At 41.8% G+C, this 72,089-nt stretch overlaps 1 protein-coding gene across 1 annotated transcript; it reads left to right on the top strand.

Annotated features, from left to right (window-relative positions):
• Positions 1-34,906: 34,906 nt before the first annotated feature.
• CLXN (calaxin) lies at positions 34,907-46,433 on the top strand. Its single transcript, NM_001194172.3, is given in 6 exon segments — positions 34,907-35,124; positions 38,654-38,809; positions 39,526-39,630; positions 40,301-40,452; positions 41,041-41,145; positions 45,027-46,433. Coding segments are annotated over 6 exon segments (636 nt in total). The 5' UTR covers positions 34,907-35,066; the 3' UTR covers positions 45,087-46,433.
• The last annotated feature ends 25,656 nt before the right edge of the window (positions 46,434-72,089 follow it).

Raw genomic sequence — 72,089 nt, 5'->3', positions numbered from 1 at the left:
GTCTCTGAAACAGGTAATGCTTGGAATCCTGGTTGCAACAACATGGAATATTCTGCTTCATTACAAATGCCAGTGTCAGGAAATGGTTTTTTCCACTTCTCCTATTCCTACAAGTTTCCTTTTTCTCCTACAGAAAGGAGTCTTGTAGCTTGGCACACTGCTTTGAGAAATCTATGATCACACTTGTAAATAATTACCTATTTGCCCACCAAGGAACTCTTGTGTAGGAATCCACGGATGGTCATTTTGCCCATCTATAAACATTAAAGACAGGGATAACTAAAAGACAGAACTGAAAACCACACGTGGCTGGTACCCAGAAGAGAAACAGAAAGTCAGCGTGGCATATGCTCAAATGAGAAACATCAGCCAGGGCATGATGCTCACTTCAAGACACCCTCTCCGTTTGCTTCAGTTCTGCCTGAACTATCCACAAGTTCATTACCAAGGATGAGCTCAGATGTGAAAGTGGCTGAGCCAGGAGTCACACTGGCTGAAAATTTGCTTTTTGTCTAAAAATAATTAATAAGCAAACAAGTTAATACAATAAAAAAGGTATCTAGACAGTGCAAACCCACAAAATAACCACTGTCGAGAATGAGGGGTTTACTGAGAGTAAAGGTAGTTCTGTTTTCAAAGTCTCCTCCTCTCTCTGCCCGCTGGGGTGTAGTGACATGTGTGCCTCAACCACCATGAATGGCATTCCCCTCTGTGTGCTGTACCCTCCACTACTTAGTGTGTAAAGTTGTTGTGGAACCAAATGTAAGGCACCTGACACATAACTCGTGCACAGCACAGTACAGTGTGCCATGAGGCTGCCTTAGCAGAAATACTTCCCCTGCCTTCCTCACAGGACACACTGTAGCCATCCATCCATCCATCTCAGCAGAGGTCTAGTCAGGAACGGGCATGTCACCCAATTCTGGGCAATGGGAAGATGAGGCACCCTCTGCTAGGGCCAGCCTCCAGATACAGGAGAGAGACAAGGCAAGATGCATGCTCCCTCACCTGCCCAGGGAGTTGTGCCTGGAGTTGACAGCTGGGGATGAATGTTGTCACCTGAATACTAAGAATGGCAGTGCAGACAGAAGGAAAGGACCTGCATCTTGATAATGCATCTGCACTGTCTATGTGCCTTACCTCCGAGATTCTTGTTATATGAAGATTCAAGCAAGGTTTCTATTATCTTTGCAGGAAAAAGCAGTCTAAATGATTCAATAAGCACTTAAATGTGAGTGTGGGGAGGAGACGTCGAGGGGAGTGGTCACAACTGTTCTAAGAACTATAAAAACTTCATTCAACAGGATGGAATCTACTCCAAGAGCACCGGACGCACCATTCATTCAGGTATGTATAGAACTGTTCCCATTCCCTCCCAACCCCAGGCTCCACAACTGTCAAAACCAAGAGCCCCCAACTCAGACCTTTTGTTGTTAAAGATAAGGAGCACTGTTATGAGGTAACAGTCACATCAAGCAGGAGTCTCCATCCCCAGCACCAAGAGACAGCCGTCATCAGTGAAGGACCCCGCAGCACCTGGCATGTGAGTTCCAGGCATTCCCCATAAAGCAGGGCTTGAAGGATTTGCACCTGGCCAGAAAATCATTTTTTAAATTAAATGAAAATATTTATTTTGAAGTAAGTGTAAATTCAGATGCAGTTACAAGAAATAATACAGGCAAATCTCACACACATTTGTCCAGTTTCTCCAGTATTCACGTCTTGCAAAGCTATGGTACAATACCACCAGGATGTGGATGTTGATACAGTCAAGACTCTGAGCATTTCCATCACCACAACCATGCCTCCTATTGCATTTTTTAATAGAACCCATGTCCCTCCCTACTGCTCCCACCCTTCACCCTGGCAAGCACTAAGCCACTCTCCATCAATATAATTTTGTCAGTTCAATAACATTGAATAAATGGAATCACACAGTGTGTAACCTTTTGGAATCAGATTTTTCTTTATCTATTTTTCTGGATATTCATGTAAGTTGTTGCTTGCATGAATAGTTCATTCCTTTTAATTGCTGAGTACAATTCCATGGTATAGATGTACCATGGTTTGTTTAACCATTCACTTGCTGAAGAATATTTGGGCTGTTTCCAGTTTGGGGTTATTATAAATAAATCTGCCATGAACATTTGGGTACAGGTTTTTGGGTGAAATGAAAATAAATTTTCACTTCTCTGGGATAAATGCCCAGGATTGTAATTTCTTGTTGGTAGGGTAGTTGAGTGTTTAGTTTTTTAAGAAACTGCCCAACTGTTTGCAAGAATAGATGTGCCATTTTACATTCCTACCTGTCATATATGCGACCCAGTTTCTCTGCATCCTCAGCATTTGATGTTGCCAGTATTTTTTATCAAAAATAAAATGGTTAAAACCATTCTTATATATACAGAATGATCTCTCTTCTGTGGTTTTAATTTACATTCCCTCATTGGCCAATAGTGTTGAGAACAGCTTCTCATGTGCTGATTTGCCATCTACATATCCAGTGAAATTTCTATTCATGTCTTTTGCCATTTTGAATAATTTTGGGGGTTTTCATTGCTTTTGAGTTTTAAGAGTTATAACCTTGTTTTAGCTGTTATATTTAATTTTTCTATATGCATATAGAAATATGTATTAAAATAATATTGTCTATATCTACAAAAAATCTTACTGAGATTTTGATAGGAATTGTGTTAAATGTGTATATCAATTTGGGTAGAGTTGACACCTTTACTTTGTTGAGTCTTTCAATTCATAAACATGGTATGTCTCTCCATTTATTTAAATCTTTGATTTCTTGCATCAGTGTTTTATAGGTTTCTCGATATAGTGCATGTTTTGTGTGTATTTTTGTAGTTTTGTATCTTTAATTTTGTTGTCCATGTGGTAGTATAAAGAAATATTAGTATGAAGAGATACTATTAGAATAAAGAAATATAATTGATTTTTGTATGTTGATCTTTCATCCTGTGAACTTGAATTCACTTAGTTCTAAGAGTTTTTTGTAGATTCCTTGATTTTTTTTAAGGAGACAATCGTGCCATCTGTAAAGAGGAAGAATTGTGATTTTTTTTTTTCCTTTCTGATATACATGCCTTTGATTTTCCTTTCCTGCCTTATTTCAGTGACTACACCTTCCACTGCTATGCAGGATTACAGCAGTGACAGCAGACATGCCAGGCTTCTTCTCAGTCCCAAGGGAAAGTAAGCTGTCTTTCACCATTAGTGTGTCAACTATAGCATTTTTGTAGATGATCTTTATGTGCAATTTTAAAAATGTTCCTGTATGCCTATTTTTCTGTGAGTTTTTATCCTGAATGTTAAGTTTTATCAAATGCTTTTTCTGAATCTATGTACATGATCATGTGATTTTTCTTCTTAGCCTGTTAATAGGACATAAAACCTTGGTCAGTTTTCGAATGTTGAGCTAGCCTACCCTCCACACTAGGTAATAGTATATAATTCATTTTATACATTTCTGATTTCGATTTGCTGATATTTTGTTAGGATTTTTGAGTCAATATTCAAGGGGATAGTGGTCTACAGTTGTTGTTGTTTTGTTTCATCTGGTTGTGATTTCAGTATGATGAATTGGGTAGGGTCTTTTCCTCTCCTATTTTCTGGAATAGGTAGTTTAAAATTTACACTAATTCTTCTTTGAAGCTTGGGTAGCATTCTCCATGGAAACCCTCTGCCTCAAGATTTTTGGAAAGAAGTAGAGGTTTAATTACAAATTGAATTTTCTTAATATTTAAAGGGCTATTCCAATTATATATCTTATAATCAGTGAATTGTGGTGGTTTTTTTTTTCAAGAAACTGGTCCATTACATCTACATTGTAACGTGTGTGTGTGTGTGTGTGTGTAAAATTGTTCATTGTATACCTTTATCATCATTTTGATACTGCAGAGTCTATAGTAGGTGTTTTCTAACATGAACCTCAAAACTCTTATAGCTGTTTGCCCATTACTCAGTTCCAAACCACCTCCACATTTTTGGGTACTTGATAGCAGCAGCCCACTCCTTGGTACCAAGTTTTATCTTAGTCCATTGGGACTGCTGTAACAAAAAAAATATAGTGAGTGGCTTATGAACAATAGACCTTTAAGTGATCACAGTTCTGGAGACTGGGGAGTCCAAGATCAAGGCACTGGCCAACTCGGTGTCTGGTGAGGACCTGCTTCCTGGCTCAGAGATGGCACCTTCTCACCTCATCCTCACATGACGGAAGGGACTCTTGGGGGCCTCTTTCATAAGCGCACTAATCTTATTTATGAGGGCTCCAACTCTCCTGACCTAATCACCTCCCAAAGGCCCCACCTCCTAATACCATCACTTTGGGAGTTAGGTTTCAACACAAGAACTTTAGAGGGACACAGGCATTCAGATTACAACATCAGGGAACTTGCCACAGCTCCTGCAGGTCCTGAGGTCCCTAGTCCGTTGCCTTCTTCTCTCCATCTTTGAGTCTTCATTTGTTTGTTTGATGTATAATGTCCATTGCATCTAGTTGCTCTTGGTGAGAGGAATAGGGAAAGCACATCTAATTCACCTTCCAGGAAGCACAAGTGCCACTCTAATATCTCAACCTCTCTGCAGCCACATCAGGTCTGAACAAAAAAGATGGCCTCTTTCCAGACATCTCAAGCTAAAGAAAGGTTCTGAAGCCACCTGCACAGCTCACTGCTGTGGCCTCTCTCAACCCTGTCCTCAGTTCTCTAACAGTCTTCATGGGACACCATTTGTGGTTTGATTTTAGATTATTTGGTTTGTTTGGTTGTTTTTTCAGAGAGGATCATGTCATTTCTCAGAAGCAAGAATTTAATATTTCCCAAGTCTCAGGATGAATTCCCAGTTTTTTTAGTAACACAGAAGAGTTAAATAAATAAGTTAATTCAACTAAACTATCCTAAATAATTAGTAACAATTCAGTCCAGTTATGCTAAATGAATAAGTTACCTAATTCATAAATAAATGGAATGAACAATAAGTGCATAAATAAACACTCAGCTAAGCTACCCTAGATCTCAGGCCACCCATGATATTGATCAATTCATATTAGTGAGCATTAAAGTGTTAATGTGGCAGCACCAGGCTACCTCTTTTTACTTCTGTGTAAGCATTCCAGGTGCTTGTATAAAGGTATTTTAGTTTCCACTAAAATATCACCAGTGAACAGCTTATATGATTATCCCAATAGCAAAGACCTCTCAATAGCATAAAGTTCACTTCCTGAGATGCAGCGTTATCCCTGATATGCAGGTGAGAGAAATGTTCAGCATATTTCCAAGCATTTCATCAGAGAGTCAGTGGCCCTGTCCCAAAGTGTACGCGAACAAGCTTAGAAAAAGAATGCAACTTGACAAAGAGGTTTTTGATTCTCAAGGTGTTAGGCTCTACAGAAGAGAATTTTAAAAATATAACAATTGGTGCATACCTGAGGTTACCAAGATAAAGTCTCCTAGGGACTAACCATTTGCTGAGTGGATGTGAATGTGCCCAGTCCCACTGTGCTGAGGGAAATACAAGTGCATTGCAGAGAAAAGCCTTCTTGTCCATCATTGCTCCTGGGCCCCTGTCAGCAGACTGAAAGGGTCCCCTTGGAAATGTCAGCTCTGCAGCCACTCAGGGTTTTTTGTTCCATGGCACTCCCAGTCATTCACCAAAAATAGAAGGAGGTGGTTAGACACAGTGGCTCACAGCACTCACAGTGGCTCACAGTAATCCCCAGCGCTTTGGGAGGCAGAGGCAGGAGGATTACTTGAGGTCAGGAGCTTGAGAACTGCCTGGGCAACATGGTGAGACCCCATCTCTACTGAAAATATGTATTTTTTAATAGCCGGGCATGGTGGCATGTATCCATAGCATGTGCCCAGTTACTCAGGAGGCTGAGGTGGGAGGATCACTCAAGCCCAGGAGGTCGAGGCTACAGTGAGCCATGATTACTATACTCCCGCCTGGGCAACAGAGCAAGACCTTGTCTCAAAGAAAAATAGAAGGAGTCATGGGGGCTTGGGCTGGACTCAGAAGGATTCCTCTTCTGACTCATTCCTTCCCAGGCAACTACTTTTCAGAGGACATTAGAATTCACCAGAATAAATGGTTCCCAAATCTTGCTGAAGTTAGAATCACATTTGGAGCGTTTAAGAAATACGCTTTCAGAGGACACTTCCCAAACACGTTTAAGAATCACCCTCTCCTATGCCAGGATTTAGGAGTCTTTATTTCTCAAAAGTGTCCACGGCAATTCTAATGAGCCAGGGAAGGCGTGGAGGCCACAGCATCACCTGATCCCTTTATCTTTAAGATAGCTACCAGCAAAACTTACAAGCAAAAACTGGCTCCAGATTCCAGGATTGCTTTTTCCTCCTCTCACCCCGCGACTCACAAGACACAGCGACAAGGGTTCACTATCAGGGACCAGAGAGTTCTCATCAGAAGGGGGGTGGAGGGGCTCACTGATTGGCCGTGGATGGTTAAAGAAGTAAAGAATGCAGCTGTGCTCAAAGGCCAATGCTTCGTAAAGCAGCGTGTACTTTGTGACCCTAGCACACAGCTCTGGAAACAAGAAGTTTCTGGGTGAGTCGATTTAAATCTGACATGAAGCAGTCCTTGGAGACAGAGCCTTGGTCAGCTTCAGAGGGCAGAATAACTCACTGGCCACTCAGATAAGATCCTGGGGTAAGGGAAAGGAGAGAGGTGTGGGTGGGAGCAGCACCCCCAGGGCTGTGGACAAGGAGAAGGAATTATGGCTTCCACAGTTGGCTCAACCTCCAGAAAGCAGGGTCTGGCAGGTATGTGGCTTTTTATCTGCATTCTGCTGCCCAGTAGAAATGTCCAGGGGAAAGTCTGCTTTACAAAGAGCAAGTTGAATTTTCCAGCCACGGATGTGAGTGAAAACTTCTCTCTCTCTCTGTCTCTCTCTCTCTTTCTTTCTTTCTGGGTTCCATGGAAGAGTCTCCAGAGCACAGATTCTTATCCAAGCAAGAAAAAGACAGTGTGTGAGAGGCCTTCACGAGCAAGGCCTGCGGGTTTGGGCCAGGAACAGGAATTCCCCGGACAGACACTGAGTCGGCGGCCTGAGACAGGAGCGCCGGCTCCACAGAAAGCCACTCTGTTCACTGCCACCAAGGACTGCTTGCAGGGCACACACACAGAGCTGCGGAAAGAAGGGATATTTGAAAAGGGTGTTTTTTTTCCCTAGAATACACAGTGCTCTTATTTCCTTAGGGGTGCAGTAAAAACTAGCCATGAATAGATGGCCAAATGCAGCTAAGAGTCAGCAGGGATGTTTATCTCTACAGGCTGGGGCTGCTGGGATGGGTCGCTGGGACAAACTTTGAATACGTCAATAAATCATAATGAAAGATTAAAATAAGAAAGAATTTGCTAAACATGTCTGGAAGGAGGCTTTTATGCTGCTATTTTTTCCCTACCAACTGCCGCTCAGAGACTTCACTAGGCTTTTTGAATCCAACAGAAAATGTGTATGTGTTGGAGGCGGGAGGCAAAAAAAAAAAGGGGGTGGGGAGGCAGTTCATACTTGGAGCTTTGGTTTACATGGATTTTTGAGGTCAAAGAAAATCCAATTGCTAAATCTCAGTGCAGATGTGATATTAAAATTAGACAAACAAAAAAACAAGAACCTATCCTCAGAATATGTGAATTCTTAGCAAAAGGATCTACTGCAATACATCATCTGTCTTCTATTTCATTAAAATTTAAGAATCAGTTTTCTTTTAAAAAACAGAAAAAAAAACCATCAATCGTTTCAAAAATTATGAAATATCCTTATGAGTACAGGAACTGTTGGATAACCGTGGGCTCTAGGAAGCCTGCAGCTACCCCAGTGCACAGGAACACATGCCCCAGGTCTTCCGTCTTCTTTATTGTGAGAGAATAATACCCTATTTGATTCAAGCAGGAGGCTGAGCAGAACAAGAGTGAGAGGACTTCTCTCACTTAGGAGCCATCTTTTCCTGAAAGCTGGCCTAATCTCCCTTGAACACCCAGCATAACGTTTACCTCAGGTAGCCAGCCTCCATGGGCAACCTGGGCCTGGCTGACCTCTGAATCCAGGGGCAGCAGACAGGTAGGTTTGGTGTCGTGTCCTCCGTTGAAATGAGCTGTCTCAGAATCCTAAGTTATGAGCCAAACCCGAATTGTGTCCCCTAAAAACGCGCATGTTGAAGCCCTAACCCCCAGATCCTCATGCTGTGACTATATTTGAGACAGCCTTAAAAGAAATAGTTTAGGTAAAGTAAGATCATTAAGGTGGGTCCTAATTCAATATAACTGATGGGTTTTGGTTTCTGTTTTTTGTTTTTTTGAGACAGAGTCTCACCTCATTGCTCAGGCCGGAGTACAGTGGTGCGATCTTGGCTCACTGCAACCTCCACCTCCAGGGTTCAAGCGATTCTCATGCCTCAGCCTCCCGAGTAGCTGGGATTACAGGCGTGTACCACCACACCTGGCTAATTTTTTTGTATTTTTATTAGAGATAGGGTTTCACCGTGTTGGCCAGAGTGGTCTCCAACTCCTGAACTCAGATGATCCACTCGCCTTGGCCTCCCAAAGTGCCGGGATTACAGGCATGAGCCACTGCACCTGGCCAGCTGGTGTTTTTATAAGAAGATATAAGAAGATAGGTACACACAAAGGGAAGACCATGTGAGGCACAGGGATGAGACGGCCGTCTGCAAGCCACAGCGAGAGGCCTCGGGAGAAAGCAATACTGCTGACACCTTACCCTTCAACTTCTGGCCTCCAGAACTGTGAGGAAATGCATTTCTGTTGTTTGAGCCCCACAGTACGTGGCGCTTTGTTATGGCAGCCCTTGTAAACTAATATAGCTTCTTATTCTTCAATGACTCGTACATTCACGCCTTGAGAAAAAGAGGAGCTCAAAGCCTGTTTGTTGGTATATCAGTTCAATTAACCCAGGAAAAGCCAGGAAAAAGACACACCCCTCAAAAAAAAATGAAAAACCAGAAGAAACAGAAAGAAAAATAAAATAGCAAACTTAAGCTTTACCAATTCAATAATTACATTAAATTTAGTTTAAGTGGTCTAAATATATGATTTAAAAAGACAGGCAGGGCACAGCACTCACACCTATAATCCCAGCACTTTGAGAGGCTGTGGCAGAAAGATCTGAAAGTGTGTATCAAACAACAGAGATGCATGTTACACGAAGCAAAATCTGATAGAACTGAAAAAAGAAATGGCAAACCCACAATTGCAGTGGGAGATTTCAACACATACCCTGCCTCAATATTTGATAGAACAATTAGACAGAAAACCACCATGAATATGGAAGAACTCAATACCATCAACCAACAAAATCTAGTCACCACACCAAGGGAGACCATATCTTCTGTCAGAAAACAAAACACAACAAATTTAAAAGAATTGACATCATACAGCACATCACTTACAATGGAACCAAAGTAGAAATCAATAATGGAAAATTATCTCCAAACTCTTGAAACTAATGACTATACTTTTAAATAATCTGTGGGTCAAAGAGGAAATCTCAGAAAAAAGTAAAAAATACATCAAACTAAATGAAAATGAAACAACAACACATCATAGACATACAGTTTGTATCATGGGTCATTGAAGACTCAGAAGGATGGGTAGGTACAAGGGGTGACAGGTGAGAAATTACCTCCTGGGTACAGCGCACACTATTCTGGTGCTGGTTACACTAAAAGCCCGGACTTCACCACTACAAAATATATTCGTGTAACAAAACTGCACTCATACCTCTCATATTTATACAAATTTTTTAAAAGAAGAAAAAAAGAAAAAAAATTGTGAGACATAGCTAAAACAGTGCTGGGAAGGAAATTTATAGCACTAAATGCTTTTATTAGAAGAGAGGGAAAATTTCAAATCAATAAGCTCCCATCTCAAGACCCTAGAAACCTAAACATAGAGGAAGCAGAGCGAAGGAACAGAAATCAATGAAATTAAAAACAGAACAAAAAGAGAGAAAATCAATAAAACAAACAAATAAAAAACTTTTCTTTTGAAAATATCAACAAAATCTACAAACCTTTAGAAAGATGTACAGAGAAAAACGAAAGGACACAAATTATCAAGTATCAGGAATGAAATAGAGAATATAACTGTAGACCCTGCAGATATCAAAGTGATAACACAGGAGTAAAATGAACAACTCTGCACACAAAAATTTGGCAACTTATATGAAATGGACAAATTCCTTGGTACAAACTACCACAATTCAATCATATGAAATATCTAATTTGAATAGCCCTATAACTAGTAAGAAAATTCTATTTGTAACCAAAAGTATCCTAAAGAGGTAATCGTAGACACAGACAGTTTCCATGGAGAATGCTACCAAACACTTAAGAATCAACAACAGTTTCGTATAATCTCCTCTAGAAAAAAAGAAGGTACCAAGTCATTCCCAGGCAGAGAGAATCACAAAGCCTGAGCAAATGCCAGGATCCAAGAAGACGTAGGTCCCCTGAGCCTCTCAGTTTCAGAACACACCGAACTGAACCATTACTGAAAGTAATCAGTGTGTGTTCATAAAGACCAATAATAAATGTATACAACTACTATTTGTCAATTAAAAATAAAATTTTTAAAAAGAGAGATGAAGAACAAGATACAGATCATCTCCAACTCACGATGATTTGATTTGTTGACCTTACAAAAGGCTTATTGAGGTGGAGAATGCATTTTGACTTACAATATTTTCAACTAACCATGAGTTTATGAGACATAACCCCATCAAAATTAAAATAGGGCCTGGTAAGCATTTCAAAATGAGTATATGGATAAAAAATAATAAGAAAACAGAGTAGGCAGTGATAGGGTCTAAATAATAAATATATTGGATTATAATACATTTTAACCAAATTTTGTGTCGGTTCTTTCAAGTAATTGCACATCTAGTAATTTGAACTGTTAGTTCACAAGAAGCTAAGGAGTAATTAATTCTACACTGTACTTAGTTACATTGATTTGGATATAAGGCATATACAGAAGAACACAAAAATATTATCTTTAATATGTTCTATGTAAGCTTCAAACTCTGCTGGTATTATGAATTTAAAGCAAGTAATTGTTCAGGTATATTACAAGTTTAAATTGTAGCCAAGCTAAGCTATGTGATAAGATGGAGTGTAACGATGCATTGCAGCTATAAACACAAATAAAATTTTTATTCGTTTTAAAAAAGATAATTCCATGCTACCAAGAAAGGTCAAGTCTAAGCATAATACTAAATGTGATAAAGTATACAAAGGAAACAAATACGCTCATACACCAATATATGTTATTTTTCAGACACTTGGGTTCTACTGTTCACCTTTAACTTCTCTTTGCAGAAAGAAGCCTGCTTTATAATGCATACAATATAAATTAAATCTGCACCTAAGCTTTAAAAAAAAAAAAAAAAGGCAGTCTACAAACCTGACTCAGAGCAGAACCTGGTGCTCAGATCACAGCACATACACGTCTGCTAAAGACACCCTGCAGTGGGGCGTGTGGAAACAGAACATACGCTTTCCCCAAAAAGCCCTGTCCACATCCATCTTCCCAGGGAAATAGCTTTCCAAGGACTGCAGGCTGATAAGAAATGGCAAGTGATAAATGGAGCACTAGCATCAAAGGACAAATGGCCCCCTGAGGATGGGAAAGCCAGTACAATGTTGATGGAAGTTATGCAGGCAAATGCATGCCTGCCAAAAACATCTCTCTCTCACACACACACACGTGCATATATGAAAGTATACATGTGTACACACATACATGCACACATACATGACACAAAAACCATCATCAGTCCATTTGGGCAGGATACCATAGCCCCTCTGAAGTTAAAGATAGTCTCTTCTAGCTTGTAATAGTGAGCACCTTACTAATCTCTCTGAGCTTCACTTTCCTCAAATGCAGAACAGAAAAAATAATAGTACCTACTTCTTGGAGTCCTCATGAGGATTAAATGCTTTAGTACATATAAAATGCTGAGAACAGTGTCTAGCATATAGTAAGCACTTGCTAAAAGTTAGCTTGTTCTTAGAACAAAATGTTCATTGTTCCTTGCCACCTTTGTGGTGTCTACCCTTTACCTCCAACTTTTTACCTGTTAAAACAGGAATCCGTTATTACAAATGCTGCTAAATTCCAATTAGGCAAGCTCAAAGTTTGTTCTTAGGACAAATCCTTAGCCTTAGCCAACTTGTCCAGTTTTTCAGCTGTTTTCAGATGCCTGCTCCACACTAACAATTCCAACTTTAGGAAAGGAAGAGGGGAAGCCCCTCCTGCTGGTCTCCAGGTCCCCTTTTCCCCAGGCATGACAATCCCAGCCGCAGCAGGAATGAGGAAGCCGGCTCTGACAGTCCCAGAGGCCGCCCTCCTCCCGCAGCAGCCCTTGCCTGTTGGCCTGGTGCAGATGCTGACAGCGCCAAGGTTCCTCTGGGAAAAGCCCCAGCTGTTTTCGAAACAAAGTCCTTCCTGGTGGCGAAGAAAGTCCATATTAGTAGAAGCATGGGAGGGCCGCCTCTTGGCTCTTCCTTTAGAATCTCTCCTGGTTATTTTTAGGAGTTCTTCCTCCCTGTGGAGAGTATTCCCAGGGTGAGACCTCTGACTTCATGCCTTCTGGACGTTCTGGATCATGTGGGATCTCAGCGACCACAGAGGGTCTCGCGGATGGCTCAAACTCTCTGGACACATGGGTGGGGTGGAAGTCCCAGCCTTGCCACATAGGCCTTCTTGGAACGCCCCTACCCCTCCTTATCTGCAGTGCTGCCCAGAATTAAGTGCAGTAATGTTTAAAAGGTCTTTCCTGGCGCCAGCAGAGTGAGCCATACAGGTTATCTGTTTAGTGGTAGTTTTCTGCCTGCCACCAGTCAGAGTTCCTTGTTACACAGTGTTCACTCAATCTATTGCCAGTAATTTTTGGAGATTCTGTAAAATAGTTGGCCAAAACCTGAAGAAGGTATCTTGACTGGAATTCATAGAACCACATGGTTGCGTCCTGGTTCATTCTAACCTTGTCAGCCTCCTTTACTCTTGCAGTAGAAAGGCTGTCAAGAGGGCCACGGTGGTTCCCCCAACCCAGCCCCTCCAAAGTGGCCACTCCTACCAACCAGAGGTGCAACTTCTGTACTCCTTGAGTCTGAGCTGGCCTTGTGGCTTGTTTCAACAATTAGAATGTGAGGTCTTCAGAAGCATGCCTTCAAGGGGCCAGTAGAATCCACTTGGGGTCATTCTGCTGTTGCAATGCCCATGGAAAGAAGCCCGAGCTGACTTCCTGGAAGATGAGGGGGATACCTGGTGAGAGAGACCAAGGCCAACAGCACGTATCCTGATGGAGTCATCTTGAGCCATCTGGCACCTGTGCAGCCTCTGTTCACTTGAGACCAGGAGAAGGACTACCTGGCTGAGCCCAGCCCAGATTGCCAACCCACAGAATTGAGAGCTAATAACTCACTGTGGTTTTAAACCACAGTGTAGGTGATTTGTTTTGTAGAAACAGATAACCAATACAACTGCGCCTCAGGCACAAGGAGGCCTTCCCTGACCTCATCTGAAACTGCAACCCTTTTCCCTAACATTTTCATTTTCCTTCCTTAAGGCTGCTCCTTGACCCCACAGCCCTCACCACTATCTCACATTGTACAAGTTTCAACTCTGGTTGTTTGTGTCTGTCTCAGGCAGGAGAATTCCATGAGGGAAGTTTTCATTGGCTAGGTCCTGGAATACTACCCGCACTGTAAACTGTATTCGCTGGGGAGAGATCCAGCGGCAACCTAGTGGCTTAAAACAGGTAGGCAGGGCAACGGTTTGGATACTCAACCCTCCCAAATCTCCTTTTGAAATGTAACCCCATTGTGGGGCTGGCGGGAGGTGAGGCCTCATGGGAGGCGTTTGGGTCATGGTGCGGACCCCTTGTGGATAGATGAATGCCCTTCCTGAAGGTGGGGAGTGAGTGGATTCTCCCTCTGTTGGTTCGTGCCAGGGCTGGTGGTTAAAAAGAGCATCCTCTGTCGCCATGTTAAAAAGATCCTGGCGCCTCCCACTCCTGCGTCCTCCGTCACCACGCAATCTCCGCACACACCGGCTCCTTTCACCCGCCATGGGGAATGGGAGCAACCCGAGGCCCTCCCCAGATGCCCGATCTTCCAGCCAGTGGAATCATGAGCCAAATAAACGTCTTTGCTTTATAAATTGCCCTATCTCAGGTATTCCTTTGTTGCAACACTAAACAGACTAGGACAAGTGGCTATTCCTCTCAGACCCAAGGTGAGTGTCCCAGGCCGGCAGGGAGCTCTGTGCCATGAGATTCTTCAGGAACTGGAGCTCTTTCATCTAAATTCTCCACCATCCCCTGCGTGGTTGAGGCTGAGTGACATGAGACACCCTCGTCTCAGTTCGTGGGGGAGTGAATCTGCTTCAATGTTTCACATCACAGGCCCTGGGATGCACAGATCCATTTGTTCCTATAGCCATGTGTACGCACCAGACAGGCTGAGCCAGGGCCTGGCAGGGCATTTGTGTGCCCACCTATAAGCCTATGACTGGTGAAAGAAGAGACTTTGAATATCAGCAACTGACTTGGCCCCAGTTCCATCAGAAATTAATAGCTTTCCCAGGAATTGTGCTTGTGGAACTTGCACCAAAATAATTAACATTGAAATTTAAAATAAAAAGGGGAAATAGATGATATACATGCACCCCTCTTTCTAGGGCTCCTTAGGTTTAACTGAGAGACATGATGGATTAGCTGATGGAGTCTACCAAAAGTCAGTAAATAGAGGTCTAGCCAAACATCAGAAAAGAGAAAACAAGCATCCAATGTCAATTAGACAGGAAAGCAGAAAGAGAGAGAGACAGCCCCGCGCGGCTGGGGTGAGCAGCAAGGCCCTTCCCGATTAAAGCCCAACCCTGTCACTGGCTGGCTGGTTTGTGAACTAATCAATTCACCATTTTGATCAGTGGCTTATTTCCCTAGAAAAGCAGGAAGTTGCTTCAAAGGGTATTGTTGAGGATGAAATTAAGTAATGACCAGTGAAAGCAGACTGGAACCCAGAGGCGGCACAAACGTTGGAAAGGACCTGGACCCATGTGGGGAGGCACACAGCAACCAGCTAAGGGTGAATTTGGTCCTGGGGAAATACACATTTCTCTGAATTAGCAAATTTTCCTTAAGATGGCAGTCATTATTTTTACTATTTCGTGATAAGAAGAAAAATTAATGTAGGACATTTCATGACCGCTATAGAGGTAACTCTTGGACGATTTTATGGTTTATTTTCTTTTTAATGCAACTATAAATGTAAACACAGCTACTACATTTATTTGAAGCACTCACACACACAGAGGCCAGGTTTGCTTAAAGGTCTGTAAGCCCAAGAGAAAAAGAAAAGGGAATACTTCCAAACAATTATGTCCAAATATGGCCCAAGAAATCAAAGGCGGCGTGGGAAGGAGGAGTACTGACCATGCCCAATCCATTGTCTACATTGAAGAAACCCTACAGCCCTGTTTATGAAAAGGAAATGGTAACAGCCACTACAGCGCCAACTGGAGTGAAGACACTCGTCGCGGAGACACTGTGGCTTAGTTTAAGTAACAATTGTTCAACAACTGTTAGGAGAATAACCCCCAAAGTGCTGTAAAGTATATTTGTTTACACAAAACTCACAATTCTACTATTAAGGCTGGCATTATTTTGAAAGCAAAGCCTTACAGAAGATTTTACGTGAAGACCCAAGCAAGGAAGGGGAGTACGTTAACTGTGTTCTGTTGCTCCTGGCATCATAAAGTGCTTTTATAAGTCAGTTACCCTTTGTGCTGTGTTGCTCCATTATCCAGAGCTTTTCTAGTAAAAAGGAAATACCAAAATGAACCAATTTTTAATCTAAATAAGGTATGACTTGATTAACTGTTACCTGGTTATATTGATATATACACAGAGTGGTAAAATAAGTTTTAATGCTTGTATTGTAGACATCAACAATTCAAACAAAAGACTGAAACAAAGACATTTAAAAACTTGAAATCCAGAACAAGAAACACTGTAGGATTCTGTCAACATAAGAGGCTTCTACAACACTGGCTCATTTTTGTTTACATGCACAGCTCTCTGACCACTAAAAGGAGATGATATTTAAGTTCATAGATTGAATTTGAAATTACAGGATTCCCCAATTAGCTTACTGCAGCACAGCCCAATCACAGACAACCTTTTTAATGATGAGCCATTGGTTGTTTCCAAACAGACATTAAATTGCATCTCTTTATACAGAGATTCACTAGTGTCCTCTAATTTCTCAAGTCCCTGCTAGTCCCATAACGATTCCTAAACTTAACAAAACCTACACTTCCCAGCCTCAAAGCCAGCTTCTCAAATGCATCATCACTATCTACAGAAAATCAGCTGATGTCATAGTGACTATAAAACAACACTGCATAGGTAGGAATTTTGCCTTTCTCCCTGAAATCACCTATAGCAGTTGCCTTGTTAACTACGCCCTCTAAAATCAGAATTAGTCACACGTTGTTTCATAGAACCACGGGTCTAAATTGAATGGCACTGCTTCAGGGGAATTCAAAAGACACATCCATTGCGAGGTTTCACTGACACAGGGTCAGTTGATACACATTTTCCACAGGCTGGATGCTTTGGGGGAAAGAAGTAGAAACAACATCAGCCTTTGTGCCATGACCCCTTGCCTACTATGACTCTTGAACAGTCATGTGTATGCCATCAGGGTTTTAATAAGAGACTCTTAGATTTGCCAAACTAAAAACTTGACCTCAATGAGGAACTGATTTCACCAGGGATGAATGAAGAAAAAGAAAAATGTATTTAATTCCTTTTAAGCTCTCCCTAAACAAACCAAGGTCATTGTGCGGCCCCTACAAAAGTCAGTATTTTATAAAGTAAAGAATCTCTTGGCTCTAAACTGTGTGTATAGCTAAAAGGAGGTAGAAGACAAGAAGCTCTACTACTTTTTGGTTTTTTGTTTTTTTGAGACAGAGTCTTGTTCCGTTACCCAGGCTGGAGTTCAGTGGTGCCATCCTGGCTCACTGCAACCTCTGCCTCTAGATTCAAGTGATTCTCGTGCCTCAGCCTCCCAAGTTGCTGAGATTACAGGCATGCACCACCACGCCCAGCAACTTTTTGCATTTTTACTAGCGATGGGGTTTCACCATGTTGGCCAGTCTGGTCTCAAACTTCTGACCTGCCTCAGCCTCCCAAAATGCTGTGATTATAGGTGTGAGCCACAGTGCCAGGACAAGTAATTCTATTTCTATTCATGTTGCATTCAGTGTGGAATGTGAAAAAGAAAGTGAAGGCCTCGCTGATCTTGAGGCTGGCTCAGTACTGAGGCTTCAACAGCAGGATGATGAACAACCGAATAATGGCAGGAAACTAATTATCTGCAAATTCAAACCCCACTTTGACATGTCAAATGATGTCATTATAACTAAAGCTCTAGTTGGAACTTTTTATTGTTTAATAAGATATATCTTTAGTACAGGACGTGATATCACCTTACAGAATACAATACGGTTCAAGGTAGGCAGATGCTCAAAAACAATAGAAATAAAAAAATAGAAAACTGATTTTCAAAGCGTCGTGGACGTCATTCAAAAGCACACTTGAAAATAAGCTAAAACACTGAAGAGAATTTTATGTGCTTTTTGGAAACATTAAGATTATTCTTTTTGTCAGGGGGATAATACTATTCTCATGCGTCAGGAAGGAAGGGTAAATGTGATTGCTCAGGGAGGAGGAAAAGAGAGAAGAGTTTCAGGACTCTGTGTAGGGTGACCTCTACTTCCTGTTTGAAGCATGGGGCAAGGCTATGTGCAAAGGATGTGACACCTATGGAGTGCCACAAGGAACACACAAAATGCAGTGACACATCTCACAAACTACTAAGAGGAGAATTTCTCCAACATTGGTTATTAAGTTAGAATGAGTCGAGGTTTTCATTTTGTTTGTTTTTGAGTTATGGGGTGTATTTTAAGGCAGACTCTCAAAATAACATGCTCTTATACGTATAGAGAATAGTCATACCTGTCCTAGACCGTTAAGGCTGCTATAATGAACTACCATGGACTGGGTGGCTCAAACAACAAAGATTTATCATTCACAGTAGGCTGGGGAACCCAAGATCAAGGCTTCTGCAGATTCAGTCTCTGGTGAGGGTCCATTTTCTGCTTCCTAAGAGGCCATCTTCTCACTGTGTCTTCACAAGGCAGAGAGGGTGAGGGAGCCCTCTGGAGTTACTTTTATAAGGGCACAAGTCCCATTCATGAAGGCGAAACCTTCATGACCTAATTGCCTTCTAAAAGCCCCACCTTTTAACAGTCACATTTCTGATGCGGATTTCAACAGATGCATTTTAGGGAAACACATTCATTCTACAACAGTATCCTTAAAACAAGTATTCTGAGAACATGGAGGAAGTAACAATGGCATCTTCATTTGTTTATTTGCTTTTGAAATATCATAGGCATTGCCTGCCTAAGTAAATGTACGGATTAGATTACCTGGTTTTAACTAAACTAACCCTGACAAAAAAGGACAAGTATGTTAAAATCATTCCTTCACAGAAACCCTGAGTTGAGGTTAATACTGACACTCAAAGCACTAGCCAACAAGAGTGGTAGAGCCATCCTCTCTCCCTCTCCCAGCATAAGCTCACTGTCAATAACATGAGGTCATATCAGTGATGATCTAGCCAGATATGTAAGATGCTGATCAAAGAAATACAAATTTATTAGAAAGGTCATTTGATTTATGGGATTCAAGTGGAATCAATGAAGAGGAAACCTGAACTGTGCACTGTGATTTAAAATATAAACTAATGATAGAATGGTTAGTAAGATAATTAAAAATAGCTATCTAGAATATGGAGAAAAATCTTTTAAAATTTTGAAAGATATGTAAAGCCGTGAATACTCAATATTGCACTTTACAAATTTTTATTAACTTAATGAGAAATATTTGTAAGTCTCGCTGATGGCATCTCCCTAGATAATAAAAGAGGCCAAGAAAAGTCAAAAAGCTTTGGGAAAACATTTGTTCTTCCTGCCACTCAAAAATTATTGAAATAATACATGGAAATGAATATGTCAATGTCAACAATGTTTAAATCATTCATTTGTCTTAGTCTATTTTATGTTGCTATAATGGAATACCACAGACAGATAAATTTATAAGGAAATTAAATTTATTTGGTTCACAGTTCTGGGGGCTGGAAAGTCCAAGGCATGGTCCCAGCATCTGCTTGGCATCTGGTGAGGGGCTTCTTGTTACATCATCCCATGGCAGAAGTCAGGGTCAAGAGACCACAAGCGAGAGCAAGAGTTTTAACTGGCAGCCTCAAGCCCCTTATAATTGGCATCAATTCATCCATGAAAATGGAGCCCTCATGAACTACATGCCTCCCATTAAGCACAACTTGCCAACACTGTTGCATCAGGGATTAAGTTTCCAATGCATGCTTTTTGGGGGACACATCCAAACCATGGAATTCTGTCCTCAGTCCCCAGTTTGTATGTTCTTCTCACACACAAAACTGACTCCATCCATTAGGCCCAAAAGTCTTTGTTCATTCCAGCATCAACTCAAAAGTCCAAATTTCAGAGTCTCATCTCAATCAGATACAGATGAGACTCAAGTCAAGATTCATCACAGGAAAAACTCCCCTCTATCTTTGAGTCTGTTAAATCTACAAGTTATCTACTTCCAAAATAGAATGGTGGGACAGAAATAGGACAGACATTCCCATTCTATAAAAAGAAAATTGGAAATAAGAAAGGGTAACTGGTCCTAAGTAAGGCTAAGATCCAACAGGGCAAACACTGAAACTTAAAATTCCAGAATATTCATTCACTGGGGCAGGGTTTGGGCCTCCAAGGTCTCAGAAAACTCCATCCTCATGGCTTTGCTGAGTTCAGCCCATGCTTCAGGTCTCATGAGTTGGAATGTTTTTCCTGCAACTCTCCCAAGCCAAAGTTGAACACCAGTTCTGGGATCTCAGATGTGGTCTCGCTTCCATGATACACTAGTCATTGACCTGGTGGGGACTCTGCCTGGATCTCCAGACTGTCATCTTTTGAAATCTAGGTGGAATTCACCATGGCCCACAGCTCTTGCATTTTGCATGCCTGCAGAATTAGCACCATGTGGACACCACCAAGGTTTACAACTTGTACCTTCCAAAGCAGTGGAATGAGCTGCATGTGGACCCACTTGAGCCAAGGCTAGAGTGGCAAAGGACCACTGCACCAGAATGCAAGGAACAGAGTCCTGAGGAGACACATGTGAAGGTCCTGTAGGTGCCCCTCTGGAAATCTTGCCCTCAAGATCCTAACTTGCCTCAAAGATCTTTGATATGCTTTAAGGGTCATTTTCCCATTGTCTTGATGAATAGCATCTGGCTCCCTTCTATCTATACTAATCTCTTCAGCAAAAGATGACTTAGGCAGCCCGGTTGCAGTGGCTCACGCCTGTAATCCCAGCACTTTGGGAGGCCAAGGTGGGCGGATCACGAGGTCAAGAAATCGAGACCATCCTGGCCAACATATTGAAGCCCCACCTCTACTAAAAAAAAAAAAAAAAATTAGTTGGGTGTGGTGGCACACACCTGTAGTCCCAGCTACTCAGGAGACTAAGGCAGGAGAATCGTTTGAACCCAGCAGGCGGAGGTTGCAGTGAACTGAGATCATGCCATTGAACTCCAGCCTGGTGACAGAGTGAGACTCCGTCTCAAAAAAAAAAAAAAAAAAAAAAATGACTTGGGCAGACCCTTTGTTTGCTCTCCCAAAGATGCCTTTTCACTCTTTACATGACCAGAATTTGGAAAATTCTCCAAATTTGTATGTTATCTATTTGGATTGTAAATTCCATCTTTAAATCATTTCTCTCTTCTCACATCTTATATGTGATTTAAAAGTAGCCATGCAACTCTTTTAATATTTTGCTTAGAAATTTAATCTGTCACATATTCTGGTTCATCACTCCTAAATTCTGCCTTCCATAAAGCCCTCAAGCATTGACACAATTAAGCCAAGTTATTTGCTTCTGTTTAACAAAGATGGCCCTTACTCTAGTTTTCAATACCCTTGTTCTTCAGTTCCACCTAAGGCTTCATAGAAATGACCCTTGCTGTCCATATTTCTACCAACATTCTGATTGCAACCACTTAAGTAATCAAAAGTACCAACATTCTTGTCTTCTTCTGATCCCTCATCAGAATTTCTGTTAACATTCTATTCACAGCTATTTGGCTTTTTATAGCTTTGTCCCCCCAGTTCTTCTAGCCTGTACCCATTACCTAGTTCCAATACTGCTTCTACATTTTCAGGTATTTGTTTTAGCAACACACCCACTTCTCAGTATTAATTTTCTGTCTTAGTCTGTTTCATGTTACTATAGCAGAATGCCACAGACCGGGCAATTTATAAAAGAAGCTTATTTGGCTCACAGTTCCGAAAGTGGGAAAGTACAAGGGCATGATGTCAGCATGCTCAGCATCTATTGAAGGCCTTCTTGCTGCATCATCCCAAGAAGGAAGACAGAAGAGCAAGAGATTGTGAGAGAGAAAAAAGATTAAACTCATAACCCCAAGCACTTCCATAATCAGCATTAAATTTATTCATGATTGGGGAACCCTCATGACCTAAATGCCTCCTAACACTGTTGCACTCAGGACTGTGTTTCCAACACATGCTTCTTTTGGGGGACACATTCAAATCTCCCAGCCAATTGGATGGTGCCTGCTACATTGAGGGCAGAGCAGATCTTTACTCACGTGTCAATCACTTCTGGAAACACCCTCACAGACACACTCAGAAGTCGTGCTTTACCAGTCCTGTAAGTATTCCTTAATCTAGTCAAGTTGACACCTAAAATTAAACATCACAATTCGCCAGTAAATACTACTAGAAGATGCATATAAAATAAATATATTTATTTAAAGCGTTAAAGAAGGAGTAAATTTTGTTACCTGGTTGGAAGATTAGCTACACTAATTTTTTATATATATACACACACACATATATATATTATGTATATATGTATATGTATATATGCATGTATATAGGTATATTTACTATATACACATGCATATGTATACATATGTATATATACTATATGTACACATATGTATTGTGTGCGTATATATATGTATGTGTATATGTATGTATGTATGTATTAGTCAGGATAGGTTATTGTAATACACAACCACCAAATCCCACTGTTGTAAAGGAATGAAGATATATGAGTATTTCTTACTTATCCAGTGTCCACTGGGGACCCTTGACTGTGAAGCTATCCTGAATGGCTGCCCTCCGAGGGTTAACCAAAGGGGCCCAAGCTCCTACTGTCATGTGCCCACACCATGCAGCATCCTTTGCTTCTGGCAGCACAGAGATGGGAAGCTAAGCAGAAGATCAAGAGACATTGTGTGGCCAGGCCTAGATGCAACTTCTCTTGCTTCTGCTTATATTCCATTGGCCAAAACCCAGATACGTTGTCTCATCTTGATGCAAAGGGGCTGAGAAGAGTAATCTTCCCATATGACTCAAAGGTAAAATAAAGGTGTGTTTCAACCTGTCCGCATATATTTCTAATATGTATAAGCTTATAGTATGTGATCAATTCATTTCAGGAAGGAAATTTTGTGAGCCTCTAAGGGACAGATATGCTAAAGAAAGTATATTCTAACACAAAAGGAAGTAGTAAATAAAAACAATATTTTACCAAAAAATTGTGAATTTTTAACCAGAATGAAAACAAAAATGACTAGGTAGGGCTATCAAGTGAATCTATTCCATAAGTCATGGACAAAGTACTTTAGTGAGGAAATTAAATCCAAAGTGAACAAAGCCAATGACATAGTCAATTTTATAAAAACAAGAGCTTTAAAAAATTGTGAAATCTTGACAATTCATAACAAGACAGGGAGAGATTATGTGTCTTTTTTGTGCCACACGCATGTTTGCTGATCACAGTGTGGCACAGTTTCAAAGAGCTGTCAAATTTAAGAGTAAGTTATGCATCATTTTTTTTACTAGAAGATAAATATTTGAGATTTGTTAATGCTTTCTCTAACATGTAGCTATCACCTAATAGATACTTGTGCTGCTTCCAGCAAATGGGGGTGAGTGATAAGAAATTCAATATCCATTGATAAGAACTCCCAGGAAGCTTGGAATAGCGCACAAATTTCTCAATGTGCTCTGCTCTAGGACATCCATGAAAAATCCTCAGTTAACACATTTAGTGGTGAAGGGAACAAAGGAAAGATATTTACTTTTACTGCTTATCGACATTGTACTGGATGCCCTAATCAGTCAGTAAAGCCAGAAAACACACACACACACACACACACACACACACACACACACACACACGTCAAGTTTGGAAAGAAATAAGTAAAATTGTCAACATATATGAACAACATGATTTCTTCTCTAAAAATCCTGAGTAACTTACTAAACAGCTACCAAAACTAGTAAGTAAAGGATATTTAGCACGTTTGAAAAATAAGAAGTCAACAAACATCAATTGTACTTCTATATACTAGCAACAAACAATCGGAAACAAACTTTTTGAACAAAGAATTACATATATGGCAGCAGCAAAAACATAAACGTTTAAGCATATGCTTTTTAGAACTATCAAATGTTGCTGAGAAAATTAAAGAAGGTCAAAATAAAAGGGATATCCCATGCATATGCACGGGAAGATTTAATACAGTTATGGTCTCAGTCCTCTCAGAATTAGTCAATAGACTCGAAGGTATCCCAATCATAACACCAGCAGGATTTTTACACAAAAACTGGCAAATTGGTTCTAAAATTGATCTTGAAATGCAAAGCACATTTGATCACATTTCTCACTAGGCAATAATTTTTATCAGATACAAAAAAATAAGATTTTTAAATGTATATGCTTTTATACATTTTATAAATCTATATAGACAGATTTTATAGATATATATGCTTTATAATTCATAAATATATTAATATAAAATACATGTATATGAATGTGCATAATATATAAGTATGTAAAAATATATGCTTGAAAATATGTGCATTTTTTCTCAAAAGTATATTATGAAACCATAAAAGTGTAGAGATCTAGAACAGTTTTAAATGCTGGAAAGTATACCAAGGCTGCTTTTCATAAGGTTATTATATATTAAAGAATTATTTTTATTCTATTACAAGTTCCAAAAACCTCAGGCTTCAAGCACCTAATACACAATTTTCTTTAAGAAAAAAAAAAAAAATACAGCTGGGCGCTGTGGCTCACGCCTGTAATCCCAGCACTTGGGAGGCTGAGGCGGGTGGATCACGAGGTCAGGCGATCGAGACCATCCTGGTTAACACAGTGAAGCCCCGTCTCTACTAAAAATACAAAAAATTAACTGGGCGTGCTGGCGGGCGCCGGTAGTCCCAGCTGTTTGGGAGGCTGAGGCAAAAGAATGGCGTGAACCCGGGAGGTGGAGCTTGCAGGGAGCCAAGATCCGCACCACTGCACTCCTGCCTGGGTGACAGAGCGAGACTCCATCTCAAAAAAAGGAAAAAGAAAAAGAAAAAAAATACAATGGGACTTTCTCTTCTGGCTCAGATAAGGAACAGGGATCAGATTTATTCTCCTAACTTAACTAGAAAAGCAGGTAAAATACATTAAACATGACTTGGGCTTTGGACAGAAGGTAGCAGAGGATCATGGCCCCAGGAAAAAGGTAAGCAAAGGATTGGGAACCCACAGTGATCACAGCTCACCCCTTGGAGACAGTGTCCAGGCCAAAGTGCATGAACAGGCTGAGCTTCTCACTGGGTTGAGACTCAGATAGCAGTTCATAGAGAGTGAGATGGCTGGATGTTGGGAACAGCATCACAGAGGGGTCACCTTGATTTTTGGCTGAGTACTGATCTGTGAAAACTGACAGGAAATTACCCCTGACTGGGCAAACAAATATCCTAATCATCCCAAGAGATCATATAAAGCTGAGAATAGTCCATGGTCTCACAAGTCTGATTGAAAGAACTTTAACTGAAGCATCAGGTGGAATGCTCAGAGCGTCTTACCCCTGTAGTAGGACTGTATTAGCTCTAGAAAATAACTGCTCTAGAGTCAAAAACCTCAAAGAATCCCACTGATTCCAAGTAACATAACTGGGTGGTAGAACAAAATTCAGCTTCACTTAAAACAACATAACAAAAGCCAGCAACAAAAAATATAAGATTCATAATGTTCAGTGTCTATTCCAATTTGCCAGGAATGAAAATAAAAACACAAAATGTCAGTTTTGTGGGATGCAAATTTAATTTTGTATTTAAATGGAAATGTAGAACATTAAATGCTTCTATATAGTAATATTGAGGTTTCCATCAAGAAAACTAGAATAAGAAGAGAAGAACAGGGCCAGGCATGGTGGCTCACGCCTGTAATCCCAATACTTTGGGAAGTCAAGGCGGACAGATCACTTGAGGTCAGGATCTTGAGACCAGCCTGGCCAACATGGTGAAAATTCATCTCTACTACAAATACCAAAAAAAAAAAATAGCCAGGCATGGCGGTGTGCGACTCTAAGCTACTCAGGAGGCTGAGGAACAAGAATTGCTTGAATCCGGGAGGCTGAGGCTGCAGTTAGCCGAGATTGCACCATTACACTCCAGCCTGGGTGACAGAGCAAGACTCCATCTCAAAAATAAATAAATAAAAAGAAAAGAAAAGAAAAAGAAGAGAATTAATCTTGTTTAAGAAGAAAAAAGAAAATAAAAGATGAGAACAGAAATTTAAAAAACAGAAAATAGAAAGAGGACATCAATAAAACCAAAAGTTAGTTATTTGAAAATGTTAATAAAATTGATAAACTTCTATCCAGATTCTGACCATGAAAAAAGAAAGAAGACACAGATTACCAAAAATAAAAATTAAAAAGGGGACACTGCTATGATCCTATGTTCACTGAAAGGACAATAAGGGAATATTATGAATAACTTTATGCCAATAAACCACATTTTATGTAAAATTGACAAATTTCTTAAAAGACTCAAACTATCAAAGCTCACTTAATAAAAAAATATATAACTCAAATTTAAAATGTTAGTTAAAAATTTTCCCTAGAAGAAACTTCAAGAACATAATTTTACTTACAAATTTTACTAGCCATTTAAGGAAGAAATTACACCAATGTTACACAAACTTTTACAATAACTAAAAGAAGAGGCAACACTTCCAAATTTACTTAATGAAGTTACCACTTCCCTGAAATGCAAACCAGTTTTATTATAAGGAAACAGAATTACAGACCAATATTCCTGAAGGTAGATGTGACCATCATTACTGGAAATACAGCAAATTGAATCCAAGATTATATAAACAGGATAAGACATCATTACCAAGAGTTTAGGAATGCAAGGTTGGTTTAACATTCTAAAATTAATCAACATAATATATCACATTAGCAGACTAAAAGAGAAAAACCTATGATACAGAACCTCAATAGATACAGAAAAAGCATTTGACAAAACTCAATTCATTCAGGATAAAAAGTATGAACAAAATAATAATAGATGGACTATTCTTCACCTTTTGAAGAGCATTGGGAAAACCTACAGCTAGCATCAAACTTAATGGAAAGAAAGCAAATGCTTTCCTTCCCCTGAATGTGGGAACAAGCCAGGATGACGGTTCTCACCACTGCCATTCAACGTTGTACCACAGGGTCTAGCCAGGCTAATAAAGGAAAATAAATTTTAAAAGACATACAGATTGGAAAGAAAGAAGTAAAACTGCCTTTGCTAGAAAATTTTAAGTAATCTACTACAAACATCTAATAGAGATAATACGTGAGTTTGGCACAGTTCCAACAGACATAGCCAATATACAAATATCAATTATATTTCCATGTACTGTCAAAGAACAATAGAGTTATATTAAGCATTGCATTCATATTAGCATCAAAAATACTATGAATATAAAAAATGCACATAATGAAAGATGTGCAGTCCTGTACACTTTAAGCCTGAAAACAATGGTAAGAGAAACTAATGAAGACTTAAATAAATGAAGAGATACTCCATGTCCATAGATGAGAAAATCAGTGTTTTTAAGATGTAGTTTTTACCCAAATTACTATACAGGTATAATGCAATCCAAAAAAAATCTCAGCAGTATTTTTGAGAAATGAACAAGCTGACTCTAAAATACATATAAAATAAAAGAATATTGACTAGGCAAAACAATTTTGAAAAAGAACTATCTTAAAGAACTTGCACTATCTGATTTAAAGACTAACAGTAAAACTACAAAAATCAACACAGTACAATACTGTAATAAGGATAGACACAGTGATCAATGGAACAGAATAGAAAGTCCAAAATTAAATCCATACTTATTAGGTTATTTGACCAAAAAAAATGCTAAGGTAATTCAAGGAACATGGGTTGTCTTATTTTCTGATTTTCTGATTTTGGATAGCCACATGAAAAATAATGAACGTCAACACTTACCTCACACATATACAAAAATTAACTGAATGTACCAGGGATCTAAATGTAAGAGATAAAACTACAAACCATGTAGAAAACAAGGGAAAGAAAATCTTTGTGGTTTTGGGTTAGGGACAGATTTTTTTAGATCGGACGCAAAAAGCATGAACTATAAAATTAAAATTATATGAATTGGACTTCATCAAAATTCAAAAATTTCATTTTTTTTCTTTCTTTTTTTCTTTTTTGAGAAAAGGTCTCACTCTGTCATCCAGGTTGGAGCACAGTAGTGCGATCTTGGTTCACTGCAACCTCCACCTCCTGGGTTCAAGTGATTCTCATGCCTCGGCCTCCCAAGCAGCTAGGATTACAGGTGCCCGCCATGACATCCAGCTAATTTTTGTGTTTTTATTAGAGATGGGGTTTCACCATGTTGGTCAGGCTGGTTTTGAACTCCTGATCTCAAGTGATCAGCATACCTGGGCCTCCCAAAGAGCTGGAATCATAGGCATGAGCCAATGCGCCCAGCCAGTGACTCATGGCTGTGATCCTGTCACTTTGGAAGGCTGAGGTGGGCGGATCGCCTGAGGTCAGGAGTTCGAGACCAGCCTGGCCAAGATGGCAAAACCTTGTCTCTACTAAAAATACAAAAATTAGCAGACGTGGTGGTAGGTGCCTCTAGTCCCAGCTACTCGGGAAGCTAAGGCAGGAGAATCACTTGAACCTGGGAGGTGGAAGTTGCAGTGAGCCTAGATCACACCTCTGCACTCCAGCCTGGGTGACAAGAGTGAGACTATGTCTCAAAAAAAAAAAAAAAAAAGGTAAACAATCTATTAAACGTTAGAGAAATGCAAATTAAAACACAATGAAATACCACTGCACGCCCACCAGAATGACTAAAAAACTGGCAAGTATAAGTGCTGCTGAGAAATAAAATAGACCATGACACATGAAACAGCATGAGTGAATCTCAAAAGCATGCTAAGTGAAAACAGCCCAATATGAAACCATAGGACGCTATTAATATGACACGAAAAAAAAAAAAAAAAAAAAAAAAGGACAATGTGCACAGCAGTTGCCAGGGCCCTGCTCCCCCCAGAGATCCCAATCTTTTATCATAATGCACCATCACATCTTATTTCATTATAACATTTGAGTAAGTGAACAAATTGAGCCCTCCCACACTCTAGAGTTTACAAAGTGTTCCCTGGACTAGCATGTCCCAAGGACTGAATTCCTTTGTGGAACCATACTGTGCAGAGTTTGATCTTCCCAGCCTCATATATATAGACCATGTTACCCATGTTCCAGCAAAAAAGGGTCAGTGCCCAGCAGGTGAAAAGCAGGGGTAATTTGTCAGGCCTTAACATGACACACCTGGCTCCGAGCAGGCACCTGAAACTACTGTGTAGATGGATATGTGGATTCAGCAAGTGCACCACATGACACTTGATTCTAGGATATGGATCATATGAAAAACGCCTACCCTGAAACAGACCGAACACGTGTTTACAAACATAAAGACAACAATGTGGACCAAATACCTCCTACAATTGTGGATGTGAAATCGCTTTTCCAGTTTCTAGTATTAAAAAAAGAAAAAAAAAAAAAGCCCCTTTGAATCCCCCTAAATGTAATCCCATGTTAAAGATTACATCAGAGCAGAGCAGGAAAAGGATTTTTTTAAAAACATTCTTGCATTTCTCAAGTGCTAGACAAAGTGTGCTCTAAGTGGTTTGGTTGGCAACATTAATTTTAATGAAAGTATGTGTGTGTGTATATATATATACTTTTATACTTGCTGAGAAATTATATATATGTGTGTGTATATATATACATATATTTACATCACCAGAGAGGTGGCAGCCCCCTAGGGCAGTGAGAACAGGGCAAGGCGTTTGCTTCAGGTACAGCTATTTGGTATTCCCCACCAACACAGGAGACAAGCAGAAAAAACAAATCCGAAATTCCTTCCTATAGCACGACATACATCTAGAGTGGAAATCACGGGGAATCTGAATGACTGATAATAACACAGCTACTTTAAATTTGCAGATGAATCTTTGCTTAGATCATCTGAAATATTGAGTAAATATAAAAAGTAAATATAAATATTGAATAAATATAAAAAGATACAGTCATGCATTAGGTTGATATGAAATTGCAGTTTTTTTGTAGTCAAAATGGTCAACTGCTTACATTTTCATAAGGTCGATCTGGTGAAAGAACAATGAGAGTATATGGATATCAACTTTAGTTTTGTTTTCAAGAATCATAAAGCTCAAAGGACTCTTAATAAATGAAGTCCAACTTTCTCATTTTAAGTTTGCATTTGCAGGTCTGGGTGCAAATGAAAGTTTTTGAAAACCCCCAAATATCAGTGGGATAACTGAGACAAGTTAATTTCACATGTCTGTCGAGGAGTGCCCACAGTGTGAAAGACACAGCCTTTTCTAGTTAATGTGACACTCTGAGTGGCCCTAAGTCCCAGTGAACCTCATAGTCTAACAGGGCTGCTAGGGTTCCAGCCTTTAAAAACAGGGACTGGTCAGAGAAGAGGCATTCAAGCCTGGCAGATGCCACATATTGGAAAACCATGGAAACCATACTACTGGGTCGAGACTCCATCTTGCTGGCACTGGGAAGGCCTTTCACTATTAAGCAGGAGGAAGAAATGGTTGGATCACTCTGGCAACCCAGCAGGCCATTTTGAGGAGCACAAGATGGAAGACAGCAGGCAAATTCAGGAACCAGGCAGAAGCATAGAGGATGAACAAAGCAAGAGGTGAAGCAGTGGAGCGGGGAGCAGCACTTGCACTTTCTAAGAAGTGTAGAAAAGAATGGATAGAGCTCATAAGATCACGGAAAGTTGATGACGATCCAGATGATTTTTGACTTTCTTCTGGCTGTGAGTGAGTAGATTTGAAGAAATGGGTATTTTTTTCTGGAGAATATCTATAGTACAAGCAATATTTTCAGGGGAGTAGCATGTTTAGGGAAGAAAGGTAGAGAGCTGGCTTTGTGCAAAGATAGATCTGGTAAGGTAACATTCACAGTTGAAATGAGTTTTGTTGGATATGAGTGAAAGGAGTTAGAGAGTGCAGGCTAATAAACAGAGTCTACTAAAGGGGTAGGATGATTCGGGGTAGGCGATCCTGGGTGGTGCTTCCTTTTCATGTAGGGAACAAGAACTATGGAGTTGGGGGAAGTGGTTTAAACAGTGGTAACAAGTATTAGAAGTGATGCCAGTTATTTTCTGGTTGACATTGGCTAAGAGGGCCAGACATTGCCTGGTGGGGTCTGTGGGTAAGTCGGGTCCTGTTCTGTGGTTAGTGATGCTGCTGAAAATTCCCTGGTTAGGGCTCAAATGTTGCGAGATGCTCTGGGCTTGGTAAGAAAAGGTGTGCATATCATCTCTGAGGCAGCTTTGCAGGTAGCACAGTTGCCATGACTCTAGCTACAGCAGCTCATGACCCAGTGCTGAGGGGATCAAGCCCAGCACATTCAGCAGGATTTCTTGGTCAGCTCTGCCAGGTCTCGGAGAGCCAGATTCTTTACTGAAACCATCAAACCTGCTGACATTATGGCTATCATAAAAATTAACCGGCACAGGCCACCTCTTAATTTACAGCTTTGTAAATTACATGTTAAGATACAAGAATCCTATCCTTAGTAAACCTTACGCATTTGTCTTACTGGCTGGTCACTTGATTACAGTAAAAAAAAAAAAAAAAAAAAAAAAGTCTAGAAATACGTCAACACCAGTGAATATCGAGTGTGAATTTTGGAGAAAGGTCAGTTTAAATGAAAGCTCTTCTATATTGCCCGGCTCCCTTTAAAGGCTCCATTGTGGTTACTGTACCAGGGACTCAGCCCCAGGGTGCTGCAGGGAAACCTGGGGTTCATTCCTGCTGGAGTGGTTCTCCCACCACTTTCCATCGATACAGACCACACAACATGGACCGTGTGATGAAATTTCAGAGGTACAGACAGATGATAAACAAACAAATGCAGACATACAGCAAGTGAAATAGACTTAAATATATGGAGGGAGAGAGAGAGAGAGAGAGAGAGAGATCATGAGATTTAGTCTAGTGGGAAGGAGAAGTTAGAAAAAACAAGTTGTTTCACACAGTAGTATGTGCTAAAAAATGGTACCAAGGAAGAGAATGGCTGGGTGGGGAAGGGTTCACTCCACATAGGGGAGCAGAAAGAGCTCTTTGAAGAGTCGCCCCTGGGAGTGGTTGGGGTGAAAAATATGCAGAAATTGTGCATAAGACAGTGTTCTATGGTCTGAATACAGAGACTCTAGCTTGTCACCACAACCTTAGAGCAAAGGAGAGAGTGACAAGTGGTGGAGATTTGGAGATTCTACCACCCAAACAACTGGTCACATGAGTAACTCTGACTTTTGTATCACTGTCTCCACAAATAAAAGTAGTAAAGTTGAATTTGTATTATGCAGGTAACTAACCTTTCTATTTTCCTTTTATTCAAGCAATTTTATAATAGATTTGTGATATACTTGGAGATCAATTCTATGATGTCATTTCCTCAACAGTTTCCAAGGGCCTTCATCATAAAAGGTCCACATTAAGGAAAACAATTTCATCAAGTCAAGGTCCAAGCTGTTTATCATGGCAACAATCCAGTGAATGCTGAGTCAAAGGGAAGATTGTTTTGCACACAAAACTAAAGGAAACATAGCATTAATAGTCACTTTAATGTACTTCTGTGTTTACAAAGTTATTCACCTTGAGGTTCCTTGGACTTTTGGAAAGTTATATGATCATTTCATGCACAGTAAAATTTATGTCCAATACAAATTAAACACAATCCTTTATTATTCCATTATTGATTGATTTAATATGAAGTAGCCTCTTAGGCTTAATTGCCTTACTCTGAGAAAGCCCTTAGTGGAAAGCAGTCCTGTGTCTACTCAGCATAAGCAACTAAAACTACAAATAGAAACTTCAACTTGCTTTGAAATGTTATTCACTGACTCAATCAGGCCTGCAACTTTTTTTAAAGTCTAAAAATATTAAGTTCCAAAACTTCACAAGAATGTAATGAAAGCTCTGAAGTTTACCCATATGTTGACAAAACATACCCCAAATAAACACTGTACTTTCCCTGAAAAAGATGGTAAGACCTTATTATAAGGTCAACTCTGCAAACCACTCTCTTAGATAAGTGAGATTCACAAAACAATGCATTTGTATGGATAGATAGATAGACATAGAGATACAGAGATGTTTTTGGCTAAAAGAACAGCATGGAAGAAAGAACTGGAGGAGGAAAGAAGTGGAAAAGGAGGAGGTGGCTTAAAAAGTTTGCTCAACAGGTTAAGAAGTTTTGACCTGGCGCATTTTAATTTCAACAATCTGTGATATTACCCCTACATCTTTTTATTATTGTTTTAACTTTAAGAGAATATGGTTGATGGGCTCTGGGCCTGAAACTCGTGAAGGAATAACTAATTCGCTCAGCTGTAGCAAGCACCCAGTGTGTGCGATCTCCCCAGGCCCCCAGAAATAACCACCAATGTGCTCACCAGCAGCGCAGGCCTGCTCCCCAACACAGGCCTAGTACATCAGACAGGGAGCCCACAGTGCCTCTTAGTAATTACTGACAACCACTCTTTCAGTACCTTGTCTCTTGAAGTGAGCAGTGCAGCAATCTCTAGGAATTAAGTATTTGCTACAGCTCTGTGATCTAACAGAAATCAATAAGGTGTCACAGGTAAGTATAATTCAAATATGTCCAGTCTTTCCCTTTTGTTCTCTATGGTTTCAGGAATTTCACTCTTCTAGACAAGGGGATATGTAGAAACACTATTTAAAAAGGCTACTGTTACAAACTCATAATCACCATCAATTCATATCAGGTAGCTGTTGTTAGGTCATTTGCTTTAGGATAAAATACAGTCCATGCCTTTACCAAGCACCCTTTGCTCTAGTTTCAAACAGCATCCCAATCCTTCATTCCAAAAACAAATGAAACAGTAAAGAGAAACCAGAGACCCTGACATTGGAATTATTTCATTTGGGATTATTATTCATGGTTAGTAGAATTTTTCTGCTTCAGTCTAAAAATGCCAGTATGTGTACAATAACATAGTTTGTCATTTTCCCCTCTGAAGTTAAACAAGCAGGCACTCTGGAGAATACTGTAGATTTGGTGCTCCTGGCTGAGCCACCCCTTTTTGTTGCTGCCTTAGCTGAAAGGGAGGTATCCCCTCTGTGGTCAGGAAAAGCAGAAAGTCCTCCCACACTGAAGATGTAAGGACTATCCTTTGTCTGCAGACACAGAACCTGTCTTTCAAATAAGTCAAGGACCAAGGTTACTGAGATATTTTCCAGAAAAGCAAGATTGGGCTGTATCCCACACCCAAGTGGTAGTTGTCAGCCCCTGTTTTCATTGGGGGGAATGCCTATTTAAGCAGTATAAAAATTCCTAGTGACTTTATTCAGATTCCACAGACAACTTCCACCTTTTGAGAGTGAGATGAGGGCAGTGGGAAAAGAAAAAAAAACTACAGTCACAAGCCACATAGCGCCATTTAAGTCAATGTCAGACAACATTAGGACAGTGGTCCCATAAGATATAACACTGTACTGGAACACTGCTCCTTCCCCAGAGTGCTTAGCACTCTGTCCTAGCTGCCTGCAGCATTCCGCGCAGTGACCTGCTGTGCAGGTGTGCAGCCCAGAAGCAATGGGCTGTACCATACAGCCCGGCGTGCAGTAGGCGAGGCCATCTAGGTTTGTGTCGGTGCACCGTGATGTGCACACACTGATGAAATCTCCTCGTGACCTCAGAACGCATCTCCATCCTTAGACAACCCGTGGCTGTATTCCAATTTCCCTTTGCTCTCAGAAACACAACTAAAAGCTTGAAGACCTCAGGTGACAAACTGCCTCCTGTTACCGCACCAAGACTGACAGCCTAAGCGTGGCTCCGCCCAAAGAGCAAGCTCCTCGCCCTACGACAGGAGGCCCGGCGAGACAGTCCTCTGGACAGCACCCTTGCTGTTTTGTGACGCTGCTCCAGCCCCCAGGATGTCCAAGATCTTAGGCTTCCCTTTGACGCGTGACGCTCACCACCCGAAACATCTCTCATACAGCGTGCACACCACATTTCAGATTTTAATGATTTACACTGCAATCAAGCAAAAAGGTTGCGAACTCAAAAGCCAGCAACAACTGAACATTTAAACTCCAACGTCCACAATCAGAATACAGCCCTCAAGGCGGCCAGCTGGGACCCTGCAGGCAGCACCGCGCACGCAGGACCTAGAGCACGCCGCCGTTGAGCCGATGGGCGGAGCTCAGTTGTTGCCATGGCCACGTCGCGGGCAGCCTGGGAGCCAATCCGCGGCGGATCGAGCCGTTGCCTTGGCTACACCGTCTGTTAGGGCAGCGCACGCTATCAGTGACTGAGACCTCACCGCGTTGCCCCAGCACCAGGGCTCGCGGGGGTCCCGGGAGAGTCTCGGCAGCCGTGCGCCCCGAGACCCCCGCCGCGGCCCGATTCTCTGAGGGCCAGGCATGAACCGCAAGAAGCTGCAGAAGCTGACAGACACCTTAGCTAAAAATTGCAAGCATTGTAAGTAAGAATCTAGTGCTGGACAAGTCGAGGCTCCTGGACCGAACCTGGGTCCCACCCGGTGCCAGGGTCCGCTGTTCTGCCTGCTTCCGGCCTCCTGGGCTTGTGTGGGCTACCTACCGCCCCTCCACTCCGGCCCCTTAGGCGTAAGTCAGTGGGTGAATCCCCGGGGTGCTAGCTCCTTGGGTTTGATCTTAGGAACCCAGGCCTCCACCTCTAGTGCTACCTACACTCCCACACATGCATTTACTTGCTTCTCCAAGCCTCTTATTTTACCTGATAGAAACGTGATGTTAGCCTCAGTGAGGTGTAAAATAAATGCTAAAACCCACTGGTCTCAAGAAAAGTACCACCACCAACGTGCACTCACCCTGCTTTCTAGCTCGCATATACACTCGCAGGTACAAGTTCTGGAAGCTTACCAAGAGACCCATAGGAGAAAACGGTGCTCAACTTCTCAACATCTTTAGGAGATGTTAGTTGTGTCATCTCATCTGTGCCTCAGAACAAGATTTGTTTGGAAAACAGAGTTCAGCACAACTAAACACGCGGAAAAGAATGGATTCCCAACTTTAGACTCCCACTTTCCTGTGGCCCCTAGTGTTGAAAGATAAAGGAGACTTTGCAGGTGACAAGATGAGCCCTATTTGAAGGCACCTGCTCTAATCTCGCATTTGAAAGGGTGGTACTGGAATTTCATAGGAAACTTTGAGTTTATATTCAGACTGAAAAACATAATTGCACTTGAGCAAGGAAACCGTGGGTATGGTTTAGATGAGGAAGATATTGCCTGTCGAGCAAACTTAGAAGTTGTATGTTCATTGCAAATCTACTGGTCACTTGAAGAAACAGAAGCAACAATTCCCCAAATATCTGCATTGCTCAAAGAAGAAGGAATAAACATGTTGATGTAGTTTTAGAGATCATAAGATCTAGTGCATTCTAATTATCATTAGTGTCTGATTTAATACCTGGTAAGAAATGCTCTCTTAGTGGGATGGTGACGTAAATGAATGTTATGGTATGTGTAAGCATCTTAAAATGTCTAGGAAAAAAAATCCTGTAATTTAAGGTATTATTATGACTACTATACTCTGATGAGAGTTTTGTTCTGTTATTGTTTTTCTTAAAACACTTTCATTTCTGGGAGAAGAATAGGTATTCTTCTAGTAAACATCTAGTAAACATTTTTGATAAATATTCAAAAACAATGCAATAGCTGCTATACACAATACTGATTTTGTCCCTTTCCATAAGTTTGAATTTGAGTTAGTCTCTGTTCAGTAAGTTTGAATGCATTGCAAACAATCATTCTGTAAACAATCAAAAGGTGAGTGTATATTTTTAAAGATAATTAAAAATATGGCAGGAAAAAGTCTACTCTTGATTTTTTTATTTACTAAAAAAATTTTAATGAGTCTTACAAACTTAGATGATTATTACAGTCTATAGAAATAGTTATAAGTCATGGGTATTATAATAATTTTAAATTTTCTTTAACAGAAGGAACTTTCCCCTAAAGTTAAATTTTGTTTTAGTTGCAAGACAATAAAACTATCAAGAGTCAATGGATAAATTTTGTAGAATCAAAGAAGAGTGAAAGATCTTAAGAGAGCATCTAGTTCATGCACCATTCTACAGATATGTTCTGCAGGACACATTTAGAGCATTCCAAGAAGATGAAAATCTGTTCTTGAATTTTCTTCAGTTTCATTTAATATTGTATTCTAGAATTTAAGAAATGTTTAGCAATAAAAGTTTTCTTATGGCTAACCTTTGATCCTTTGGGTAATAAATTAAACTAACTTTTTAAAATTTTTATTTCAGCTGAGATGGAAAAATGGCTAACCAACATCCCCTCTACTACCATTTTATATACATGAACAGAGTACATCATTCTTCATGCAGGTTTTTCTTCCCCAACCACTAATAGCTCTTGCTTTTTAAGAGGTTTGTGTGTGTGTATATGCGGTTACATGTAACATGAAATTTACTATTTTAACCATTTTAAGTGCTTACATCCTCCTCCAGAACTTTTTCATCGTCCCCAGTGGAAACTCTACCCATTAAATATTAACTCACCATTCCCTCCTCATCCTAGCCCCTGGCAACTACCATTTTACTTTGTCTCTATAAATCTGACTAAGTACCTCATATATGAGGAATCATACAATATGTGTCCTTTCGTGCCTGGCTTATTTGACTTAGTGCAATGTCCATAAATGTTCATCTATGTGTCAGAATTTTCTTCCTTTTTAAGGCTGAATAATACTTCGTTGTATGAATACGCCACATTTTGTCTATCCATTCCTCCATTGATGGACTCTTGCATCTGTCTTTTGACTGTTGTGAATAATGACACTATGAACATTGTTGTGCAGGTTCCTGCTTTCAGTTCTTCTGAGTATGTATTTAGAAGTAGAGTTCCTGGATCATACGATAATTGTGTTTAATTTTTATGAAGCGCCATCATACTGCTTTCCAGTGACTAACAGCTGTTTTTAAAATCATAACCATTATATTGTTTCCTACTGTTTATTTGCTGAATCTTTTTTCCCAAAGTTTTTAGTGTTTCTCTTTAAATGTGGTTCTCCAAACCAGATATCTCACAAAAGCCTGTACTGACCTCTAGGATGAGGTGTGATTTTTCCATTCCTAGATGCTGTCTTCTGTTATACACATGCAGGTTTTGTCCTTGTTTGTTAAAATGCTCAATCATAGTTTTGTCTGGTTTCTAAATAAATTTTCCCCAACTTCCTCCCATACTTGGTATTTGGGCTTTTATATTATCAAGACCAGGCAATAACCCTTCCACCTACATTCTCAAATGGGGATTGGAACACAAATAATTAACTCGGTATTTATAACCATGGTCCTTTATACAATAATGTGTATGAGCAAGTATCAGTGTGTGTATATATCCTTTAAATAAAAATGTCCTTCCTCCAAACTATTACTGAATACTTGCATGTCAATTTTTACATAATCCTCAAGAAGAGCCATATTGGGTGCTAAAATATGCTTTAAAGCTTTTTATTGGAAAACTGGTGACTCTAGTTTCCAAAATCTGGCTTATGAATTCATGAAGCCTAAAGTGAAATGAAAATCGTTACCTAGTTCTCATGAACCTGACATCTATTTCCAGGGAAAAGAAGTTGTAAATCTCATGAATGCCATAGTAAAAATATTGAGAAAAAGTTACCATTTTTTAATCTTACCATTCTTATTTTGAGTCATATATCTACCAGCCTTGTAGAGTTTAGAATCTGACACCACTATCATTATTCCAGTAACTTGGCTAACATTTTCATATTTTTTCCCTAAACATGAGAATTCCTGTTTGGAGGGTATGCTACTTCTTTAATTTCTATTAAGTTAAGGGTCATTAATCTCAAAACAGGAGAGTCTTCTATTGACAATTACCTATTTGATGTCTTTGATGTTGTTTGTCAGTAAACTTATTGCAAAATTTAAGTTAGAACTTAAAGATTAAAGATTCACTTTTGTTATATCTATTTTATTCTTTCAGTTAATAAATTTGAAGTGAACTGTCTTATAAAGCTTTTTTATAGCTTGGTGGGAGCAGTAGAGAGGCAAGGTCTGGTTATTGGACTGGATCGTAATGCATTTCGAAACATCCTGCATGTGACATTTGGAATGACAGATGACATGATTATGGACAGAGGTAAGAGACACGCAAGATTCAAATTAGCCAAATCCAGCCATAACTGGGAAAAAAAAAGGTTTGGTGCTTGGATATCCTCTTGGTAGGAAGCTTAGTGTTTTGCATTCCCAGTGTCATTGGAATATACAAATTTAATTTTGAAAAGATCACAGAAAAGGAGGTAATATCAGCTTTATTTTGTGTATTTAAGAAGACAAAGTCATGTTGACTAACTACCTTTCTCTTACCTTATATCAGAAAACCTAAAACATTTCGATTTCTACTTAATAAACGTAATAGAGTAGTTTTAAAAGGACATTTAAATTCTTTCCATCACAGAAAATATTTCCGTGACAAGATATAATTCTATGCATCAAGTAATGACTTGAGTAACAAAAATATAAAGTATTTTATTTATATTAGTATATTTAACATATCTAATTAATATGATCAACTTATTTTATAGCAACATACTTATTATTAATTAATGATCAATATACTTAGACATTGAGAATTGTATTTGTTCCCACAAAAACATTTTAAAAATTGAATGTTTAATAAAACAGTTTCATGATATTATGATGTCTTAGTTTCCTCTTTCATCAAATGAGAAGAGAATATTGGACTGTACAAACTGAAGTGTTCTCTTAATTTTAAAAGTGAGTGATGCCAATGTAGATTCTTTACTGAGAATTATCATGCAGGACAGGTGTTCCATTTAACCTCTTTCCCTTTAGTATTCCGAGGTTTTGATAAAGATAATGATGGCTGTGTAAATGTATTGGAGTGGATTCATGGATTATCACTGTTTCTTCGAGGATCTTTGGAAGAAAAAATGAAATGTAAGATTGCAGATTATCCTATTGGTTTGTACTTTATGAATAACATATCTAAAGCACTTAAATCAGTGTCCTTCAACCCAGACAGTAAAGTGAGTTTGTTGGTTGGCTGGCTAGTTGGTTTGAATCCCACCGGCCTATTTTATGGAATGAATTCAAGTCAATAAAATATGAAAGAAAGTTAATAAAAAAAAAAATTCAAGTGATTCCAAGGAGTAATTTATGCCAATGAAGACTCCATAGGCATTACTACACATGCTAATTATGTACATATACATTTATGTATTAAGCATTTGACAGATTTTACTTGAATTGTAACCATAAAACTAGAGAATATTGATTCCAGTGTTCTTATTCTTAATTAACTCTCAGTTGATTCTGATGAACTCTGCTTATGAGCCATATTTCAATCAGTTTTCCAAGATTTTCAAGGTGAAGATATTCAAGTTACTGTTCCTTGGTATGCTTTTTCATAATTGAGAGTCAGGAAATATTTTCTAAAGATTATTGTATATATCCTAGTATACATTGACACTTACAATGGAATCAGGCTGCACGAAGACCTGTGGGGTTGGTACAGCATGAAGATAGAACTTGACCCTGAAAACTTTATCAGAGAAAATATTACCTTACTGATAGCATCAAATTCATAATTTGTTATTTTTTTTAAAAGATTGTTTTGAAGTATTTGATTTGAATGGTGATGGATTCATTTCAAAGGAGGAAATGTTTCACATGTTGAAGAACAGCCTTCTCAAACAGCCATCTGAGGAAGACCCTGATGAAGGAATTAAAGATTTGGTTGAAATTACACTTAAGAAAATGGTAAATATGTATAATGTCAAGTTTTTCATTAAAATTTGTGGGCCAGATATGGGCTAGAAATAAGAATTTAAATTATAATAATTTTCAGTTCCCTGCTTGCTTAAATAAAACACATAAATTATGCTCCTCATTATAATATTAATAGTTCTTTTCAATTTCACCGCCCAACCTCTTATTTTTCTAGCACTTTCTTTTTTTTTTTTTTTTTTTTTTGAGACAGGGTCTCGCTCTGTCGCCCAGACTGGAGTGCAGTGGCATGATCACAGTTCACTGCATCATCAAACTCTCGGGCTCAAGCAATTCTCCTGCCTCAGCCTCCCAAGTATCTGAGACTACAGGCGCACACCACCATGCCCAGCTATTTTTTTTTCTAATATAGATGAGGTCTCACTATGTTGCCCAGGATGGTCTCAAACTTCTAGCCTCAAGGAATCACCCCGCCTTAGCCTCCCAAAGTGCTGTGATTACAGGCCTGAGCCACCGTCCCCAGCCTAACACATTTTTAAAAATTAACTCTTGACTATGAAAAGAGCATGTATTTGCAGTAATCATTTTAGTTGTTGCCTAACATGTTTCTCATTCCCCTAGGATCATGACCATGATGGGAAACTGTCTTTTGCAGACTATGAACTGGCTGTGAGAGAAGAGACTCTTCTACTGGAGGCCTTTGGGCCATGTCTTCCTGATCCAAAGGTACTGATATAACTTTCCCTGAATGATAACCAAAGTACAATGTAGAACAACCCAGGACTTCTTGATTTAATGGGTAGCGGATCAGACAAATCCTGTCCACGCAGAGAGAATGTCTTTTAAATACAGAAAGCGCACTGAATAACCTGCTGATTCATTTCATGGTACTGTTGTGGCCTGGTGCTATGTTTCATTCATTAACTCATTCATGTCAGAAACAATTAATGAGGTTTAATGTTTGCCAGGAGCACAGATGAAAGGCTCAGTGATTTTACTCAAGGGCTCATATTTTCCGGTGAAAATAATTACACAAGAGTATGATATGTATTATTATAATGATACTTAATTACGTGTATGTGCTTCATCTATGCCAGGCAACGTTGTAAACACTAAGCCTCACATTGCCTCATTTAATCCCCATAACAACCATGTGAAGTAGGTGGTCATATTAGCCTCATTTTCCAGATGAGGAAACCAAGGCTTGGAGAGTTTAGGCACCTTGTCCAAGTTTACCCACTTATTAGTGGAATACCCTGGGTACCCTGGTGCCAGAGTCATAGAGATATGTGTAGAGTGTTGTGGAACTTGAGAAGAGGTCATCTAAACAGATGTATGGGAGGACTGGTAAATGGCTGGCAGGGCAGGGAACTTATCAGAATAACTGGTTTTCAAAGGACAAAATAGCCAGGTCAGATGGGAAAAAATAATCTGAGCAATGGATCATGTATGCACAAAAGAGAGACAGAAAGAGAGATGGAGCAAGAGATGGAACAGGAGATGCAGATGCATCTGCACTGGATGAGGTTTTGGTGTGCTCTGTGGCTGGCGATGAGGCTGCAGAAGCACAGTTTGTGGAGCTTGGAGCTCAGGTTTAGTCTTGAAGGTGACAAGGCATCCCTGAAAGATTGAGTCAGGTGGTGTGATGTGATATAGAAACAGTCTCACTCTTCCCAGCCCTAGCATGTATCTCCTGCTGCCTACTTAACATGTCCACTTAGATCTCCGCAACAAATTTTTGACTTTTCCCCAAAACTCACCCCTCCCTCAGTCTTCCCTGTCTCATTAAGTGGCAAGCACATATGCCCAGTTGTTCAGTCAAAACCTAGGGGCCATCTTTAATTTATCTCTTTTAACACTATTAGCTACACCTCCAAAATATGTCCTTGAATATAGCCTCTTCTCCTCACATCTGTTCACCGCCACTCTAAGTTAAGCCACTGTCATATGTTACCTAGCCTAGATTGTTAGCTTTCTGGCTTCCACTGTCATCCCCTACTGACTTTTCTCTACAGTATCCAGTATGTTTAAAATGCAAATGTTGTCAGGCCCCTCCCTTGCTCAAAACCCCCCAGAGGGTTCTGAAGTGGACCCAGTGGGCCATTTCCCTCTCTCCACCCACATCTCCTATCATCTCCCTTCTCTCTTGCTGCTGGAGCCATAGCAGCTGGCTCATGTGCCTCCTCCATGCCTATGCGCTTGCTGCTGCCTCTGTCCAGAAGCCCTTTCCCCAGACTCTCCTGGGCCTCATTCTCTCACTTCATCCAGTCTCTGCTCCAATGCCACTTCCTTACAGAGCCCTGTCTTGACCATCTTAACAATCCTCCCTCTTCATCCCCTAGCCCTGCTTTCTTTCTTTTTCTTAGCAGCACTTTTTATCACCTAAGTATATCTGTCTTACCAAGTAGATGTCAGCTCACTGAGGCCAGGAACTTAATCTTTGTTTCACTGTTTCCCCACACCCTGTGTGTAGCACATGGTGTGTGTCTAGTAATGAGAGATGGATGGATGGATAGATGGATGGATGGATGGATGGATGGATGGATGGATGGATGGATGATGTGGGTACATGGGTGAGTAGATGGATGGGTGAATGGATGAATGGATGGTTGAGGTGAGTGGGTAGATGGATGGATGAGTGTGTGGATTGGATGGATGGATGGATGGATGGATGGATGAATGGATGGATGGATGGTGCAAATGGGTGGGTGGATGCATGGATGGATGGAGGGATGAATAGATGGATGAGTGGATGGATGAGGTGGGTGGATAGGTGAGGTGTGTGGGTGGGTAGATGGATGGTTGGATGGATGAGTGGGTGAATGGATGGGTGGGTGAATAGATAGATAGATAGATAGATAGATAGATAGATAGATAGATAGATAGATGCATAGATAGATGGGTGGATGCATGGATGGGCAATAGATGGATGGATGGGTGGATGGATGATGATGTGGGTCGATGGGTGAAGTGGGTGGGTAAGTGGGTAGATGGATGGATGGATGGATGGGTGAGGTGAGTAGATGGATGGGTGAGGTAGGTGGGTGGGTAGATGGATGGGTAGATGAAAGGATGAGTGGATGGGTGGAAGGACAGATGGACGGGTGAGGTGAATGTGTGGGTAGGTAGATGAGTGGATAGATGGGTGGGCGGATGGACGGATGGATGGATGGATGGATGGATGGATGGATGGATGGGGGACAGATGGATTAATGGATGGATGGATGGGGTGGGTGGGTAGATGGATGAGTGGATGGATGGATGGATGGATGGATGGATGGATGGATGGATGGATGAGGTGGGTGGGTGGGTTGATGGATGGGTGAGGTGGATGGATGGGTGAGGTAGGTGGATGGATAGATACATGGGTGGATGCATGGATGAGTGATGGATGAATGGATAATGAAGTTGGTCAATGGCTGAAGTGGGTAGGTGAGTGGGTGGATGGATGGATGGATGAATGGATGAGATGGATGGATGGGTGAGGTTGGTGGGTGGGTAGATGGATGGGTGGATGGTTGGGTGAGGTGAGCAGATGGATGAGTGAGGTGGGTGAATAGATGGATGGGTAGATAAAATGATGAGTCGGTGGGTGTATGGATGGATGGATGGATGGATGGATGGATGGATGGATGGATGGAGTGGGTGGGTAGATGAATGGGTGGATGGATGGATGGGTGAGATGGGTGGATGGGTGAGGTAGATGGGTGAGTAGATGGATGGGTGGATGGATGAAGAGATGAGGTGGATGGAGGGGTGAGGTGTGTGGGTGGGTCTCAGAAGTGCCTGATGGGGAGCTCTGGATCTCTCCATCTCCTCAGGAACTATTTCATCATTTACCTTTATCTTTATACCACATCTTCAATCTCTTCCCTCTCTAGTGAAACCTTCCCATTCGAATTTTAAAAGATTCAAAACTGTCCCATCTGAAAAGCAAAATGAAAGAACGAGAGAAAGAAGGAAAGAAAAGGAGAGAACTTACCTTAATTTCACACTTAGAATATTTCTTGTATAATGGTTTTCCTTCTCAAAGCCTAGCTTCTTGAAATAATTATCCACATTTAATACCTAACTACTATCACTTCTTCCCATCTACCCCTGAATCTGCTTTTGCAAGGTCACCCTCCCACCTTGTGAATAAATCCCGTGAATGCTCTTGGCTTCTTGCCTTACTGAACCACATCCCCCTCCCCTCGGCTCTCAGTACAGCCTTCCTGCTCCAGAGAGTGCCTTGTTACCAACCAAGGCCTGGCTGTGCCTTGATTGGTCCTCCTGGACTCCCATAGTCCACCATGTGCCTTTCCCTACCACAGCCCATGCAGCCCTGACTGACTCTTTCCAGTTTCTGGACAGTCTCTGCCACCGGGCTGGAGACTTTTGGCGAGCTCAGTCAATTGGTCTTGCTCATCTTTGTGGCCACAGAACCAAGCACTGTTTTTTGAGTGTAGTCATGAGATCTGTGAGTGAAATGCATGAACCAGAAGTTCTCGATGTCCACTCACCCTCAGTTATCCTGTCTCTACACACACTGAGGAGACATACAGAATATTTTGTGTTGTTCTACCTTTTTTGGAAATCCATACTAAATTGAGTACCTTTTTTTACAGAGCCAGATGGAATTTGAAGCTCAAGTATTCAAAGATCCAAATGAATTCAATGATATGTGAATACCTAAATGTCTATATTGTCTCAAGTGAGTAAAAAAGGAGGCACATATGTATTGCTTATTTTTTGTATTTAGTTCAGAAAAATGATGTTGAATTGTGTGTTTCAGGGTGAAGATGAGGTTCACTTACATATATCATTTGACATCAGTGTAAGGTGCAATTAAAATAGATGGAAGACAAGAAGTCCCTTATTAGATGATGGGTTTGGCAAGACAGTTAACTTTTCTAGAGATATTTTATCACATAGACTATCTGTCGAAGCACATAACTGGCATAAAACCTTTGGATTCATTAAATGAATGGAAAGATTATGTAATTATGAATTGTTAATACAAATATTCTGTGTCAGAAAGAAGCTGGGTGTACACTGAAAAATCATTGAAATGACTGGATTTCCTTTGAAACAATAAATAATGAAGATATCATCAAAAGAATAAGAGCATTCTCTTATTGAGCATTGAAATGCCTTTCTGGTAGGCATTGAGGGAGATCCAGAGAGATGAAAGACACAAAGAAATCATATTATATTGAAATATAATACGATTTGCATTATTGTTTGAGGCTTTGGCTAAATAACCTTACTGATTGTAAGTGCCTGAAGGCAAGGGTTTTATCCACACACATCTTTGTCTGCCATAGCAGTTAGTCCTCTGCATACAAAGGGCAGTCCATAATTACTGTAGATTAGAAAACCAAGAAGTACCACAAGATAAATGCAAACTCTTGGTGAGCAGAGGGAGAACATGTACTGAGTTTCTTAGGTTTCATGGCTAATGCATTGGCACAGCTTTCAGTTATCCCTGCAGTCCTTCCAGACAGTCCCTGCCCCGTGCATTGCAGTTGGTTGCCAAAGCCCCCCTCTGTCCTGGCACCCAGTATTCCTCCATCCTGACTCCATGTATTGCCCCCTTGCCACTGCCTGAGTGCACCATAGTGTCCCCATCCCCCCACTGCCTGGAGTTCCCCTTGTGTTCCCCTTTATGAGGGCACATCCTAACTGTACCCTGCTGGCTGTGACCTCCTGAGGACAGACCTGGCTTCTCCCTGCATCCGGCTCCCCCGCACGTGCTGTGGGCATCCTGAGAAGCCTGAGAAAGAGAGGGCCAGGTTAGGCTTGTGTGAACTGCTTTTTGCCTTCTTGGTACACACAGTAAGCAGTGGAGAGGGGTGTCACACCGTATCTGTTCTATCCTCATCTAAATACTGAAAGGCTAGGTGGGATAGGAAATCTTTCTTACTACATATGCATTAAGTTAAAGTAAAAGAGAATATTGTGTGAAAAAATGCACTGTTACTAATAAATGGAATAAACAGATCCAGGAAATAAAAGAAAACATACTTTACTGTGCAAGTTTTTTTTATATTTTAGATTCTTACACAGATGGACTTTGACACAATTTTTCTATTTGCAGTAAATATAAGCAATGCAACACACAATGCTTTTTTATCTTTATTGAGGGATAATTGGTAATTTAAAACTGTATATATTTAAGGTATACAACTTGATGTTTTTGTATTTGTATGCATTGTGAAGTAATCACCACAATCAAGTTAATTAACACATACACCACTCACATAGTTACCATTTTCTTTTTGTGTGTGTGAGCCACCCTTACAGCAAATTTCAAGTATATAACACTGTTAACTATAGTCACATTGCTGTGTATTACATCTCCAGAACTTACTCATCTTTCATAACTGAAACTTTGTAGCATTTGACTAACATCCCCCCATTTCTCCCCACCATACTATCCCCAGCCCTTGGAAACCACCATTCTACTCTCTCCTGCTATGAGTTTTGCCCTTTTAGGTCCCTCATATAAGTGAGATCATGCAGTATTTGTTTTTTTCTGTGTCTGGCTTATTTCAATTAGCATAATGTCCTCCAGGTTCATCCATGTTGTGGGAAATGACATAATTTCCTTCTTTTTAAAGGCAGAATGATATTTCATTTTGTGTGTGTGTGTGTGTGTGTGTGTGTGTGTGTGTGTGTGTGTGTAATGGGGAGACAGGGACACTATGATGCGCTTAGGCAGTGGCATGGGGCGAATTGTGGAGTTAGGGTGGAGGGACACTGGGTGCCAGGTGGGGCTTTGGCAACCAACTGCAATGCATGGGGCAGTGATTGTCTAGAAGGACTCTAGGGATACACTGAAAACTGTGTCATGTGTATATGCACACATATATACATATATGTATTTCATATATTCATTTATTCATTAACAGTCATTAGGGTAGTTTCCATATCATGGCTACTGTGACTACACTGAAATAAACATAAGGACACAGATTTCTCTTTATGAGGCTGATTTTATTTTCTTTGGTTATATACCTAGAAGTGGTATTTCTGGATCGAATGATAGTCCCACTTTTAATTTTGTGAAGAGTCTCTATACTGTTTTCTATACTAGCTGTACCAATTTGCATTCCCACCAGCAAGGATTCTCTTTTCTCCACATCCTTGTCAGCCCTTGTTATTGTTTATCTTAGTGATAACAGCCTCTGTAAGAGGGGATATCTGATTCTGGTTTTGATCTGCATTTTTCATAGACCTGTTGGTCACTTTTTCATAGACCTGTTGATCATTGCTATTATCTTTGAAAAATATGTAGTCAGGTTCTTTGCCCATTTCTAAATCAGGTTTTGCGGGGTTTTATGTTTGTTTGGTTTTTATTATTGCTATTGAGTTGTAGGTGTTCCTTACATATTTTAGACATTAACCACTTAGCAAATATATGATTTGCAAATTTTTTTCCAGTGGTTACCTTTTCACTGTTGATTATTTCCTTTTCTGTGCAGATTTGTTTTAAAGTTTAATTCAATCCCACTTATTTTTGCTGCCTGTGTTTTTGTCATCATATCCAAAAATCATTGCCCAGACTAATGTCATGAAGCTTTTCTTCTGTGTTGTCTTCCAATAGGTTTACAGTTGCAAGTCAACATTTAAGTCTTTAATCCACTTTGAGTTGATTTTTGTATATGTTATGAGATGGGGTCCAGTTTCATTCTTTTGACATGCAAATCCAATTGTCCCAACACCATTTTGTGAAGAGACTCTCCTTTCCCTGTTGTATATTCTTGGCACCTTTGTGGGAGATCAGTTGACTGTAGACGCTTGGATTTATTTTAGGCCTGTCTTATGTTCCATTGGTCTATATGTTTGGTTTTATACCAGTACCATGCTGTTTTGATTAGTAAAGCATTGTATTTTGAAATCAGGAAGTATGACATCTTCAGCTTTGTTCTTCTTGCTCAGGAGTGCTTTGGCTATTTAGGGTCTTTTCTGGTTCCATATGAATTTTAGGATTGTTTTTTCTATTTCTGTGAAGAATGCCATTAGGATTTTGATAAGGATTGTATTGAGTCTGTACATCACTTTGGGTAGTATGAACATTTTAATAACATAAATTCTTCCAGTTCATGAATATGAGATGCCCTTTTATTAGTCTGTATTTTCTTTAATTTCCTTCATCATTGCCTTTATAATTTTCAGTGTATAAGACTTTCACCTCTTTGGTTAAGTTTATTACTATTTTTTATTTTTTTGCTGCTATTAGGAATGAGAATTTTATTAATTTTTTTCAGATAAGCTTATTTGTGGATAGAAACATGACTGATTAGTAAGTTGATTTCATGTCCTGCAGCTTTATGAAATTCACTTATTAGTACTAACAGTGTGTTGTTGTTGCTGTTGTTGTTGTTGTCATTGTTGTGTTTGTAGGGTTTTCTGCATATATGATGATGCTGTTTCAAAATGGAGGTAATTTTACTCCTTCCTTTCTAACTTGGATGCTTTATTGGGGGAACCCGCTCCCAATATTTCAACGTAGGTTCTTTCTATTTTCCATAAGTGTCAGCTGGCTGAGAAATAAAAAGAGACAGTACTAAGAGAGGAATTTTACAGCTGGGCCACCAGGGGTACATCACATATTGGTAGGACCGTGATGCCTGCCTGAGTCTCAGACCAGCAAGTTTTTATTAAGGGTTTCAAAAGGGGAGGGGGTGTAAGAACAGGGAGTAGGTACAAAGATCACATGCTTCAAAGGGCAAAAAACAGAACTACTAATAAGGGTCTAACAAAGATCACATGCTTCTGAGGGAACAGGACAAAGGGAAAAACCAGAACCACTGATAAGGGTCTATGTTCAGCAGTACATGTATTGTCTTGATAAACGTCTTAAACAACAGAAAACAGTGTTGGAGAGCAGAGAACTGGTCTGACCACAAAATGACCAGGGTGGAATTTTTCCCCACCCTAGTAAGCCTGAGGGTACTGCAGGAGACCAGGGCATATCTCAGTCCTTATCTCAACTGCACAAGACAGACATTCCCAGAGTGGCCGTTTATAGACCTCCCCCCAGGAATGCATTCCTTCCCCAGGGTATTAATATTAATATTCCTTGCTAGGAAAAGAATTTAGTGATATCTTCCCTACTTGCACGTCCATTTATAGGTGCTCTTCAAGCAGAAAAATACAGCTCTTTTTGCCCGACCCCGCAGGCAGTCAGACCTTATGGTTGTCTTCCCTTGTTCCCTAAAAATCGCTGTTATTCTGTTATTTTTCAAGGTGCACTGATTTCATATCGTTCAAACACACATGGTTTACAATCAATTTGTACAGTTAACACAGTTATCACAGTGGTCCTGAGGTGACGTACATCCTCAACTTACAAAGATAACAAGATTAAGAGATTAAAGTAAAGACAGGCATAAGAAATTATAAAAGTATTATTTGGGAACTGACAAATGTCCATGAAATCTTCACAATTTATGTTCCTCTGCAGTGAGTCCAGCCGGTCCCCCCATTTGGGGTCCCTGACTTCCCACAACAATGCTTTAACTTCTTTTACTTGTCTAATTGCTTTGGCTAGAACTTCCAGTACTATGTTAAATAGAAATGGCAAGAATGAGCACCATTTCTACCAGATATTTGACAGAAAGTTTTTTTATTTTAATAATGATGTTAGCTGTTGGCTTTTCATACATGGCCTTTCTTGTGTTGAGGTAAGTTTCTAGTGTACTCATTTTGTTGAGAGATTTCATCATGAATGGTTGTTGAACTTTGTTAAATGCTTTATTTCTGCCTCTGTTGAGATGATTGTGAGGTTGCTTTCCTTTTAGTTATTGTGTTGTATCACATTAATTGATTTGCATATGCTGAAGCATCCTTGCATCCCAGGGATGAATTCCACCTGGTCATGGCGTTATGATCTTTTTAATGCACTGGTGAATTCAGTTCGCTAGTGTTCTGTTGAGGATTTTTGTTCCAATGTTCATCAGGGATATTGGCCTGTAGTTTTCTTTTCTTGTGCTATTATTGTCTGATTTGGAATCAAGGTGATGCTGGCTTCGAGAAAGGAGTTTTTGAAAGTGTGCCCTTTTTTTCTAATTTTTAGAGGAGTTAAAAAATTAAAATAATTGGTATTCATTCTTCTTAGAATGTTGGGTAGAATACACCTAGAAAGCCACCTGTCTGGACCTTTCTTTGTTAGGAACTTTCTGATTACTGATTCAATCTCCATATTTGTTATTGGCCTGTTCAGACTTTCTGTTTCTTTCTAATTCAGTTTGGTAGGTTACATATTTCTAGGAATGTATCCATTTATTTTGTTATCCAATTTGGGCATAGTAATTTTTCATTGTCTTTTATGATCATTTTTATTTCTGAAGCATCCATTGTAATGGTTCTTCCTTCATTTATGATTTTGACTCCTTTTTTTTTCTTAGTCTGCCCAGGAGTTTGTTAATTTTGTTTATCTTTTCCAAAAACCAAGTCTTAGTTTTGTTAATTTTTTTCTATTCCCTATTTGTTTTATTTCTGCTTTTACCTTTATTATTTCTTTCCTTCTGCTAACTTTGGGCTTAGTTTGTTCTTTTCTTCTGGTTTTTTGAGGTGTGTAGTTAGGTTTGTTCACCTGAGATCTCTGTTCTTTTTTAATGTAGACATTTATCATCGTAAACTTTGCTCAATACTACTTTTGCTGCATTGTATAAGTTTTGTTGTGTTGTGCTTTTGTTTTTGTTTGTCTTAAGATAATTTTTAAATTCCCTTTGATTTCCTCTTTGAACAAATAGCTGTTCAAAAATGTGTTTAGTTTCTATATATTTGTGAATTTGCCCATGTTCTTACTTTATTGATTTCTAGTTTCATTCTGTTACTCTTGGAAAAGATACTTGTAATGATTTCTGTCTTCTTAAATTTGTTAAGATTTGTTTTGTGGCCTAACATGTGATCTAACCTTACATGTGTGCTTGAGAAGACTGTACTCTTTTGTTGTTGGATAGAAAGTTCTGTACATGTCTCTTAGGTCTTTTTAGTCCATAGTGTGTGCAAGTCATCTGTTTACTGATTTTCTGTCTGGATGTTTTATCCATTATTGTAAGTGGGATATTAAAGTACCTTACTATTACTGTATTGCTATAAATGTATTCCTTCAGATCTGTCAATATTTGCTTTATATACTTTAGGTGCTCTGATATTGGTTGCATATATATTTAAAACTATTATATGTGCCTGTTGAATTGACCATTTCTCAGTCCTTTGTCTTAAGATAATTTTTTACTTAATATCTCTTTTATGTGATATAAGCGTAATCACCTCTGCTTCCTTTTGGTTACCATTTGCATGGAATATTTTTTTCCATCCTTTAACTTTCTTCTTATATGTACCTTTACATTTAAAGCAAGTCTCTTGTGGACAGCATATTTCTGGATCTTTTTAAAATCTGTTCAACCACTCTATGCCTTTTGGTTGGGCAGTTTAATCTATAATCATTTAAAGCAACCATTAATAAATATGTACCTATTATTGTCATTTTGTTTATTGTTTTCTGTTTGGCAGTTGTTTTCTCTTTGATTTGATGATGTTTTGTAATGATTGGTTTGGGGTTTTTTGTGTATATATCAATTATAGGGGTTTTGGTAGTTATTTCAAGGCTTGCATAAAATATCTTGTTTATTTTAAGTTGATAACAATTTAACTTTGATCATACACAAAAAGTATACTTTTAATCCTCCCACACATTTTGTGTTCTTGTAGTCAGTTTGCTTCTTTGTACATTGTGTGTCTCTTACTAAATGTTTATCTTTTAACTTTTATGTTAGGGTTAACAGTAATTTACATACTACAGTGTTGCATTATTCTGTGTTTGTCTACATATTTATCTTTACCAAGTAGATTTATGCTTTCATGTGTTTTCATGTTGCTGCTTACCATGTTTTTATTTCAAATTGAAGAACTCTCTTTACCATTCTTGTAAGTGAGGTTTAGTGGTAACAAACTTCCTCAGTTTTTGTTTATTGGGGAAAGACTTTATCTCTCCCTTTTTAAAGTATAATTTTGCAGGTATAGTATTCTTTATTGGCAGGGTTTTTAATTTTCTTTCAGTACTTTGAATTTGTTATCTCACTCTTTCCTGGTCTATAGGGTTTTTGCTGAGAAATCCACTGATAGTCTTATTCACATTGCCTTATATGTGATGTCACTTTTCTCTTGCTGCTTTCAAAATGCTCTTTGTTCTTGACTTCTGACAATTTGATTATAATGTATCTCATTGTACCCTTCTTTAGGTTGACCCTATTTTAGGCCCTTTGTGTTTCTTTTTTTGTTTTTTGGGGTTTTTTTAGACATAATTTTACTCTTGTTGCCCACCCTGGAGTGCAATGGTGTAATCTCGACTCACTGCAACCTCTGCCTCCCGGATTCAAGAGATTCTCCTGCCTCAGCCTCCCAAGTAGCTGGGATTACAGGCACGTGCCACCACACCTAGCTAATTTTGTATTTTTAGTAGAGATAGGTTTTCTCCATGTTGATTGGTCAGGCTGGTCCTTTGCGTTTCTTTAATCTGGATGTTCATTTCTCTCACAAGATTTGGGAAGTTTTCAGTCATTAATTATTTAAGTAAACTTCTTGACTCTTTCTCTTCTCCTTCTGATACTTTCACAATGCTTATATTGGTTCACTTGATTATGGACTATAAATCCTGTAGGATTTCATCATTCTTTTTTATTGTTTTTTCTCCTTTTTCTCGCCTGACTGGATAATCTCAAATGACCTGTCTTCAAATTCACAGATTCCTCCTCCTGCTTGATTGAATCTATTCTTAAGGCTGTCTGTTGCATTTTCTGTTTCATTCACTGTACTTATCAGCTCTAGAAATTCTGGGTTTTTTAAAGACTTTTGTCTCCTTGTTGAACTTCTAGTTTTGTTCATATGTTGTTTTCCTGATTATGTTGAGTTGTCTGACCGTATTCTCTCACAGCTTACTAAGCTTCTTTAAACCAATCATTGTGAATTCTTTGTCAGGAAATTCAAGGATTTCCATTTCCTCGAGGTTGGTTACTGGAAAATCTGTCATGTTTCATTGGTTTTATATGTTTCTTGTAGCTTTGCATTTATATCTACACACAAAGGAGCAGTCACCTCTTCCAGACTTTTATGGGCTGGCTCTGGTAGGGAAGGACCTTCACCTATTGGTGAGTATGAAGGCACCAGCTGGGGTGTGACAGCTCTAGCTCCAGGTGGATACAACTTGGACTCTGGGCAGCTTAATCAGCTGGGATCAACATCAGTGAAGACTGTGGGCACCATCAGTCATAAAAACTGTGGGTGTCCATGATGGTGACAAAAACTGCTGAGGTCCTCAGAGGTGAAGGCTGCTAGACTTCTGTTCTCCTTTTTCCCCACAGAGAGAGGTCACAGCTAATAAGATCTCCTTTGTTGCCAAGCTGTGCCAGGGTAGAAGGTGGGGTGATGCAGATAAAATGCTTCCAACACTTTTATATACTGCTGTCCTTGGTTTGGGGTTGCTTTAATGGGTTCCTACAGCTTCTTCATTGTACTCTGGAGTATTCCCAGAGCTATTTTTGTTGGCAAGTAGTTGTTAAATTCTTGCATTTGTTGGAGAGACAAGAGCTGGGATCTCCTAGTGTATCATCTTGTTGATATTACTTGCATGCTTTTAATTTTTTAACTAATTTTTCTGATTACAAAGTAATTTAGGTTCCCTGAAGAATATTTCAGATATTTAGGAAGTTATTTAAAATAACATGAAAATATTGGTTAATATTCTGGTGTAAATCCTTCCAAACTTTTATAATGCATTTGTAAGTACACCTACATTTTTGCAAAGAGAATACTATATTTTTCAGATGATCATATTGAAAATGCGCTTTTGTCTTGTTGTACTACGATTTTGTCAACCTTTTTGAGGTCATTATTTGTCTGTAGCTTGATTTGTAATGGCTGCCTGGTATTCCATCATGACTGACTTTATTAAACCACTTTCCTGCCATTGACATGTCAGATGTTTCCACATTTTTGCTGTTATAAATAATTCTAATACTGAACACCTCCTATAGATAAACCTTTTCACATAATGCAGTGCTTACTTTCTTAGAGTAAGTTTGTAAAAGTAGAATTATTGGATTAGAGTCTCTGCATAATTCTGAGATTTCTAGCACATGTTGCCAGATCACTCATCAGGAAAGGCTTCCAACTGAACTGTCATCCCCAATGTATGAGACTCCCTTTCCCTGCAATATACATTCTTTTAATTTCCTTACCAGTATCACGGACCATCATGAGCATGATTTTAATTTATCATTTAAAGTACTAATCTTAGACATCTGTACCTAAACTTTTTACTGTATGTTGAGTGTATACTGACCTCCCTATGAATAAGCCTCTTTTATTACTTGCCATTATTTAAACCTAAAAGATGTTAACAACAAGAAAAACCCTAAATAATTTTAATCCGGCCTAAGATGATCATGGCACTTGACTCTAAGAATTCATAAGCTCTGTCCAAGAGCCTCTCAATATATCTAGAACACGTCTCCTCTGCTGTTCATCATAAACTGCCAAATCACTTCCTTGTGCTGCTATATCTAGATTGATGGATTCTCTTAATTTCACTACTGTACCAACTCAGAAATGATTGTAACGCTGAAAATTCACTCACCACATAGTAAGGGTATCTGAGTACCCTTGAGGTAGCTTAAAGGAAGAGTTGTCTCTCCCCTCTTGCCCATTCTATGCCCTCACCTCCACACTGCTAGGCTTTGGCCTGACTTTTCTCCCCTCTAAGTACAGCCAAACTGGCTGACCTTGGTCTTTGCCTGGGTTTGCAGGGGGCTGGGTTAAGAATGTGGATGAGCAGTTATAATTTGGGGGATTAGTAATAGTCTTCCTCTAACTGGCTCCTCTCATTGGCTTTCCCTTCTCCTCCCAGCACGCCGTGTGGAGTACCAGAAAGCCAGGCTAGGCTCCTTTAGGAGAGGTAGACATCACCTCGCAAGCAGCATGGAGAGATTCTATTTGGGAAACAATTAAGTGCTTTTTTTTTAACTGCAGGATTTTAAAACCACCACTGAAAACTGGTAGTCCTGCATTCTTAACCTGCAAATATCTCTGTGTACAAGACTGCACTTGTAAGAAACCAGGCCTGCAATTGCTTGCACCATAAAATCATCCAAAACACTCACTAAGTTCCTACTTTGTGCAACACCATGAGGGTTAATATAGTCTAAGTCAGTTATCCCTGCCCTAACCCCATTCACCATGTAAAGTGATAATTCCACGTGCCACTTGTGTCGTCACCTGTCACTGCCTGGATTCATGGTAATAGCACCTCTCCTGCCTCCCGTCACAAAGTTGTATCATTTGTATTAAAGAAGGTTGTTAAAGGGGATTCAAATCAATTACTTTGAAACTATGAAGACAACCATCTGGAGAAAGTTCCTTTGAGCTGCTCTGTAGCTCCTATGCTTTTCCTGACCCTGTGTCTTATCTCAGGGGGCCGTTGCCTCCCAGAGTCACCTCTGACGCTCACCCAGTCATTCACAGCTAGTGGTTAGTTCTCACCAATCTCACCAAGTGCGACCAAGGGAGGATTGTGAACTGCATTAGACATAGACTACAAAAGATACATAATAAAATAGAAATTTAACCCACATATATACAAATTACAATTTAGCAAGTTGTGAGGATGCTATGGTTATATTTCCAAAAGAGGCAGAAGTAATAGATCTGCATTTTCTGATGGAGTGACTGCCCTGTCTGTCAGAGATTGAGGCAGTTGGTGTCTTGCAGTGTTTTCCAGTCTAAGTTGCCATTGAGGGAGAAGCCCTCCCAAACACGTAGCAAGTAAATCAAAGCACACTTCTCACAGATATATCTCAAGTAAACTTGCTCAGTTTCTCTTTCTTTCTTTCTTTCTTTCTTTCTTTATTTCTTTCTTTCTTTTTTTAGACAGAGGAGTCTCACTCTGTCGCCCAGGCTGGAGTGCAGTGGCATGATCTCGGCTCACTGCAACCTCTGCTTCCCGGGTTCAAGAGATGCTCCTGCCTTAGCCTCCTGAGTAGTTGAGATTACAGACACGCACCACCATGTCCGGTTAATTTTTTGTATTTTTAGTAGAGGCAGGATTTCACCATGTTGGTTTAGGCAGGTCTCAAACTCCTGACCTCGTGATCTGCCCTCTTGGTCTCCCAAAGTGCTGGGATTACAGGTGTGAGCCACCGTATCCGGCCAAACTTGCTCAGTTTCATGGGAAAGTAAAAAAGGCAGGAACTCTAATGAAGGCATCCTCAGTGAGGCTGGGCACATGTCAGAATTTGAAGTACCTTTATCGGCATCACTGCCCGGGCAGCAGCTCACTAACCCAGCTCCACCATTTGGTCATTTGTGGCTTTCTGTGGACCTCAGGCTTCCTACCTAACCCATCAAGAAAATATTCTCCGCCTAAAACACACATTCTCTCATTTCTTTTTACTTCCTTCTTTTCCGTTTTGCTCCACACTGCCCCTATTATGTGGTCCCAGCTAGGCCCACAGAGGTCCCTGGGGTGAGATCTTGTCAGCATGGAGGACATTTGGATGCACTGGCTGAAACCCAGGCTGCCTTCTCCTAGCCTGAGCTGCACCTGTCCACTTCCCATCTGCATTTCCAAGGCCTCATGTGGATGAAGGGTACCTGAGCAGCCTGTTCCCTGAAGGAGGACACCACCACTCGGAGCCACACAGCCCAAAGACAGAGAATAGTGTGGAAGTAAGTGGAAAGAGTTAGGAATCTTCTGTGAGTGGCATTTAGAGCCTGAGTCACTACCTCCCAGCAGAAATAATTAGCCCAAAAGCACTGGGAAGTCTGGGAGGTTAATTAAAACCATTTAGTCATGTCTTCCTTCATGAATCCTTCAGAAACATGATAAAGTCAGAAAATGGAATAAATGAAATTTTTAAGATCCCCATAATCTTAATAATACATGATACGAAAATCCAATGAGCACTTTTGTTCCAAATATCGGGCTAAGCATTTTACGTGCATTATCTCACTAATTTCTCCCAATTATCCTAAGAAGTAAACATTACTTACTATTTTCAACCTACAAACTGGATTTAAGAAAATCAGGAACCTCCGATGTGTCTCACCTGGAAAAGGGCAAAAGCCAAGAACCTTATCTAGTTCTAATGCTGAAGACTTTTGTCTAAAGCAAATCCTTTCTCGCCACATATCCTCCACTTACTCCTGTGGAGTGAGTGAGTGTCTCCAGCTCCAGAATCTCCCAACAGACCCTCGTGGCTGCAGGCAGAGTTGCTATGTGGTGTACATGTATTCTGAGATCATCGATTCCTCTCCTATCCACTCTTCTCACCTGAACATACCTTGGGATTTGCTTTCTTTAGTGGGAGTTTCTGGCTTGGATGTAATGCCTTTCATATTTGGTGCTAGTAAGAATCTGGACATTAGGCTGGGACCTGGCGTTACCAAGAGTTCAGATGTAGTGGAGAACATGGAGTGGTCACTAGGCTGGAAAACTCTGTTGGCACCAAGGGAGGCAGAGTGAGAGGAGTGTCAACAGACTATGCTAAGAGGGAGGAGAGGCGGAGACCATCGCCTGTTTGTGAGGAGAATGGTGGAAGCCGGACTCCTCAACTAGAGAGGGACAAGAAATGCTTCTTTGAGCCATCTTGGATGATGTCAGGGAAAGGCTTCTACCTAGAGAAGAAGAAGATGCCAATGATAAGGGATCATGAGATGAAGTGGCAAACATAATAAATTATAATGTGGTGCTTTTCAGGTGCCAGTCCCTAGCCCAAGGATAGACAGCTGGGACATGGCAGAGCTGGGATTTGCACCAGATCTGACCTGCAACCCAGACCCTTATCCGTGTTCTAGCCCTGACTGCCTCTTACTGTCACAAGATACCACCTGGCACGGCACAGGTCACATGAACTTTGAAAGTCTGATACAAGTGAAAAGTGATTATAGATTGGTAGGAACCATGGCATTTATCATCCCAAATGGGATGCTGTCATGAAAGGAGATGCTCATAGTTACATAAGCACAATGTAATCTGGGATTGTCCCAGGCAAAGCACGATGTATTGTCACCCTATTTATAGGTTATGAATTACTCCACAAATTACATTTATGTAAAATGGGAATAACACCTGCTCTCTCTGCCTCTACCTCACAGGGTTTCTGTAAGGCAGGATTGAATGAGATAATGTCTGTTACATCATGTTACAAAGAGGGAAGCTGTTTCCCCCTTTGAACAAACTGTAAGTATGATCTGAATGCATCGATTATGGTAGGTGTGTCAGGACAGTGACATGTGTGCCCTATCTTGGAGTGTGCTTAGGTTCTTCATAGGTGCTCATGTGTAATGATTAAGTATGGGCATCAAAAGTCTGGAAATGGGGAACCCGCATGGCATTGCTTAAGTCTCTTACTAGTATAAGGAACTTGTAGGATATTTCTAAAATACCTTTAATAATTGAATTTAGAAAACCGAATTTCATGAAAGTCGGGTAAAGTGCTGGTGTAAACATCACGAGAATGCTCCTGAATGCTACACCCTCTTGGAGTCAGCATTAGTGCAACTACCTCCCCCCTCCACACACACACACAGACACATACACATCTCCCTCACAACACACTCAGAACATACAGACATACAAACCATAGTGTATCCCGTTTACCACATGCAGTAGAGTTTCTCTCTCATCCCATCAAGAGTTCACTAATTCTAAAGCAATTGGCATCACACTGCTCACGTCTAGGATTCTGATTAACCACATGCAAGATTTAATGTGTTTGTTATGCTGGCTCTAACGTGCTAAAATATCAAAGGGAAATTAATGAGATATGATTTGTATGAAGACATAAAAGTCTAAAATCCCATTAGATAAACATGAACTTACATCCAAGTTACGAGAGCTCCAACAAGCCAAATTCATGCCGTGGTCCACTTTCTGTGTTCTTAATTGGGATAGTGTGAATCTGACTAAGTGCAAGGCAAGCTGCTTCCCTCTTCATATCTCTCATTACTTGGTACTGTATTTTGATTCATGTAAACACAGAAAAGAGCATAGCAGCCCCAGGAATTCAAGTTAGTCGCTAACCAGGAAGTGGGTGCACCCTCCGTATTTCCAGGGACCGTGGCGGTTATGCCGTGGGATGTGTGCGTGATGTGTGCAGCCCCTGCAGTCAGCGCCGGCAGACCCCATCCCAGACAAGGACAGTGCTGCGCAGAAGCGGTCCTGCCCCTACCTGCACGGAGCACTCAGTCTAGAAGAACAGAGTTGCTGTTTGCTGTCTTGAAAACGAAAGGAGGAGGAAGAGGAGGAGAAAGGAAAAAAGGACGAGGAAAACAAAACCACGGAGGGGGGCGAGGGGGAGGTGGAAAAACAAAAAGATTAACTCAGTGGAGAAAAAAGTTTTCATGCCATGAATTTTTTTATAAAAGGAAACAGGTAAGCAGAGAGTTAAGGGATTGGTGTTTTTCTCTTCTTTCATGGCCACAGAATGCTAGAAAATCAAATGGCAGGTCTGGGAGGGACAGCCTTGCTCCACAGAGTCTACTGAGAGGTGGTGCAGTGGGGAGACAGAATCGCAGCAGGGCAGGATGTGGAGCAGGCCAGGGCCTGCACCAGCGCCCAGGTATGCGGCTGACAGGCAGGGCGCTGGCCCGCGGCAGGTGCAGCACCGCCAGTGCCCGCGGCCCCAGGAAAAGAAAACCTGCAGGTGCCGTCAGGACATGTCCTGAGCCTCCCAAGCCACGCGCTTTTCTGAATAGCTGTCCTATGCTCATTGTCTGGCTGCAAGATGATGGTGTGCATTGGGAGGGGACGAGAGGGAGGGAGTGGTGTGTGGAGTCTCCTGCTCCGGTGGCTTTGATGACACACAGGGGCGGCTTCAGAGAGAGGAGCAGTGGGAGGAGGTGGGGCAGGCACTGGGGATCCTGGGGGGCTGTTGTGGGCTGGCTGAGCCTGTGCCAGAGGAGCGAGGGTGGGGGCTCCCCTGCCAGTCCCGGGGCTGCTCCTCTTCCCCCAGGAGAGCGCCCCTCCCTGCCCTCTCTCCCAGGCTGCATGGACGTGGGCAGTCTGTTGGCTGCGGAGCACCCCTGTGAGTATGACCTACTGTCCTTACATGCCCGGGACTCTCCTCTGCCCACCTTCAGCCATCTGCAGCACATTGGCTCTAAGCATTTCAGTTCAGTGCTCACGGTCCCAAGAATTTCCAAATGCTGCCTGAGTCCCTGCACATCCTATGAGCGCACATGGGTTAGCGCACACTGTGGGTGCTCCGGAGCTTCTCTGTGGAGTTACCTCTCAGCCTGCTCATGACCTGTCACCAGAGGCAGTTCTAAAAATAAGCAATTATCACGTTCAGCTGGATGCAGGAGAATGCAATGCAGCCACTTGTCTTTTGCCAGCTCTGAATACCTGATCAAGGGGATCTCCCACCCTCCTCAGAAAGGGCTGGCATACATTTTGGGGGAGTGGGGAATAGAAGGGCATTTTGCCTTTGAGGAAAGTTAACTCTGTGTTGTGGCGGTTGTCGTACTGACTGCAGCCAAGGAGCAAGGAGGCAGGCATGAAGGCAGGGCAGTGCTTCCGGCTGGGCCCAGGGAAAGGAGCAATGCTCCCTGGCTAGACCCAGGGAAAGAAGCACTGCTCCCCAGCTAGATCCAGGGACAGGTGTAGGGCTCCCAGCTAGATCCAGGGAAAAGCTGCTCCCCAGCTAGACCCAGGGACAAGAGTAGTGCTCCTGGCTAGACCCCAGGAGAGAAGCAGTGCTCCCAGCTAGACCCAGGGACAGGAGCAGTGCTTCCCTGCTAGACCCAGGGACAGGAGCAGTGATTCCCACCTAGACCCAGGGACAGGAGCAGTGATTCCCACCTAGACCCAGGGACAGGAGTACTGATCCCCAGCTAGAGGTGGACCCAAGCCCTTCCTTCCTTCTCCAGCCTCAGAGGGCCACTGCTGCAGCCCCCTGGAAAGGGGCTCTGAGCCCTGCACCCTGCCGTGTGCTCTGAGCCCTGCACCCTGCCGTGTGCTCTGAGCCCAGCTCTCACAGCTGATCCCCCTGGATGGAGCAAGTACACCTCTGCTTGGGCCACTGAGCAAGAACTCAGAGCCATGCCGGGGATCCCTCCTCCAGGACCCACCATGCCCCTGAGTGCACCCTACACGCAGAGGAGGCGGCAAGGTGGAACTGCACCCTGGGTGCCTGGAGCACTCGGTGCTTCACTTTACACAGTCTTTGGGGGGTGGGGGTTTCCTCAGAACACCTGCCATGCAGAGTGGGGAAGATTTAGGTGAATAGACTGAAAGCACCTAGAGTAGTGCCCAGCACATAGGAGATGTTCAGTACTTGCCAACTCTCGTGATTATGACATAATGCAAAAGCCTGTATGCATTGCTGTGTTCTCCTGTTCAGTGTCACACTCTCGAGAACAGCCATGCTGATCCTGCATGCCACCTGGGTCACACCTCCCAGTGTTCAGGCAACGCTCAGTGCGTGCTGCTGGCTGCCAGCCCACCTGCAGTTATTCCAGGGCAGGACTGGAATTCCTCCAGAGATCCGCGTCCTAAGTGGGCAGGCCTGGCAGGAGCCAAGGTACAGTTCAGCTGCCACAAGTAGGTGATTAAGAGATTCTTCATTGTATAATACACAAATACCTTCCCTGCAAAACTGCCAAGCTAAGAATGCAGTGCCTACTTCCACAGAATGCTGACTCTTGGTCAAATCAGTATCCTTGTTGGCTGAGCATCCAGGGGTGTTCTCTTTAGGAAAACAGTGCCCCATAAACTCACAGTTTACTATGAAGAAATCTTTTCCTATACCTGTTACTAACCACCCAACTGAAACCTATTGCTATGTGAGTTTTAGAGCACTTTGTTATCTAGTCTTAAGTTCAGGTTGTGTGTGCAAGCATGTGTGTTGTGTATCCCTCCATGCACACGTACATGCATGAGCTCACGCACGCAGTGAGACTTCCTCTCTGGATCTCCCATATCCTCAGCTCCACTTGGTTTTGCATTTACTTGCATGTCCTGCTGAGGAAGCCTCTAGATTAATGCACATGATTTTCTACTCACCCTATGACTATTCCAGTCACGTCATGGAGGGTTATGGGAAAATGGAGTTCATGGTAAAGGTGAGCTGGACAGTCCTGAGATCACGAGCAGAAGATTTGCCTTCAGGCCTTTGACGACAGCCTCAGGCCACAGGTTGCTCCTGCCCACTGGCTCCTGAAGGCTGACCTACAAAAGCAGCCCTGCTCTCGGCTCTGATGGCAGCAGGTGCAGGTGGGCAGCTGCAGGTGAGCAGACCCAGGTGAGCAGACCCAGGTGGGCAGACCCAGGTGGGCAGGCACAGGTGAGCAGACCAGCTGGCTGTTGCTGACAGCTGAGAGGGTAGAAAAGTAATGCTCTAGTCCCCTAAGCCACACAAACTCTATGTAGTCATACTAAGTTGGTTCCTTATAAACAAGAAAGAGTGCAAATATAGAACCACAGTAGCACTCACTATACAAGCCCATCTAGTAGCACCTAGAACTGCCCTTTGATGGACAGCATCAAGCTGGATGAGCATGAGCAGAAAGCAAGGAAAGTAAAGCAAATGCTCTTTTTGGCAGCTAGAAATAAAGTGGCCAGTCACAATGAGGAAGAACATTGATGGGCCCTGCCAGCAGTAAGGCAGACCACCTTCCTCAGCATCCCTCTGCAGCAGTCCTGGAGGGCTGAGTGGGTTTGCTGGCTGGGAAGAGAAGACTGATCTGCTTTGGAAGGCCTGTCAGTACATCTAATATTAAAAAGAGATTTATCCCCACTGTGCCCATCAAGTGGACAGAGGCCTCCTCACCACCTTTCACCCACACGTGCACTGCCACACATGGGTCTCTGACTAGAAAGTTCAGGGGCAGCACGGGGAGGGCCCGGGACCTGCCAGACCACCCCCCATGTGTTCTCACATCTGCACGCCAACGCCCCGGCATGGGTGCTACACGGCGTGGCCCATTCCTCTGTAATTTATGGCTTGCTGTGCACCTCATGCTGCCACTTAGTACCTGAAGAAAACATTCCTCCCCCTAACACACATCCCCTTGTTTTTTCTGCCTCCCTCCTGCCTGTTTTGCTCCACACTGCTCCTGTTATGGGGCCTCAGCCACTCACACAGGATTCTGGGCCTGCGCGGTTTGCCAGGTGAGAGGACATTAGTCTACATGGATGAAACTCGAGCGCCCTCCCCGCTAAAGTGCACTGTCACCGCCTCCCTCCCTTTGCCACCAACATCCACTGACTAGACAATGGTCACTTAACTGCCTGTCACCTGTGCAGTGGACAGAGGCATTCTCGTACCCTACATGAAATGCACAGCCTGTGTGAAGAGGTCCAATAAAGCAGAAAATGAGATTTTTCACTCCTGTCACTGGAGAATACTTGGAGTATTTCAATCACTGCTGTGGTCACAAAGTCAGTGGCACCTGCTCCACCACTAATAGCAAAACTTCCTCATTGTTCCAGCACCGAGGAACAAATCACAGGGGTGCGAAGACTGCAGACCCTGGAGTCCAGCCTTGCAAGCCAGATGCAGCTCCCGGGGCAGAGGACGGGCCTCCCGCACCCTCAGGGATACCCCTCCTCTGCTCTCAGCCAGGCCCCTGCTCAGGAGTTGTTTGCTGCCACTTACTTCTGAGTCTGCCTCTCCCTGTCTCTCTGAACAGGCTCATCTCTGCAGACATCTCTTACAGCTTTAAAAGATTATATAAATTTTTCAAGATCCAGTAGCACACAGCCTTTGGTTTTACAAAAAGCTTACAAGTTGTTTGGGATGAACACTGGCCTTCTCATGTCAACAAATGCCTGTTTCACCAAACGATGGGTCTCACCTCTCTTCCGAGATACCCACTAGTATAAACACAGCATGAGCCCATATATGTGAGATGGGTTTATTATGGTCTTGAAACACCATAATAAGGAAAGAAATTGACAACAGACTGAATGAAGGCAAGCAAGGTCTCGCCCTGGCCTGTGGCCTGGAGGGAGAGGCAAAAAGGGCGGTGTTTTTCTCTCCTTTCATGGCCACAGGATTCTAGAAAATCAAATGGCGGGTCTGGGAGGAACAGCCTTGCTCCACAGTCTACTGAGAGGTGGTGCAGTGGGGAGACAGAATCGCAGCAGGGCAGGATGTGGAGCAGGCCAGGGCCTGCACCAGCGCCCAGGTATGCGGCTGACAGGCAGGGCGCTGGCCCGCGGCAGGTGCAGCACCGCCAGTGCCTGCGGCCCCAGGAAAAGAAAACCTGCAGGTGCCGTCAGGACATGTCCTGAGCCTCCCAAGCCACGCGCTTTTCTGAATAGCTGTCCTATGCTCATTGTCTGGCTGCAAGATGGTGGTGTGCATTGGGAGGTGATGAGAGGGAGGGAGTGGTGTGTGGAGTCTCCTGCTCTGGTGGCTTTGATGACACATGGGGTGGTTTCCAAGTGATGGGGCAGTGGGAGGAGGTAGGGTGATCCCAAGGGGCTGGTGTGGGCTGGTTGACCCTGTGCCAGAGGAGGCGGGGTAGGGACTCCTCTGCTAGTCCTGAGGCAGCTCCTCTTCCCCCAGGAGGGTATCCCTCTCTCCTGATGTCTGGGAAAGTTAGACGGGGAGCCCTACACACCTTCAGATCCAGTCCTCACTGTCTGCAACAGGCTTCAGTCCTTGGCCGGTATTTAGTATTTCCCTCCATTATTTTGTGGAAAAAAAGGAAGACATGTTAAGCTCGCAACACTTTAGAAGATAAATGTGACACTAACAGTGCCATCACCGCAGTTTGCTATGACAAGCCACGTCAGTGTGGTCACAGGGAGAACCGGGTCTGACCCATTGCCCACAGAGCGGACTGCGCATGGCTGGCCTCAGTCACGCACCCCTGATGCCATGCCCTGCTGCATTTTTTCTGTTTATGTTTCTCTCTTTTTCCCTTCTATAGAATGTAAATCCATGAAAACATGGCCCTAGTCAGTCCTCTTCAGTGCTGTCTTCCCACATGGTAGTGGGCACTCAGTCAATATTTGCTGAATGAGTGAAGGATCGAACCCCACGGTACAGCATTAGTGGGAAACTTATTTTGACCTGGATGTCAATGGAGTGTGTGTGCTCAAGGCAATGTTGTTTTTCAAGAAAGCGGATGTGACGCCATTGTACACCCAACAAATATAAATTGCAGGGCTCAGTAGCTCTCCACGGCCTACACCTCTGACAGTTTTTGATGTGCTGTGTGAAACCAAGAACAGAAATGGATGTCTCCATTCTACTCATCCATGCGTAGCTGCAGTAGCAGCCCGTTCCTTTTGGTTGTGTTTCATTTGGTATTAAAAATGCCCCTGTAGGCTGGGTGTGCTGGCTCACACCTGTGATACCAGTACTTTGGGAGACCAAGGCTGGAGGATTGCTTGAGACCATGAGTTCAGGACCGGCCTGGGCAACATGGTGAAACCCTGTGTCACAAAAAAAATGCAAAAATTAGCCAGGCGCAGTGGTGCTCGCCTATAGTCCCAGCTACCAGGGAGGCTGAGGTGGGAGGATCACTGAGCCTAAGAGGTTGTGGCTGCAGTAAGCCAAGGTCGTAACACTGCACTCCAGGCTGGGTGATAAAGCAAGACCCTTGGAGAACAAAAGGGAGTTAACCGCAGACACTCGCACACCTGGCAAAGTTACTGGAATAAGCATGTCTTTGCCTGGAGAACAGCAAGGGCTGATTCAATGCCTTTATTTGAACTCTGCGTGTGGAATTTTATTACTTTGAATATATCCTCCAAAAAATGGAACTAAAGTAAACAGACTATCTAACTGAAGTATATTATAAGTTTGGTTTGATTTAAATAGATTATTATATTGATAAGGTTATAACAAACTGTGACAATGCATTAAGAAATAAGCATCATGTGAAACTTAAAAATTAAGCTATGAGATATTCTATGTTTCCTAAGATGGGCCCCTGTAGGCACAGGTAACTGAAGGATTTCACTAGGGTGATGATTCTGTTCATCTTCAGCCTGCTGGTAAAGTTGATGAGGGGTTTGAAACCTATAGGTTTTTAGCACTCGGCTAACCACAAAACCATAACTTTCAAAGGAGGCAAATGTGCAGGTCAACAGGATAGGAAATTATACGGTAAACGTTACACTGACTGAGAAACTCTCTCCCTTCCTCAGCAGGCACTGTTATTCTTAGACAGGATAGGTTCTGAGCTGGTCAGGAGGTTAGGAGAGGGTGTTAGGGCAACTTGGTGCTTCTGAAAGGCTGTTCAGGTTCTTGGCACACATTACAACTCTCTGAAAGACAATGGATTTCTGGAGATCCTTTAAGTCACCTTTGCCACAATGCTGCAACCCTAGGCCTGTGCATGCGGCCACAGCTCCGTGCCTCTTGCAGGAATGGACTTCCTTCCCTTTTTCTCCCTTCTGCCTGGCAAATTTCTGCTCTCCCTCCCCTGTGAAGCCCTTCCAGCCTCTGCCAAGAAGTCTTACCACCCTGAATGCATTGTCCAGGCATCTCTTACAGCCTGGGAGAGCATCACACTTACTATCAACTTTGATGTCATGAAGCCTGGGACTCACATTCTCCATAGTGCCTTTTTCTGGTATATAATAAGCCTGCATTAAACTGATGACAAATGAAGAGCATGCTCAGCTCAAACTTGTGATGCTAGAATCTCAAAAATTTCCCCATATATCCCCAGAATTCAGCTTTTCCTTTGCAAATGACAAATGTCCTGTAGCAAACCATCTGTGGGAGCCTTACAGTGCCAGGGCCTCTCAGAAAGCATGCACCCCATGGACCTGGCCACCTTTGGAATGAGTTCCCCTCCACAATCTGAATCTTCATTATTTTAAACCTTGAACACCATCTCCTCAATGTCTTCCTCCCAAACTGCACTTTGTCTTCCATGTCATAATCGCCCCCACTACCTACCTCAGTCCTGACGTTTTCTCCCAGTTTTCCAGCCTGCACTGGCCTCTTTCCCTCCTCCCTTCTGGGCATTCCTTGTGCCTTTTCTCCATCTGAGTGACTTCTTCTCACGCACCAGACATGTTCCTGGTGTTGTCTTTTCCCAAAAACTCTTTCTGGTGGCTCTTGGTGTGCTGTGTTCCCTTAGTAGAGTTAGCACACTCCCCAGTTACCCTACTGCTGTACTTGGCCCTGTAAAGTGCAATTTCCTGTTAGTGTATCTTTATACTCTACAAAATATAAACTCCTCAAGGGACAAAATGGATCTCACTTACCTGCAATTTCCATGTCAATACATGACAGTTAAGCTCCCCGCCGTGTGTGAAGATTCTACAAACCGCCTAGGGCGGGTCTGTAAAGAGGAGGGCTTTGCAGAGGCTAGAGAGCTGGATCCTTGGAAAGTTAGAGCACTCCAGAAAGATTGCTAAGTAAAGAAAACCAAACCCATGTGTGTCCTTCTCTACAGGCTTGAAATTCAAATGGGAGAACCCAACACATCTCCATTCAGAAGTTGGTATGAAGAATTTACCCATATTTCCCCTTTCGCCCACAATGCAATCACTGCTCCTTAAAGACTATGTCAGATTAATCTTGGGTTTTCTTACAACTGACATCCTGCAGGATTCTCACCCATCCATTGTGAGAGGTGTGCCACCCAGGAAAGCAAATGGGTGGCTGGGTGTCTTAGGGCAAATTCCAAAATATGATTCCCATCTGAACTCTCAATGAATGATGTTACAAGTCTATCTTTCTTTTGTCGACTAAGAGTGTATCCCTCTTTGAAGGTGTACGTCAACTTCCACTTCTTCCATGACACATCCCCTACCTTAGATTCATCAAAAAAAAAAACCAGAACTTGAAAATAAGAGAGGGATGAAGGAATTCCCTTCTCCAAATCCAGAGCCATCTTTGTCTTTATCACCAATTTGGCACAACTTTTTCAGATAGGAGACCTGAGAGATTTGTATTCACCACTGCCCTCACACATGTTCATATTGCAACATTGACTAGCACAGTGTCTTATTTGATATAGGTGTTTCAAAAATATTGATTAATTGGCTAATGAAAAGAACACACTGATCACTGAGAGAAAGGAAACATCTCCCAGGAAGCTGAAGGCCAGAGTTTCTAGTGAACATGACCATCCGTCTTTAGGGTTATCCTGACCACCATGAAAATGAAGCCTAATTTCCAAAAGCTGTCAGTGGAAGGGCCACATGCTGAGTCCCAGGACTGGTGACTGGTTAAATAGTATCCATGCCCTAACCTGAGTAACGGTAAGATTTTTATTATTTGTGTGGCATTTTTATACTTTGCAAATCACTTTTATATCTATGACTTCATTTGATGTTTACAACCATCCTGGAAGTTGATGGGGCAGATATGGGGATTATCAGATTAATAGACTGAGGCACAGAGAGGTCAGGAGACTTCAGCCCCGACATCTGCCTAAGGGAAATGAATGTGAGCAAGATGCAGCGCTGGGCCCAAGAGACAACAGCCTATGGGACCAAATGGAAGCGTGCAGAAGGCCAAAGCAGAGGTCTGCCATGAGTGCTCAGGAAGCACAGAGGAGACAAAAAGACAGACTGCCCTGATGCCCACGCTGCACCCAGTGGACCAGCTCCATGGGACCTGAGCAAGAGACTCAGATCCTCCCGACTCTGCAGTTTCTGGAGGGATGAAAGGGGCTCTGAATGTGTGAGCTACAATAATTATGTTTGCTTTAATGGAGCAATGCTGGCTTTTGTTGTGCTACGGTGCAAAGGCCTAATTATTCAAACGCAGTCATTAGTTCCCACACAGCAGAGATGACGGCAGACATTATAAAGATAACATCTCTTGGCCCTTTGCCTGCCAGCCCCAGCCACAGGGACACTTCAGACGCGACAGCAGCTCCTGCCAGGAGCACGCAGCACATGGCCCAGGACATCAGAGCCCAGAGTTGACCTGAGACATCTGGAGGGAAGGGGGCCGCGTGAGCCCCTCCCTCCAGGGCCCCCAGGTGAGGGAGGTGCAGGCAAGCCTGCTAGGAGCGGAGTGACCCCGGCTGCCCGGAACCCTCTGTGTCCTGCTGGCTGTCTTCATACAGACAAGCAGCTCCCATCAGGGCAGACACCGTGTCAGGAACCCATTTCAAACATACAAGGCTGAAAGGAAATCATTCATTTCACCACAGGACGAGATGTACCCAGAAACCTGTCCAACTTCTTGCCGCCACCACCAGGGAAAAAAAAAGTGACGAGCCGAATTTGTAGGGTATACGATTGCTCAAACGGGCATTCAGGAGCAGGCGCTGGCCTGCCTGCATTTTTCCTATCCCAGCCCTTCTATGAGTAACTATTAGGAAAACACAAAGGGCTTTAAAAAGTTCAAAGAATTTATCTAAAAAGTGACTGCATCATTATCACCACGAAACTGCTTAATATTTAGACTTCTGTAAACTAAAACCAAAAAAAAAAAAAAAAATCTAAGTTGAGAGGAGAACAGGGGTTATTTTTCCTTTGCACCAGCCACAGCAGGGATTTCCTGGAAGTCAGGTCCCTTGGGCTTTGTTCTCTTTCCTCTGCATGCACAAACACACCTCCCTTTCTCCCATGCAACCTGCCCGGAAACTGGAGACCTGGAAAGAAGAGACAGGGCTCTCAGGAAATATTTCGCTTGACCAAGATTTTTGCCACCCTGTTCTTTAATTATATTTTCCTCTGGCTGCTTTTCACACATCCACCCAAGGTAGAAGGAATATCTCCCATAAAAATTGTAGTGTGAAGAGTTCTCCATTTTACAAAAGAAAAAAGTGAGGGGGAAATCTGCCATAATAATGAGGGAAGCCATCTTCTGTTCGTTAGCAGGGACTTTCTTTGAACAATGCCCCAACCTGCCATCCAAGGAAGACTTGCGTGGGAGCGACGGGAATGGAGAGGTGAAGGCTGCCCAGGTTCTAAGGACGCCCCTCCATGCAGCCTGGCAGCAAATCCTCCTGGGTGAGGCATTTCCGGCTCAGTGTGTTGCTTTTTTTCCATGTGGAGTTGTAGAAGAAAACCTGGGAAGGGATTAAGTCAAGCATTTGCTTCCCAGCTGAAGAAAAGGAACATGGACCTCAGAAAGACTGAAGAAGTTGAGAGCTCTGGAAGTGCATCAGTTTTTAAAACCACACACACAGTTTAAAAAAAAATTTTTTTTTAAATAACAGTTAAAATATTAACAATGAGAAGCAGCAATGCACACACAGGCATGGCTAGCTTTGTGGCTGAAACAGAGGAAGGTGGGTCATGGCTTGTTATGAAGAATGGAAAGAATTGCACAGGTCTGGAAAAGATCTGGAAATGACACTCCCATCCATATTTTAATGCCAAAGCAAGAGAATATCAAGAAATCACCAAATGCCATCCCGGGAGGTCAGAATCGGGGGAGACAGGGGATACCTCATAAATCAAAGGCTAGTCCTGGAGACAGGAAAACAGGGCCAGCAGCTCCCGGGCCTTGCAGCTCGCTGGTGGGTGCAGTACTGAGAAGAATGAGGGTATGTGTTGTGCTAGAATCCTGGTTTTCCTGGGGCTGAGGAGTGGGTCTAGAGTCAGCACACAGGCTTTTGGACCCAGGGCTCGCTACAGTACCTCACTCAGCTTCTGCACAGAACAGTTCCAGGAAGCGGTGTCTACAGGTGCAGGTGAAGATGGAAGACAGACTAATTGAACTGAAGGAGGCTCTGAGCAAAACAGTCACCCCCTCCTCCACCCAACCACTGCCTCTCCTCCCATCCAGCTCACGCTCCTACAAAGTCAAACCGTGCTTGCTTTTCCTGGTGAGTTTCTTCTAAATGAATGTACTTATCTCTTTCTACATGAAAAACACTAAGGCAAAACCAGGCACCTTTGGCTTCTGCATGCAGCTCTGTAGCCATGGATGAGATTGAGCCACAGTTTTTTTACAGCCTCCTTGAAGACAGACTGAGGAAGACAATGCCCCATCCAACACAGCCCACCAGGGCTTGGTGTGTAGACCCCACCCCCACTATTCCTGCAGACTAGCGCTCAGCCTCTGAGCGGCATGACCGCAAGCAGTCATGCGGCCATCTGTTCAGACCCAAGGCCAAACCCACACTCCTGTGAGGGCCACGGGATTCCCTTGGCAGAAGAAAACATTTTCCATTGTCAGTATTCCCAAGGAGAGGCCAGTCTTGGGGCAGGATGAAGTGGAAGAACATGCCCTCTGCTGTGGGCCTAAGTGCCAGGCCTGAGGTGTCCTGGGGTTGGGGGAGGCAGTGGCCTGAAGAGGGGAAGGGATTAGTGTCAACCCTGGGGACCCTGGCTGCCCTTCCGATGGCATGTTTGGGGGTTCTTGGCCTGTCTTTGTGCGTGAACCATGTTGGCTCTTATGAAACCTACAAACTTCCTTCTCAGAACAATGCCGTAAGTACACAAAACTAAATAGGATTAAAGAAAAATATTAAAATAAGCCGTATCCATGTACTCTCTGATTAAGAAGTCACTTGAGAATTCAAGTGACCTAGATTTTGGCATAAACTGTAAATGGGGAACAGCCATGGTGAGATCTGGTTCTGCAGTTGCAGGCTGTGCTGCGCCATACATGCTGCCATTGTGATGAAGGACACCTGGCCCTCGCAGAGCACGCAGTGCAAACCTCCCCGGGCCTCTGGGTGCTGGCTGGAACCACTTTCATTTTGTTTTATACTCAAATGTCCAAGGATTGGCTAAG

The sequence above is a fragment of the Macaca mulatta genome, chromosome 8, assembly GCF_049350105.2.
Source record: "Macaca mulatta isolate MMU2019108-1 chromosome 8, T2T-MMU8v2.0, whole genome shotgun sequence".
Taxonomy (NCBI): domain Eukaryota; kingdom Metazoa; phylum Chordata; class Mammalia; order Primates; family Cercopithecidae; genus Macaca; species Macaca mulatta.
This window is presented reverse-complemented; position numbering and strand designations above follow the sequence as displayed.